The sequence below is a fragment of the Mytilus trossulus genome, chromosome 14 (genome assembly GCF_036588685.1).
Source record: "Mytilus trossulus isolate FHL-02 chromosome 14, PNRI_Mtr1.1.1.hap1, whole genome shotgun sequence".
Lineage (NCBI taxonomy): Eukaryota > Metazoa > Mollusca > Bivalvia > Mytilida > Mytilidae > Mytilus > Mytilus trossulus.
In genome coordinates, this window is record NC_086386.1 from 24,153,141 (window position 1) to 24,215,285 (window position 62,145).

At 32.8% G+C, this 62,145-nt stretch overlaps 4 protein-coding genes across 4 annotated transcripts; 2 read left to right on the forward strand and 2 right to left on the reverse strand.

The window, feature by feature from the left end:
* Positions 1-7,016: 7,016 nt before the first annotated feature.
* LOC134697407 (protein mono-ADP-ribosyltransferase PARP14-like) lies at positions 7,017-19,785 on the reverse strand. Its single transcript, XM_063559669.1, has 10 exons — positions 19,586-19,785; positions 14,344-14,571; positions 13,161-13,382; positions 12,472-12,511; positions 11,834-11,931; positions 10,171-10,416; positions 9,514-9,744; positions 8,943-8,985; positions 8,035-8,613; positions 7,017-7,255 (listed from the first exon to the last, which is right to left on the reverse strand). The coding sequence occupies exons 1-10, from the start codon at positions 19,757-19,759 to the stop codon at positions 7,017-7,019; spliced, it is 2,100 nt and encodes a 699-aa protein (XP_063415739.1). The 5' UTR covers positions 19,760-19,785.
* Positions 19,786-25,051: 5,266 nt separating this feature from the next.
* LOC134698143 (snaclec 6-like) lies at positions 25,052-29,218 on the forward strand. The gene is made up of 6 exons (XM_063560441.1): positions 25,052-25,116; positions 26,356-26,489; positions 27,347-27,434; positions 27,820-27,933; positions 28,592-28,716; positions 29,084-29,218. The coding sequence occupies exons 1-6, from the start codon at positions 25,104-25,106 to the stop codon at positions 29,108-29,110; spliced, it is 501 nt and encodes a 166-aa protein (XP_063416511.1). The 5' UTR covers positions 25,052-25,103; the 3' UTR covers positions 29,111-29,218.
* Positions 29,219-32,035: 2,817 nt separating this feature from the next.
* LOC134697604 (uncharacterized) lies at positions 32,036-33,438 on the forward strand. Its single transcript, XM_063559888.1, has 2 exons — positions 32,036-32,354; positions 32,972-33,438. Exons 1-2 carry the CDS (start codon positions 32,045-32,047, stop codon positions 33,436-33,438), a joined length of 777 nt encoding a protein of 258 aa, XP_063415958.1. The 5' UTR covers positions 32,036-32,044.
* Positions 33,439-34,666: 1,228 nt separating this feature from the next.
* On the reverse strand, positions 34,667-60,506 carry LOC134697605 (protein mono-ADP-ribosyltransferase PARP14-like). Its single transcript, XM_063559889.1, has 12 exons — positions 60,376-60,506; positions 57,631-57,683; positions 56,536-56,711; positions 55,260-55,487; positions 52,638-52,859; positions 52,017-52,056; positions 43,775-43,872; positions 42,689-42,934; positions 42,008-42,238; positions 41,259-41,295; positions 40,086-40,667; positions 34,667-37,458 (listed from the first exon to the last, which is right to left on the reverse strand). The coding sequence occupies exons 2-12, from the start codon at positions 57,662-57,664 to the stop codon at positions 37,223-37,225; spliced, it is 2,130 nt and encodes a 709-aa protein (XP_063415959.1). The 5' UTR covers positions 57,665-57,683; positions 60,376-60,506; the 3' UTR covers positions 34,667-37,222.
* Positions 60,507-62,145: the final 1,639 nt, after the last annotated feature.

Sequence of the window (62,145 nt, forward strand, 5' to 3'; positions counted from 1 at the left end):
CGACATGAGTGTTGATGTCTTACTTCAATAGTTATCAAAGGTACCAGGATTATTATTTCGTACGCCAGACACGAGTTTTGTCTACATAAGACTCATCAGTGACGCTCTTGTATTTGCTTTTTAAAATATTTAAAAAGCCACACAAGTACAAAGTTGAAGAACATTGATGTCTAAATGTCTACATGTAATGTCCAATAACAGTTACAAGTATCTCGATATTTCAAATAAGTTGAATGATGCATATATACCAACATTTTTAGTAAAAAAATGAAAACAATACGCTTAATACGTTTAATAATTTCTTGCGTCCGAAGCGCTTTTCTGGATTTACCTTTATCAGGAAGGCTAAAAAGCCAAACATTTCAAATCCAAAGAGGTATAAGAACCGAAACCATTGAAGAGCTTTATATAACAAAACACCTAAAATAAATAGCCAAATTCCTCTAAAATCAACTTTGCCTGAGGTAGTTGAAACCTTAGTTTCTTAATAATTTCAAAATTTATAAACGGACAATTTTAGAAAAGTTTTAGTAAATTAATTATAAAAAACTTCAAAGTTTTACAATATCACGAAGTTAGGTTGATTTTTAAAAATTTTGAAATTTCATATAAGGACATCATATATTGTAAATCGTATATATAGTTTTCATTTAAATCGGGATCGCACGAAAACATAACAGCACTGAGTCGGTACCCCTGCCGTTTGACTGTCTATCTAAGAAGCTATCATTCAATGTTTAACTATCGAATGCGTGTTGGAAATGGTATCATTGAAATATTAAATTAAAAAAAACTCGGATATTCTTTGTACAAAGATAGTTCTTCTTTTGTATTTAAATTGTACTAACCACACTTTGCATTGTAAAGTTATATATTTGACATCTGAATTTGATTGTAAATTTCGACAACTGTGAAGTGATTACCATTTTAAAATGTTTATTCATAAGATAACATTGCATTGTTATTTTACAATATTTAATTGAACATTTTTAATTGTTAAATAGTTCATCATGTTTAAATTATCCATCCCTGGCTTTCAAATACTCCGCATAGAGGCTTCATGATGAAGGTAAATCTAGAAAAATACTTAGTTGTGTATGCAAGGTAATTATAACGTGTTGTTTTAATTGTTAAATGCATTTTTGCAATTTTCAAGTCATGTTGGTTACTTAATCATTAAGTCAATACGTCGGTGCTGGAATGATTATAAAAACCCTTTCTGAAGATTTTGTTCTCCTGTTTAGACAATACAAGACACGAAGGTGCAAAATTCTTCAGTCAAAGTTTACCTTAGATGGTTTGGCTATTTTCATATCCTTCCTGGTCATTCAGCTTTACTGTTGATATGTCCTATAAATCCCTACCTTTCAAATATTCGGGACTGAGCATTCATGATTAAAGTAAATCATGAAAATAGATGCAGACGTACGAATCTCAATAGTGAGTGCTTTGGTATTAGATTTTCTAGTTTGAATTGTTTTACATTGTGATTTCATTGTGATTTCATGGCATTTTATAGCTGACTATGCGGTATGAGCTCTGCTCATTGTTGCAGGCCGTACGGTGACCTACAAATGTATATGCTATATGCTTTCAGCTAACCTGATAAAGGTAAATCCAGAAAAATGCTTCAGACAAATGACATTTTTTAGCTGACTATGCGGTATGGGCTTTACTCATTGTTGAAGGCCGTACGATAACCTATAGGCTCGGCTTTCAGCTAACCTGTTAAAGGTAAATCCAGAAAAATGCTCCAGACACATGACATATTTTTTTAACGTGTTGGTTTCCTTTTTTGAGCGATATCATACTAAATCACACTTTTTTTCCAAATTGTATATATATTATTTAATAAAGGGCATGCAATAATGAGCTAACTCATCCTGTTTCGTACAAATATATTTTATCATCCTCATAAGGATATCATTCGTAAATATAGCTCAACATGCAGGCTTCTTATACGTTCAGGTATTTCACATCCATTTTTTATGGAAATATTCTTTATAAAGCACAAAAATGTCAGTATTCACATCAGAAGCTAAAATGTAACAAAACCTTTGAATAGACTTTTTGAGAATGTATTTAGTTACAATACTGTTGTCAGGCCATTAAAGATTGCATATTTTGGCGTTGATATTGATTAACTTATAGGGTCTCTGCATCGGAACTAAACACATCTATTTAAAAAAAAACAGTTGTTGGCATGACACGGGTTATGTTCTTTTCGTATATACGTTATGATGGTATGATACTAATCCCCTAACGGGAAGGATTGTGCCTGATATTCATATGATGATGATATAATCTTTCAATCAGTAAATTGAAGTCTGGAGCTGGCGTGTCAGTTAACTACTAGTAGTCTGTTGTTATTTATGTATTATTGTCATTTTGTTTATTTTCTTTGGTTACATCTTCTGACATCAGACTCAGACTTCTCTTGAACTGAATTTTAGTGTGCGTAATGTAATGCGTTTACTTTTTTACATTGGCTAGAGGTAAATGGGGAGGGCTGAGATCTCATAAAGATGTTTAACCCCGCTGCATGTGTGAGCCTGTCCAAAGTCAGGAGCCTCTGGCCTTTCTTATTATTGTATTATTTTAATTTTAGTTTCTTGTGTACAATTTGGAGTTTAGCATGCCGTTCATTATCACTGAACTAGATATATTTTGTTTGGGGGCCAGCTGAAGGTCGCCTCCGGATGCGGGAATTGTCGCTGCATTGAAGACCTATTGGTGACCTTCTGCTGTTGTTTGTTCTATAGTCGGGTTGTTGTCTCTTTGACACATGCTCCATTCCCATTCTCAATTTTAAATCATAGGTTAAGTTGGAATAAATATATGTATTTTGCCACTGGTGACGCCATACTTGAACTGTTTACAAACTTAAAATAAATCCAGTCATGCCGAAGTACAAGACGACTTTGCCTAAAGACTAGTCTATAAAACATAATACATCAATCAGAGTGACATTAATCTGGTCAGACAGGCAATGGCTGGTGTATTATTTGACCTATTTGATGAGATATATTAAAAACAACTTGGAAAGTCAGTTGCTAGAGAGACAATTCAGTCAGTTTGGTCCTCGGTAATGAGAAATTATTACATGTAAACTTGTTGGACAATGTTGGAAAGACAAATAATAAAACATTAAACCAATATAATGCATCAATCAATGAAAACAACTGACCAACAGGTTCTTAACTTTGTATTGATACATACAAAATGGTTAAATGATTTATGGTGTGTCAATGTTTTATAACACGATCCATACTTTAAATCTTTATACAAGTTATCCAGACAGAGATTACCTAAGTCGTATGTGGCACATTTGTTTTAAATTTTGGGTCGTCAATGCTCTTTAACTTTGTACTTGTTTGGCTTTATAACTATTTTTATCTGAGCGTCATTGATGAATCTAATGTAGACGAAACGCGCGTCTTTATTAAATTATAATTCTGGTACCATTGATAACTACTCTTAGTGAATTTTAATCTCCATTTTGTACACATTGTAATTCGTAGATGCAGTTTTTGAAAGGTCAACAAAATCAAAATTCAATGTTTTATACAAATTATAATTTTGGGTCGTCAATGCCCTTTAACTTTGTACTTGTTTGGCTTTATAACTATTCTTATCTGAGCGTCATTGATGAATCTAATGTAGACGAAACGCGCGTCTTTCGTATTAAATTATAATTCTGGTACCATTGATAACTACTCTTAGTGAATTTTAGTCCCATTTTGTACACATTGTAATTCGTAGATGCAGTTTTTGAAAGGTCAACAAAATCAAAATTCAATGTTTTATACAAATTATAATAAGTAAGAAAATAAAGAGTTATGGCAGGATCGTCAATAATACATCTACGTATTCAAATTATGAGGAAATAAGCAGTTATAGACCTCCCGTAAAATCGTTAAATTTGCTAAAAAGTGAACAATTTGAAACAGTTCCAACGAAAAAAAGCGGGCCGTCACACTTTACGGAAACTAAAATTGACATATATGAACCCACTGACACCACTGATCTACAGGTGCCTTACTTTAGACAAATACGTAAAGCTATTATAAAGCATGTGTGAAAATCTACTGAAAAGGACTGAAATGACTTCAAGTGAATACAATTAACAGTACTAAATTTACTGCATTGAATAAGTCAGAAATGGACTGAAAGACTTAACATGACTAAATAATGTAATATTCGGGATTCTCAAATGAAGTTTAGATTAAAATGACTGGAACAATACTAAAATCCACATATATATATATATAAACTAATGAATTTCATAGCAACTGACTAGAACTATCAAAATTAGTTTTTACTTTTCGTAGTTTCAGATGGAGTAGTATTGCTTGGCCATTCAGGACACAATTTTTGGAGTTAATTGAACAATCAAAAAGATGTCAATTTGCAGCTTCTTTCACCAAGGACAACATTGATATTGATGATAGAACAAAATAAATTGAACATAGAATGCTTTATTTTATTTTTTTTATTTGTGGGTAATATTCAATTACATAACTAATTAACTTACCTGCAACAGAAAATACAAGGACCGAACAAAACAGAAACGGTAGTGCCTTCATACCGACGTTCTATGCTCTGGCTTGCTAACTGTCCTATATGGTAATTGTGTTTATCGTTGACACTTTTATCAAATGATTTGATGATATGCATATCAAACTGTTTACTTTTCAATGCTTATTTGCATAAAATATATATAAGATGAACTTGCTATTAATCAAAAATCGATTGAACTTGTTCATAAAGAATTCTACTATAATTAATTGACACACATTCGTAAAACAAAGAACGCAATTATATTAAATTACCTCATACTTTTTAGCATTTGACGGATGTTGGAAATCACACGAATTAAACTAATTGCAGGAAGTAATTGAATAAACGCTAATTACACAATGTTTTACTACAATTATAAGTTACCAAGATGGAACAACAATTAAAAAAAACCATCTGAAGACAGAATGACAAACTTCATAAGGATGCATTATTCACCGTGTAAACGAAACAATTTTTAACTATAACAAATCACTGGCAAGCAAAGTCATACTGAAGAATAGATTTTCAAGAGTGTATATGATCATTCAAATTGTTATAACCCTATATATATTTGACAAATATTCAGAAATTTTAAATTGTTAGGACATACCGAACATTTTGAAAATTCGAACACCAATAGTTCACCTTCAAACGAAAACGTGTTCTTGTTTTGTTATAAATTTGGTCAACTACCAAGGCCCTGTTGGTATTACAAACTCGATAGTCAGTACGTCGGTGCTGGCATGATTATAACAAACCTTCCTTAAAAAAACTCATTATCGAGTTTGACAATATAAAACACGAAGGTGCAAACTCCCTCCGACAATTGTTGTCTACACTTCAGTGTTTCTAGATCTGTTGATTCGTTATTTTTCTTTTATAGCCGATATGTTTCCCTCAGTTTTAATTTGTTACCCAGATTTGTTTTCTCCTGATTGATTTATGAGCAGCGATAAACTATTATTACTTTACCTTTATCTAAAACAGCAAAACGTGATCGGAAAACTCTTATTATAACCTTAATGATAATCATTTTCACTAATAATGAACTATCTGAATACACTGTCGAAATTTACGCGAGGGTATTTACCTAAATTCAATATAGATTTCGGTTTTCTGCAGGAAACTGTACGAAGTTGTACGACAAAACACACGTTTTTTTGTTACACGGTGTTGCCCCTTTGACTTTATCGTGCAGAGTAACCTATCCAAATCGTTAGCTATGCCCATGTCTGTCGAATTACGTTATAGATTTGAATAAATTTCATTTGTGCATAACTGGTAAATGAGTGAATTGGTAGTAATATGATTAATAGCTCATGGGTATTAAAAGTTCCACGTTCATTTATTTATAAATTACAAAACAAAACCACAAAAGCTTCCAACTCGCTCATAGTAAATTTGACCTTATATGAATTCTGCTGTACCACGTAATATGTACTTTTTTTATATAGTTCCTAAGATCTCCTAACGTTGCAGCAAATTAACACGTCCCTGGTGCTCATATGTTTTGATATAAACGTAAATGTTGTATCAAAATTCGAATTTTCAAGCAGATAATTGCTCATAAAACAGCCTTCCGACGTTCACAGAAAAAAATAATAATATGTTAGATATTGGTGCTTGCATTTGAAAATAGATGTTGTCTATATACAAATGAGAAGATGAGGTTTGATTGTCAAATGTATGCATATGATCTTTATGTTAACATAGAAAGTTCAGCGTGTTGGCGATAACATTTCGACATGACCCAATGCTTATACAAAATGATATATGATATAACGCGTCTCATACTTTGAATTTTTTTTAACTTAGGATTTTCTTAGGCATAAATTACTTTAGCCGTATTTAGGATCATCAATGCTCTTCAATTTCGTATTTGTTTGGCTTTCTAACTTTTATTATATGAGCGTTACTGGTGAGTCCTAGTAGACGAAACGCGCGTCTGGCGTACTAAATTATAATCCTGGTACCTTTGAATTCTAGCTATTAATACAAATATTTAAGTAAGGTTAATGTATTTATGAGTGTAAAATTTGCCTACACCTAACTTTGCCAACATGTTTATGTAAAATGGCAATTCTAAGTCAAATATTTCAATAAAATATAACGGTACCAATTTTACATAAAACAAACGCTGAAAAGCTACTATGCCTTAAATATGCCTTATTTTCTACCTTTTTGTTGAGTGTGGGTTTTTTTAAAGGAGGATGGGGGTTATCCCAATACAAACGTTTGGACAATAAGTAACTAAGTTCCTTTGTCTATATTAAAAGTTTAAACATACATTCTTGCATTTCAAAAGTAAACATTTTGATTCAGATCATGAAGAATAATCAGATAGATAAGAAAATATAATATATTCTAAATCATATAATAAAAATTGGGAAACAAATATCATCATTTTTCACAAGTCTTCAAAAATAATTAGACAAAATGTATTAAATGATATTTGATCATTTGTATGTTATGATATATTCAGGATAACATTTGACTCTATCGTAAACTACAAATTCTCTTCTACTACCAAATTCTGCAACCACTGAATCAAATAGTTCTGGATGTTTAATACAAGTTTCATCGTAGCACTTCATACATGGTGGCCGTCTGAACTTCGTCATCTGAGTTGTAATGAAAATATCTCCTAAACAAACTCTCATCAGAAACATCTTACTTTCTCCATTTTTATTTTGATCTGAAATGAATATAAAAAAAAACATGAAAAAATACTGAACTCCGAGGTGAATTCAACATAGATAGTTTGTAATCAAAAGGTAAAATCAAGAGATAAAAAATATCAAACGAATTCAAATGGGTAACAACTTTAGTACAGGCATAATTGAGTTAGCGATAGTGGTTAAATTAGTGGTCGATGGTTTTTATTCTGTAAGAAGAGAATCAATACCCTTTGCTGTACACGACTTTAATCGTTGAATAATGGTCAGGACATGAGGAATCAGAAATTGATTGGTTAGATTAAAAAATGTAAACCTTCGACTCATGATTTAGTTCATTGACGGTTGAAACTTAAACAGATTAAGTGTACAATAACAAATGATCATCATCATGTCCGGTGTGTTGCCAATCTCGACTGCTCAATACAATTGTTTGTGTTTATTACAATTATTCAGCTGAATATGAATAACTAGTTTCCTCTCTGTGTATTAAATACATACATCTATAAAATGTTCTACAAAGAAAACGAGCATTCGTGTTTAAAATTAGTCTACAAAATTAGTAATCGATATTTATCTAAAATTGAACCTACTCCTTTGGACCTTTTACAGTAACCATTAAAGACCCCCTATGAACAGATAAAATATCTAATACACGACATTATAAGTAAGCACAGCTTACTTTAGACTGGGCTTACTTTAGAGAAATATGTATGCCTCAATTGTGATTTCCGAGAAATGACTCAGAATAGTTGGCATGAAAACAAATGAGTAAAATGTATGTCTCAAAACTTTATACCTGTATAGCCTGCAGATTTGGATGCCGTTTCGGCAGTGTACACTCCTGTACCTAACAGTCCCGATGACGCCAGCCGACTGTCTAGACCCTGTTGTATTATAACATCAACTGCATTTACTTTAGTTCCGTGAAACAAATACAACTCATTGATTTCCTCGTGTAAGTGTTTAGTCATTTCTTGATCTAGGTATTTGAGTGTGAGTCCAGGGCCTGATGATTTCTTCACATTTTGGAGGGGAGTACAAAGTTGAGTAACATACGCCTTACGAAATGTTCTTTGACACTCCTGAATATACTTCTCATATAGTAATATATTCTCGATTCTTTCTATTTTCACTATGGTTGATCCTCCTGTGCTCTTGAAAGCCTTTGCAATCGATTGATATGTTTTTGTATCAACACTGGTAACTTTGCAGTGACTTCCTTTTTGTGAAGTATTCCAGTCCTTTATAGTTTGGTTACTTTTGAAGTGTGTCCAATATGGTGGTGGTCTTGGTTCTTCTTGATATCTATGAGCAAGGTAGGCTCTTGTTCCTCGTCCTGGTATTGTTTGTGACGCTGGAGCTGCACATGCAGTGGCTGAAATTACAAAAATACATTAAACTCGGTACGTCAGGCGAGTTGCTACCATACGTACATAAGAAATGAAAAAAAAAACTAATTATAATATCCATTGTGCAATTATCAATAAAGATTATTATGCAGTAGGTTGTTTGCATCTATATACACACTTCCATAAACGACCCTCTTGTAATATCAGATTAAAAAACAATATTATACGAATGCCTCCGTCAATGTCCGTAAATTTTCAAATTACCGTAAATTTATATCATTTTCAATTAATTGTAAAATATTACAAAGGCATCGAAGTTATAAAGATTATGAATAGATAAATAAGAACAGTTTACCTCCTTGGCCTTGTCCTGTTGAATTTAATTCTGATACGTATGCCTGCAAAATAAAAAAACATAACAATTAAAAATCGTATAATTTTAACAAATATTTACACCGGTACAAGATACATGTTTTATCAATTATTGACAGTCGTACGAGATACATGTAGACTGCATCTTGAAATTCATTTCAATTGTCATATGCTTGTTCACAAAATGCTGTATCTATTTTTTTGTACAAGCTATGTGTGCTGCAAATAGTTGCATATCAAATATATGTTGTGAACATTTAAGATTAAAACAAAAGATGAAGAAGGATTGCCAATGAGACAATTCTTCACAAAAATGCCACCAAATGACACAGATATTAACAATTATATAATTCTTCATTTGTACGAGAAAATGAACAAATAAACATCTCTCAAACTATTTTTTAACACAAAAAAGAAAACACAATATCTTCCAAAACAGACAGAGGATGGCCATACATAGCGTCATGGTTCATGATATTAAAGTAGATTAATACACAAAACATGTATGCAACCAAACGATTTACATCACAATAAAGCAATTATAATATGAGTACCTGCTCAATGGAGGTCCAATCATTTGTTCCACCAAAAATAACAATCTTAACCGTCTTAACAGATGACTGTGCATTATTCGTCTGGAAGTCTCTAATAGCCTTTATTACATTCGAAGCAGCAGTTTTGGGTGGAAATTTCAGAAATCCTGTACCCAGCGCTGGAAAGACTATGCTTTTGACAGAATACTTATTAGCTTCGTCAAGGCATTTCGTCACAAAATTTTCTAGAACCTAGTAAAACACAAAAGTGACATATGATATTTCGAAAGTAAAATATAAATTATTGTTCCATAAATACTGTGTTCTTACAAATTATTAACCAATTCAACTGATCTACACTACAAGGTTTGCCTAATCGATTATCCAAATTCACAAATACATGGAATGCTTTCCTTACAGATTAAAAAAAGGAAACAAAAATGTCCCGTTCAATAAAATTAGGTGGAAGTACATGTATGATAAAAAGAATTCATGTATATGCAGAAGACATTTCATAAAAATATTATCAGAGGTCCATTTAACTGCTATTTTTTAATACATCTGTTTTGAATGAAAGTCAATTCGCTAAAGGCAGACATTAATTACATTTAAAAAGATGTTTTACAATAATCGTCTTGTAATTTCACTGATCTTAATTCTAAAGTTAAAAGTACAAACCGTCTCTGGAAGCATCCCACTTTCCCTCTTTGCAAAGAAAGATGTCAAGCACCCATGATAGAGTTTTTTACAATGCAGTGAATGGCCGCCAGTCACAGCAAGGTCCCCGACTTTTATACCATTGGGATAGTTTTTGTCAATTTCCGTCTTTAATCCATTTCCTGCAGCATCATACATAACCTTTGATAATCCTGGTCTTGTATCCAGTCTCATATCAGACGGACAACTATTGACAATCACGTCAGCCTACGAAACAACGTTAGAACCAAATTATATGATGTATTTTGTACTGATATCTTGATTTTTACAACGGATATTTTGAATATACAATAGTTAAAAGATGTGGTACATGTATAACTGCCAATAAGGTACCTCTCTACCACAGACCACATTATATAGAAATTAACACCATACGTACTTCAACAATGGGATAAACGTATACCGCATAGTCAGCTGTAAAACGCCCAGAAATGTAATGTAAAACTCCTCACTGAAGATAAGTGTTGGAAAACATGTTCTGTTAATGAGCTTATTGCAAATTGCTCTTTTAAATCTTAATATTTATCTGGTCATTGTAAAAAAATATGCATATTGAGAAAACATTCTATATTTAAGGTCTGAAACATCATTTTGTGTGCATGTTTCTGAACTAGAATATGTTACACAAAATCATCAGCCTGGTATGTGGTATACACAGGCAAATTTCACTCACATCAATTTCACGTGAATTTAAATTCATGTGAATCTCACGTGAAATTCACATCAATTTCACCTCAAACGAGCTTAATTATACGTGAATCTCACGTGAAAACATTTTTTGTGAGTTTCACGTAATTCTCATGTGAAACTCATGTATATTTCACATGAAAATCACGTAAAAATTTTCATGTGAAATTCACATGAATTTTTAAAATAGAGTATTTCAAATAATATCTAAATTGGCAAATTTAATTAAAATCATGAAAAATATAAAAAAAAAATAGTAAATTTTACGTAAAATTCATGTGAAAAATTTCACATCAGATTCATGTGAATCTCAATTCACGTGAAATTCACATGAAAATATTCACGTGAGTTTCATATATAAGCTCGATTGAGGTGAATCTCACGTGATATTTTTCATGTGAATTTCACGTGAGATTGATGTGAAATTCATGTGAGCAAATTTTGCCTGTGTAAGCTTTAACTATAGATAATATATAAAATTGAGAATGGAAATGGGGAAAAGTAAAAGAGACATAATAACAAGATAACCAAAAGTTGTGCTCAATGTGATATATTGGAAGGATTAAATGCCTAATACTGAAATGTCCCTACATGATAAAAATGATGTAGGGCTCCTTTAGCAGAGTGTTCTTATAGTTCGTTAACAGTATTAACTTTCAGCTGTCAACGGTGACGTTGAGAGTTTGAACCCTGATCTTGACAGGTGCGTTCTACATCTATCTCAGTTGACAAGGATTGGGACTTTTACTGCCGATGATTGGTGGTTCACTCAAGATACATTCGTCACAATTTGGCCGGTAATGTTGAAAATTGTGTTAAACACCAATAAACAATCATTATATCAATCAACTTTGATAGAGTGACTCAGTGTTTTACTTATTAATATATTAATTATAAATACATTGCAAGAAGTCTTTCTAGAAATACATATTCTTACTTTTTCAGTTATGATAGACCCTACTGTAATGTTAACACTTATGCTTCCAATCTTTGCATCCAGAGAATTTTGGTTTACCATATCTATTTCTTTGAGACCTTTGAAATAAAATTTAATAAGAAGATAATAGTTCATACCTTGAGTAGATGGTCAATGAACACTTATTACTACATGTAGATTAAACATACAAATCACATTTGTTTCTTTTCTTTTTCTTTTGTTTTTTCGTTATAAATCAGCCATTTGTAATTACGTTGGATTCCTCTTTTATTTGCATTCATATCATATCTCAATATATTTTATTAATTTACACACAGGAGAATTTCATTTGTAATAAGTACGATTCCACTATTTTTCTCCGTATTTTGTCTTATAAGTGTATCAAGAAAACGAACACGACTATCCCAGTTTCTCGTTTTATTTCCAATTATACATTTTATAGCATTTTCCTCTGGTTTTTATTGATACGGAATGTATATAGTCTTCCTCTTAGTCCTAGTCTCTTTTTTTTTGTATCACCTGAGCAAATTACGAGAATAGACCAAATTTTGTGCAATTTTTACAAATGGTATAAAATAAACAATATGTTGACAAAGATAATTTTTTTTAAAAATCACATTTTGTTTATATTACATTACCTTTACTAGTCGCCTTTGCTATTGCTTCTTCTTGAAATTCCTGTTAAATCAAGTTTTGAAGCATGACTTTTGCATTATATCTACCGGCAAATAAATACGATATGAACAAAAGTAATATGTTTAATACGTCAAAGAGACAACAACTTAATGACAGGAACAATCCTTAAAAGTCCTTTGCAAAATCTGGTACATTTATTTACTTTAAAAAAAATTACATTCGAAAACCAAAAATATAAGAGAGGCATTCAATTACAAAATTTTATAACCAATTAAGATAATTTCTAAGCTTTAAATTACATCCTCAAGTTAAAATACTCATGTTTATCATTCATTGAGAGTTGAAGTCTTAAAATTGAGAATGGAAATGGAGAATATGCCAAATAGACAACAATCCGACTCAAGAGCAGAAAACATGCGAAGGCCGCCATTGGGTCTTCAACGCAGCGAGAAAATTCCGCACCCTAAGACGGGCGTAAGCTGGGCCATAAATTAAAATGTGATTTTGTTCATTTCAACTTATATCTATATACTTAAATATTGTATTGTAAAATGATGTGTACTCTTGTAATAACATGTATACATTCAATTGTTCTATAATATGATAGAAAAGTAATGCACATTCAAGTCTGACAGACAGGCACAATTCATAAGATATAGACGAGAGATTCTGTGTATATTGTTTAGTGTACCTTATATGTACCATCGTCCTCTGTATAAACGATACAGTTCACAACTTTGACTGTGGAATTGGGAGTCTTCTTAGTAAAATCTTCCACAGTTTGGAACATTGAAGCAATAACAGTCCTTGGCGGGTATTTCAGGAATCCTGTTCCCAGTGCAGGAAACGACATCGATGTAAATTTCTGTTTGCTCGCTTCCTCCAAGCAGTTACGTACAATGAAATCTATGTTCTAAAAGTATAAAAGAAGTGAAAATAATAAGGCATTTTAACTTTCGGACAGCTTATTAAATACTTTTTTTTCAAATTTCAGGAAGTAGATTTCTAGATTAGGAAATGAATAACCGGTGACAGACATAACTAATTTTGCATCATTCTTGTAACAAATATGTGTCCGTATGTGTTATTCATGTATTGTTTTAGTATTAATCAGGACGTTGAGTTTTCGCTTGTTGAACTTTGTCACATGTACAGCACGATCTGCTAAATCAATTCTCCTGGGTTCCAGTCCTGAGTTGTGCTTTGTAGAGTTTTCTCTTCGGTTATGGTCATTTAGTTGTGAGTTAATCTGCATCTCGTGAGCTTGAATATCAATTACTTTAGTATCAACATGGTTTCGTGTAGGGGCCTTTCACGACACGCTTTAAAAAAAATATTTATCGTTGAAGGCATGCAGTGAGATACAGTTGTCTTCATCCTTATTCTTTGATGTTTGGTGGACAGAGTCTCATTGGCAATCACAAATATATAAATCTTCTTATTTTAGAATTACAAACTATTAATTTGGAGCAGGATCTGCTTTCCCTTCCGGAGCACCTGAGATCACCCCAGGTTTTTGGTGTGATTCGTGTTGTTTATTCTTTAGTTTTCTATGTTGTGTCATGTGTACTATTGTTTTTTTCTGTTTGTCTTTTTATTTTTAGCCACGGCGTTGTCAGTTTGTTTTAGATTTATGAGTTTGACTGTCCCTTTGGTATCTTTCGTCCCTCTTTTTTAAACAACAGGAAATCCTTTTGTTACACTATAAATTATGTCGAAATAACATGTGAGTCACTTCTTACTTTATAATTAAAGATGCTTGGGGATTTTTTTTTTACACAGAGTACTGAATCCAAAAACCGGTAACTGATTTACAAATAAAAGGAGAACAACTTATACATTAAACCAATGCTGACAAGAAAGTGTTAAACTACCTTTTCGTCTCCCTGAGCTTTCCATCTTGGTAATGTCACATGAAATATTGCCTTACAATGGAGATTGCCTGGTCCAGTTATTGCCACTGTCTTACAGTTGATACCAGACGGATACTGGTTCGTGCATTCTGATTGTATGCTTGTTCCAGCAGCGTCTACCAAAGCTTTGGATGCTCTCCCTTTACTAAGATCTAAATCTGGTACTGCGCTATTGACTAATACGTCAGTCTGAAATTACAAGAAATGTTTAACCAGGTTAAAAAAAATAGTTTTTATTTTTAAAGTCCTAAAAAAATATCGTTTTGGGAAAGCACAAGGTACGATAAGGCCCAATTTTGGCCCACCTATTTTCACATTTTTCAAATTCAGTTTTGGAAAGCTGCTTATTACGTAAAAATATTCTCTTCGGTTTGAAGTTTGTTTGAATGAACTTCAAAACTATTTATTTAAAAAAAATGGGTGTGATGAGGGGGGGGGGGGAATAAAGGGCACTAAAAACGCTAAAAGAAGGTGCTTCTTAAAATTGAATGGGGTGCGCCTACGTGTCTCAGAGAAAATTACGGCGATCAAGACAGCAAACATAGTCCTAATGACATTGGAATAAAAAAAAATCCTGGGTCACGTTGGCGCAGGCTCTTGATAACAACAAAACATGGTGTACGAGACACACAAAAATAAATAAAAGTAACAGTGTTTGAATAATAACAGAAGTTTTACCTCCCTCACCTCACCCAGCTGCTAAAATTAGTGGTTTTGAAGTTCATCCAAATAAACTTCAAGCATCAGGGAATATTTTAATATTATAAGTAGCTTTCAAAAAGAGAATTTGAAAAATACGAAAATAGGGGGGGGGGGGGGGGCAAAACCGGCCTCATCGTACCTTGTTTTTTGTGTGTGTCTAATATTTTGGGGATATTTACGCTAGGAAACCATGTCTTTGTTCATGCATTTTACAAGGCTGTGAAACAAGAAAAATGAATATAGAAACTACCCAATTGTCCAATATCAGGCCAAAACTGCAGCAATAACAAGACGCAAAAATAACCCAAGATATTAGAGTCAAAGTTCTGTGATAATATTTCAATGACCTTGATGATCATATTCAAAACACCATCAACACTTCGAAACTTTTTTCATTAAGATCAAAGTAACATGTAAATGTACAGGAGGCAAAACAATCGTAAACTTGAGTATAGTAGAAAGTAAAATAACAAAAATAGCGGACAATGCGAGACAATTCAAAACGGAAAGTCCCTAAAAAATTTACATAAACATATGTAACGTAAACCAATCACAGTTATCCGATTCAATATGTATGTAGACGTTTTTTTCAAGTAATCAAAAGTTGTATAGAATAAATATTAAATTTTAAAAAAGTAACTGTTATTAGAAGGAAGCATACTGTGATACCTGTATAATAAATGTATACAAACGATGATACGTGTAAGTCATTAAAGGGAAATAAATAATTACACAAAAAAAATACTATCCGTTATTTTTTTCAGTAAAATATATAAAGCGATCCTATTTTTCAGTGTATTATCTTGGGATTTATTAGTTTTATAACAGTGATATGTTAAGATAGATAAATCACTTTATAGCCAACAAATGTGGAGGGCTTATATATAGTTCTTTTCTTCCCGTTTCGATTGGAAATTTTGCTTTTAAAGTGTGTCATTTGAAAATTAGATTCCGGTTGTTATTCAATAGATAAACCCGATTTTTTTCCCACACGAAACTCTACTGAAAACTTGATCTAGCGGCAAAAAAAAATGGATAATCTCATCTTGAAGACGCAGTTTAATGTCAATCTTATAAATGTTCAATACTGACATATTCTTGACTATTTACTAAGTAATACCTGAATCTCCTCACACAACTTACCCATTTTTTCATGATTTAAGTTAAAGTATTAACCTATACAAAATGTGTTACAACTTAAAGGAGATGGACATGCATTTTCTTCCAGAGCCTCTTAGATCACCGCTTGCTTCAGATATATAGTGTTTTGTAGAATCACCGCTTGCTTCAGATATATAGTGTTTTGTAGAATCACCGCTTGCTTCAGATATATAGTGTTTTGTAGAATCACCGCTTGCTTCAGATATATAGTGTTTTGTAGAATCACCGCTTGCTTCAGTTACATTGTGTATATAGTGTTTTGTAGAATCACCGCTTGCTTCAGATATATAGTGTTTTGTAGAATCACCGCTTGCTTCAGATATATAGTGTTTTGTAGAATCACCGCTTGCTTCAGATATATAGTGTTTTGTAGAATCACCGCTTGCTTCAGATATATAGTGTTTTGTAGAATCACCGCTTGCTTCAGATATATAGTGTTTTGTAGAATTGTCGGTTTGTCTTTTTGTCGTCTATCTTTTTTACACCGTCATATCTACTATAATATGCATATCTATTTCAATCTCAGTATATATAAAAACAAGAATGTGTCCCAAGTACACGGATGCCCTATCAGCACCACCATTTTCCATGTGCAGTGGACCGTGAAAATGGGATAAATCTCTAATTTGGCATTAAAGATAGAAAGATCATATAATAGGAAACATGTTTTACTAAGTTTAAAGTTGATCGGACTTCAACTTCATCATAAACTACCTCGACCAAAAACTTTAATCAAAACTTTAACCTGAAACGGGACAGACGGACGGACAGACGGACGAACGAACGGACGAACATACAAGAAAACATAATGCCCATAAAAGGGACATAGAAAGAAGATGGGATTTAAAATGCTACATATCACATAGCTGCTTGTACTTTAACGTACATCTACCCTTATTTACAAAATGTTAGTGAATTAAGACTACTTATTATCTCGTTCAATCTCACTATATATATATATATAAAAAGTAGTTGTAGTATGATTGTAACTATAGGTCTTTGTACGGCCTTCAACTATGAACAAAGCCCATACCGCTTAGTCGGCTACAAAATGTCTCGAAATGACAAATGTAAAACAATTCAAACGACAAAATGACCGGCCTACTTTATGTACAAAAAATGAACGAAAAACAAATATGTAATGTTCACATCCACAAACGACAATCACTGAACTACAGGCCCCCGACTTCAGGGACAAGCACATATATGCAGAGTGCGGCGGAGTGAAACATGTTCCATATCACTTAGCTGTATGTATCTTAATTATCTGAACGTACATCTACCCTTATTTACATAATGTTTATGAATTAAAGCTACTTATTTATAATCTTCGTAGAATACATATTCTTTATCTAACAAAATGAATGCATAAAAATAAGGAGACCTAGAAGTATAGCCAATGAGACAACAAACACCAAAGTACAAATGAATTGAATTGTTTTGAATACACTGATCGATTGGCCATATAAGAACATATGTACCGATTATCAGGTTATCAGGTTATCTTCATGTTGATATCGTAAAATATCAGCTGCGAGACATAATATGAAGCTTTTTGTCGAGTGAGCTTAGCGAACGAGATCAAAAAGCCTTCTTATCGGTCGTCCCTCCGTCTATATCACTCTGTTCAGCTCTTAATATTATTCCGTATCATGTCTTTGTGACGTCAAATACGTTGACCCGGCCTTAATAACTTTGACCCGGACTTATCAGCGACGTCATAATGTTTGAACCGACGTTAATAACTTTGACCCGAACTTATTAAGTCATCTTTTGTGTGCTGGCGAAACAAAGAAAACACTTCCGAAACACGCAAATATAGCCCGATAAATCGATTATCAGATTATCTGCATATTGATATTGTAAAATATCAGCTGCTTGGCATTACATGAAGGCTTTTTGATCTCGTTCGCTACGCTCACTCGACAAAAAGCTTCATATCATGTCTCGCAGCTGATATTTTACGATATCAACATGCAGATAACCTGATAATCGGTACATAAAATGTAAAGCAGCTGATATTTTACAATATCAATATGCAGATAATCCGATTATCAATTTATCGGGCTATATTTGCGTGTTTCAGAAGTGTTTTCTTTGGTTCACCAGCACACAAAAGATGACTTGATAAGTTCGGGCCAAAGTTATTAACGTCGGTTCAAACATTATGACGTCGCTGATATGTCCGGGTCAAAGTTATTAAGGCCGGGTCAACGTATTTGACGTCACAAAGACATGATACGGAATAATATTAAGAGCTGAACAGAGTGATATAGACAGTGGGACGACCGATAAGAAAAAATAATGTCCGCAAACGGACATAAAAGGTGACACGGTTTCTCATAAAACAAAGAATGCATTTCCTTCTAAAAATGACAAACGATGTAAACGGCTAAGCGCGCAAATTTTTTGATCATTTGTTTGTAACATACGTTTGCAAAGTTAACATAAACGTTGAAAAACTATGCACTCGCTAAAAATGCGTCTACAGTTTGTCGTTCATCGTTTGTAAGTACGAACGGTACATTTATAATTTCTAACATCAACCAAGCATTTTAGTAAAATTATCAGAAAACTTTAGACCAATCTTCAAAAGGACAAACAATGCAGTGAAATCTTAGCTCTAGTGCCTGTGATACCATATAAACGTAACAAAATATAAAAGAATATCTTGCTAAATCAAGGCAATCGTTTGGAGCATTTTGAAAAGGGGCCCATGCTTCAACAGCATAAGCAAGAAAATCCTAAACACTGTTAGTAATAATCTTAGTTATAGGCAACAAACTTTCATACATATGAAATAGAAAGAACGGTGTACAGTCGTGAGCTTTATTACTATGTTGGTTGAAGGTACCGCATTTAATTATAACCGCGTAACAAGTCTGTTTGCCAACAATATGTGCATCAGTATTGAAAGTTCAGGGTCAGTAAACACTGATTCAAAGATGTATTTGTTTCTACTTTTGTAGCGTTTAGCAAACGATAACAAACGCCACACAACGTTTACAAAATTTAGGTTAGAAAGAAATGCACTCAAAGAAAAATAACTAAAATACTGAACACCGAAGAAAATTAAAAACGGAAAGTTCATAATTAAATGAGAAAATTAAAAGCTCAAGCATATCAAACGAATGGACACATTGTATCAACTGTCATATTCCTGACTTGGTAAATCTACTGGCATATATGTATGCAGAAAATGGTAGATTAAACAAAGTCAACATTTCTTTCTTGATGTATAAAAGCGAACGAAAAACATTTTTCAAATAATAATCAATAAATTAAATTTTAATGAATCATTCCAATCAAAGGTAAATTCTATGTACTAGTACAATCATACCGTTTGTTGTATTATGTTCCCTTTTATAACACTAAGAGCTATATTTCCTATTTGAACAAATCTCTGTTTCTTCTGTCTTTGTTTATGTCGATTTCCTCTTGTACTACTAGCACCGCTGGCTGTTTGTGATGGTCCTTTAACATTTGCAGTATTGGGTTGCGAACTACCCGACATTTCAAAGATACACCGGTAATTTGTAATGAATGGTTTAAAGATATCTTTGTCACAAAGAGCAACAATGACAAACACTACAATTTATTTGATTTTTATCAAAGTATCAGTTTTGCTATAGAAAAGGAAGAATATCATGTATATAATCATGTATTTCTATAAATATCCCGGAAATATTTTGTTTTTCTATTTCTATTTTTGTAAAAGGACCCAATTAAAGGAATTCAAACGTTTTCATATATTTGTCATCGGGAAGTATTATTGTGGGGTCTTCTTACACATTCGCCATTAAAATACTTGTATAAAAGTAGTATAAAAAAAATTTGGGCTGTTTATCAAATATCTTTATTCATAATCTTATACTCATTCCTTACATAGAACAGTTTCAAACTGTATACTCACAGACACTTGTCTCAGAAAAAATTCCTATAGATAGCAATTCACGCAAAGGCCTGATTAATGTACAAAATATTGAACGAAAAACAATTGATATATAACAACAGCTTGAAATACGGGCTCCTATATATATGGAGACAGGCACGTACAGACTGTGTCGGGATGTCGGGGTTAAACTAAACCCAGGGTGTTATTCGGGTCATTTATTTCATAAATCAGGCCTAAAGTTGGGGTCGGACACCCTATCTCACTCATACGGAAATTTTTACTAAAAAATTTCTACGGCAATGCTTTTTCCGCACTAGGTGCAATATGTAGCTGAGAAGCCTAGGTTTACTTGAAAAAAATATCGGGTGTTGTTCAGTTTAGTTTAATCACGTTCAAGGTTTGGGTCGGACACCTTGCACCACCAATACGGAAAAGATAATAAAATGCGAATGACTGCTAACTTAATAAGGTTGGTTTGAACTCCAATGTTTGACTAGGGTTCAACGAAATTGTCATTTCTGAACATTTCCCATTCAATTTGTTTAACTATACCTAAAGTCGATCGTCATCCCTTTTGCTACTTTTGCAAATAAAATATGTTTAAACTAACACTGGTGTAAAATTCCGCTTATTTCACCAAGATAATACAATTAATTCCAAATCTGCAGAAACTTAACGCATTTTTCTTTGGATTTTCTATTCATTTTAAAATATCACGATCCTTTGATGTATGTCAGTATGTTCTAATTAATCCAGATCGAAATATCTCCGGGGTAATTCAACAAAACTTGTAAAATTATTTCCTTAAAAATAGTACATGACTACAGATTGATATACATATAAGTCGTACTTGCAAATTGGTCAACTTTTCAAGATCATCAGTCAATGACAAATAAATTTGAGCAATATATTTTTGGAAAAGGGAAGTTCTCGAATAAATATACACCGAGCATAAATATACCATTTAAAGTCTTAATAAATTCCTTCATCAGTATGGAGCGTTGATAATTTGATTGGATTAAAATCGGTTATTTTTAAAATATTTTTGAATAATTATAGATAAACATATAAATGTTACTCACTCATTTATTTTACATACAGTTCTTATAGATAAGGAGCCCAGTTTACTCATCAATTTCCGCTAATAAAATGTTAATCCAAATAATTTCAAACTAATATATGTTTTAATTTTTTTCTAATTTTAACTTTCTTGTAACTGCAGGATTCATTGTTTCACAGTGAATCTGACACAGTGTTTGCTTGAAGTACGAAAGAAGTTTCGACAACATGGTCTATCGACGCGTGCACAAAGTTTATAAATGTTAACAAACCAATTACATTCATGTATTGTAGATATGCAAACAATTATTATTGTATGGTGTTCAGATGTTGATTTAGTGGGGGCAGGAGGCCCGACCCCCCCCCCCTTTTTTGGGAAAAAAATTGGTTGCTTATATAGGGAATCACTGAAGCGTGACTGCAGCAGGCTCCCTCAGGTCAGTCAGTGGGCCCCCACTTATGAAAATTCCTGGATCCGCCACTGGTGTTATCTCAATTCAAACTAGACGCACCTTACAAAACAAAGTGACAACGCTTGAATTGCTGTACTTAATCTCAACGTCGCTTTTTTTATCTGGACAATGTGATAACTTACAACATGTAAAGTAAGATCTACTTACTTTCCAGAACAAAATGAGTTGCCCTTAAATCATCTTTTTTAATTTTTATGTGAAAGTCCATTAATTTTCAAAAAATCTTCTCCTCTGTAAACGACTTTGCCAAATACTTTAAAACTTTGTTTGAATGTTCCTTATGGTATTTAGTTTATAGATTGTATTCGGGGATTATTTTGATCAATTTAAAAATATGGCGGAAGTTTCTAAAAATATAACATATGGGTCAAATGAAGTTTTTGGCTTTCATCTCCAAAACTAAAGCAACTAGAGGAAAACGGACTATGGTGAAAGTGTCAAGTAATCTTCAGACCAAAATATCAACTTATTGTTGAGTTACTGTCAATAAAAAGTTAATTTTTTAAATTTTACAGTTTTGTACCATGTATTATCTTTAAAATTATTGAAGAAAATGAGAAAGTGTAAATCACAAAATAGTTCAGCAAAGCAATATCTACAAATAAATCAAATTTCTGGAACTGAAATTACAGCCAGGTGGGCCTCTTGTTTTATGATCCAGACAACAGTTTCCATTCAGTCTTTATTTTGTACTAGATGTTTCTTTCTTAACTCTACACCAATCTAGATTTGAATTCAAATTGAATCATAGAAAATGGGTTTAAACCGACCTGTTAACGATCCAGGAATCTGTAATGAAGAGTACCCAAATTGATCCATGATTAAATTTACATCCTTAAAAATTGTGTAAAAAATGTTTTGTTTACTTCAAATATTTAGAGCCATGCTTACTATTCATTTTTTGAAAAATGGACAATTGTAACATATTCAATTTACTAATTTTTCAAAGGAGACTTTTTGAGAACATCGCATGACGACGTTTCCGTAAATTTACTTTTTCCTGTGAATGCTAAATGTCTGTTGACATAAACTGTGAACGTTTAGTGTATATTTGGATATATTTACTCATGTTGAAACACGTGTATAATGTCAAATAAAAAAATAAAAAATATTGTATCAAGGACGTTTCCACAGCTATTTTTGTTGGTTATGTAAATTTGGGTACTCGGTGCAATTCAATTACTGTAACACGTATGTCAGTTTATAATAATAAATTAAGAAAACGGAAGACATGTGACTATATATAGCTACATGTCCCCGCCGAAGGTATAGGTATAAAATAAGATGACACCCGATGAGTTTTTAGTATCCGTCTGTTGCAGAATGAATCCGTCTTTCCAGGTTGGTTTTCTTATTATATTTTATATGAATGCGCTGTCTGGGTCAGTTTTTTTTAACTTTTCTATTTGTTGTTATAGCTAAATTTTCAGTGCGAAAATAGTTCATACATATTTAAGCAGTGACCATTTATCTTTTCTCGGTAATGTCTCTTGATTTTAAAAAAAATGTTTCAGAATGTTATAAAAACAAAATTTGTATCTAGTAAAAAAAAACTTCAAAGTCAAAAACATGTTAAAAATGTGAAAATGAGAATGAGAATGCGAAAAAAACGACTCCCCTAAAAAGCTAAATGGTTTGTGGCTTGGTGCATGATCTAAACAATGACGTCAAGACTACGAGCACTTGAAGAATAAGAGCATATTCTAAGTAACGTGATATATTTGTCTGTGCAACAGAAAAACTGAAGAATGATATAACACTTCGTATGTTTAATGCGTCCGAGGAACTTTGTTTATTTACCTTCTTTAAGAGACGACTACTTATTGCTGTTCAATGGCGGTGTATCTCAGTTACGTTTTCAATACTAGATAATTTTTATGTACATGTAATCGTGAAAAAGGCTTTTCGGAGAATCTAACTTATATTATATTAAAAACTTTGTAACTCGGTTACATATGTGGATCAGTATATTTTCATCCTTCCGGAGCACCTGAGATCATCGACTGGTTTCTTTGGGGTTCGTATTTTTCAGTCTAGTATCCATGCTAGGTTTTTTATACTGTTATTTGTCTTTAAATTTTGTCGTTTTAATTTTTTACGCCATGGTGTTGTCAGTTTATTTTCGTCTCATGAGTTTGAAAGTTCCATTTGATATCTGTTGTCTCTTTTAACATTGGAACATTTTTATTATTTTCATTACATCATATGTTCTTACTGAAAATTTTAAGATCACCAACATTGGTTCTATAATTTTCTAAAAATGCATCACAATAACTAGAAACTCGGTTAGTCTGTAACCATTGAATATTTTTCAAGGGCTTTTTTTAAACGCAGTGTATTAATGAATTTACTAGAATTACGTGCTTATGACTTACGGCAATTGGCAATATTCCGCAGATTTCGCTACTCTTCATATAGATAGATTGCTAATAGATCGATATGTCTATCGAGGTTTGCCGAATGCGACAAAATATATGTTTTTATTTCTTTTCAAAGCCTCGCTTGGTTTTCCTGTCAGTACTACTAGGTATACTCCTTCTAAAGACTTCTGTTGTAAGCGGTCGTACCCTAGATGGTCAAGCGCCAGCAACCCAACAAATCTTTCTGGTGAACGATAATGAAGAGACTGCGGATGAAGGTAAACCTTTAAAACTAAGACACACGTCATTGGTCATTTTGTGACTACGATAGTATGGCTTTTGGAGTCTCTCTTTCTTTACTTTAGAGGGAAAGAGGGACGAAAGATACCAGAGGGACAGTCAAACTCATAAATCGAAAATAAACCGACAACGCCATGGCTAAAAATGAAAAGGACAAACAGACAAACAATAGTACACATGACACAACATAGAAAACCAAAGAATAATCAACACATACCCCAACAAAAACTAGTGGTGATATCAGGTGCTCCGGAAGGGTAAGTAGATCCTGCTCCACATGTGGCACCCGTCGTGTTGCTTATGAGATAACAAATCCGGTAAATAGTCTAATTCGGTAGGTCACATTTATGAAAAGGAAGGAGAATGTAGTTACGACGTCGGGAACATATCCGATATCATTTGTGAAACGGTTATTCCATAACGGTCAACCAACTCGTGATGGCGTCCGTAAAAAATATTTTTTTTAATGAAATTTTATGAGACTGTCATACAAGTGAGAGGTTTAGCGAACCGAAACACCAGGTTCAATGCACCATTTTCTATATATAAGGAAATGCTGTACTTAGTCAGGAATATGACATTTGTTATCCATTTTTTTAATGTGTTTTAGCTTTTGATTTTGCCATTTCTATAAGGACTTTCCGTTTAGAATTTTCAGAGGAGTTATGTTTTTTTGTTATTTTACTTTATATCTATACATTTATGTTTAATCTAGGTTCATCAGGTATTCTTGGACTTTTGGTTTTACTGGCAATTTTACCATCGTTGTTTATGTCTACTTCACGTAAGTAAATACTAATGATATGATTACACTCCACCCAACTTTTATTCGGATATCTTTTATACCAACAACTGAAATGTCTGCCTCCAAATTAAAGGGTGTGTTTCATTACGATAAAACCTGAGGATTCCGAAAGGCTGTTTAATCAGAAAGTAGAATCGTTTCAGATCTTTGTAAGCGACGCGTTGATACATACTCGATCTCTATTTTAATCCGATTGGAATCAAATAACTGTCAAAAAAGGGGACCAGTGGCGGATCCAGAATTTTTGTAAAGAAAGGGGGAATGACTGAACTAAATGGGAGGGGGTGCAGTCATGCGTCAGTGATTCCCTATATAATCAACAAAAAATTTCCCACAAAAGGAGGGCCCGGGCCTTGTATCCGCCTATAGGAACACTTTAAAACAACACGGTAAGAAATATACAAATGTAAGAGTCAATATTTTACTTTGATTTCCCGTGCCTGAGGGAGATATGAAGATTTGTTCACCCAAGAAGATTCATCTTTCACGAGGGTTTTGTCCGAGGGAAATATGAATTTTTTAGGGTGAACAAATCTTCATATTTCTCGAAGCCAAGGGAAATTAATGTAATATTCCACTGCCCATGCTTTGCGTATTATCTGAATATATGATATTAATTTGCATTCATTGGTTTTTTTATCCGCTTGTCACAAGTAAAATAACTAAACACGGCATAAACATTGATAACCAGTATGGATCAAAATTAGATTATTAGTCTTTATATTTTAACGCTTTAAATAATCTAAACACGGTAATGACTTTACTTACATAATTAAAACCAAACACCTTCAAACGGTATGTACATTAACCGCGAGTAACGTCATACGACGAGGTCCCGATTTACAGAGGGGAATATGATGTTCAGAGGTGAATTTGATGCTCAGAGGGAAATATGAAGTTTTGTTCACTGACACGTGGGATAGCCTCAACCAATCAAATATTGATTAATCTATATGTATAAACGGTGGAATAATATACTACACCGTTGCCAACAAGACTAACACCTGTCCACAAAACACCTCTTAATCAATTGTTCATAAGCAGCATGAATTTCATGGAAAAAAACTTCCTCTTCTTATTGAAATAAAGGGATAGATTATGTCCTCAATAACTATATTTGAATATCTTTAACCTTGTTGTAACTGAATCTAGTATGTGTCTAGTATAGCAACTGCGAAATTTAAAACGGAGTATATTGACATTTGCTTTTTACTTAAGTTACAGGCGCAAGTGCAGGTTGTCCAGCAGTAACGTGTCCAGCTGGTTATATGAAGCTAGATGACCAAGGAATCAGTCCGAACTGTTACTTTTTTGGTGGAAGAAATGATGCAAGGAGTTGGCATTCTGCTGATGTATAAGATATTTCTTTCTGGTTAACTTTGTACGGGTGGGGTTATATTTGAAAGTAGGGAACAATGAACGAATAATCCTCATAGTTCCTTTATGGTGATCAATAGCTTGTCCACGCAAATCTTTTCCATAATAATGGTCACTTGTCCATGTCGAAGATTGATGGTTTGTCTTTAGGTTGCGATGGCTCCCTACACCAAAACTTTGATTGATTGAGGTTGTTAGTAAACGCCTTTTTGAGCACCATTGTGCTATTTAGTGGTGGTCAGTTTTTATTGGTGGAGGAAGCTTGAGTGCTCGGAGACAACAACTCGCACCCCGAGACCACTTCAAAATAGCCTCCATAATGTAATAAAGGTCGTTGAATGTAACGTTCAACACATATTTGAAACTCTAATCATGAAATTTAAACGATATTTTTGCATGTTCTAACTATATCTGTAATCTTAAGGGTAAATATATTAAATGAATAAGGCAGTTTTCGACAATCTACAAATATATATAAAAAAAGAAGAAAATGTGGTATGATTGCCAATGAGACAACTCTTCCACAAGAGACCAAAATAATACAGAAATTAACAACTATAGGTCACCGTACGGCCGTCATCAATGAGCAAAGCCCACACCGCATAGTCAGCTATACATGCACATGACCCCGAAATGACAATGTAAAACAATTCAAACGAGAAAACTAACTGCCTAATTTATGTACTGCATTACACAAATATCAACAAATATTGTAACAATATATGTTCATCAATATGCTCTTGTCCTATCTTCCATTGACCGTACCGCGATGTAAAATAAAAAAATCCGTTACGCTTTGAATAAGTTGAATTGAACTCCTTTTTAATTTCAGGCCGTATGTACCAGTACTAGTGGAGCTCATCTCTTGGTACCTGATAGTCTAGCTGAGATTGAGGCCCTCAGACGGAAATTTGGCATCGGTAAGTGTGTCTACGTTTTCTTTTTAATAAAACTTTCAGTAAACTATTTTTCAAAATCAATTTTATATAATTTAACTTCCATACCTTTCATAAATCCTCTTATAAATTTGATTGTCTTAGGCATTCCAGAACCCATTTTTGATTTCCTGATATTATGCAACTTGGTTGACGTCACGTGCTCTACATGACAACATAACCGCAAGGCATAAAAAAAAGAAAGGTTGGATTTAACTAGTTGTTTCGTGATGGTTGTAGCATACAAACGTTATATACCACACGCAATATAACAAATTTCAGCACGTTCTACTCTTTTCAACCATGTTAAGTTGAAAAATGCATTTATTTTTATTTTTAAATCATATAATTTACATTTATTTATACCCAGGTGACAACGATGGGGATGTTTGGACTGGTGCCAACGATTTAAGGAGTTCCGGGAACTTTATGTTTAAAGTAAACAATAAAAACTTTGATTTCAACGCTCTACCATTTGGAGTAGGTTAGTATGACGACAATTACATACGAACTTGAACAGATATTTAGTAAAAGATACAATGAATGGAATGGCATGACATTATAAACTATCACTTTTCTCTTTTTTTAATACAGATTAGACCGTTGGTTTTCCTTTTTGAAGGGTTTTACACTAGTAATTTTGGAGCCTCCCTTTATAGCTTTTTGTTCGGTGTGAGCCAAGGCTCCGTGTTGAAGGCCGTACATTGACCTATAATGGTTTACCTTTTTTTTAATTGTTATTTGGATGGAAAGTTGTCTCATTGGCACTCACCGTGACCACATCTTCCTATATCTATCATATGCAAATTTTGTTATAAAGTACATTTTCAATTTACAAGGGAAGGCAAACCAGATTTATTATAGATAGAACAATTCTACCAACTTTTACAACTTTTTTCTAGTAAACTGTAGTCATCAGAACATAAAAGTTCATAACATATGTTCCAATATACAGGTAACAAGTCTCAACAAATCAGCTATAAGCCTAATTAACATACTTAAGAACTCAATATCTAATTCATAATCCTATCGAGTTGATAGATTTTTGCAAAAATATCAGTTTTTGGACATGATATGAATAGTTCAACTACAAACATCTTAAAAATTTTAAAATAAATTCTATTTTTATTTCTATTTTTTAGAAAATGAAGTGGGCATGCGTGGTAGCCCTAGCTGTGTAGAAATAGAACTAAACAGTAATGGCGTTTGGGGCTGGGATGGTGATGCTTGTACTGAGACAGAAAACTATATTTGCGAGTTACCAGTAGTAAGTAAATAATATATAGCATTGAACGTTCACATCTATGTTTTTTAATGTACTCTTAATTTAAACGTAGATTTACCAAACTTAAACTCGTCGCTTTAAAGCCATTTTTTCCATTTCAAGTATAAATCGACGAATAAAGCTTGGAATCATACAATAACAACCATTTAATCATAGAGGTTGGGCCATTTTTTAAATTTCTTTCAACAGTAATTGAACAATTTTATTAACTTTTTTTTTTTTATTTTAAACATTCTGATGTCTTCGCAGTAAATTCCTCAAAATCATTTTTTTCTAGTTCAATTGCATTTGTCTGTAGTGTAAAATGTCTTTGATTACAATTTACTAATGCACTGTAATTTGTTTTCAGGTATGCAATACTGGTCTCTTCGGATAGGACATGTTAAGAACTAGATGGATTGTTTTCAGGCAAAGACACAGGTGTGAAATAAATAACACAACGACTGTAACTGTTTTCATATCTTCTTTCGTTGGTCCGTTTGATGCTGCGTATATATCAAATCTCGGCTTAAGAGTTATGCACTCTTCTAAACAAACAAAATACAAATCATTGTTTACTTATTCCTATATTTCAATTCAAATATATACATATGGTACATGAAAATGTTCCTATTAATGCCCTATTATTAGCCTGAGGTAATTTCTGTAGTTTCATCAACAAATGATCAAATATAAAATAATAAAAAATTAACAAATCTTGCAGAAAATCCACCAATGTCACTTCTTCGCATATTTATACAGAAAAATATAGGATACGCAGTGGAAAATAAACAAATTCATGCTAGTGTAAACTTTTGAGTTATTAAAAATCAAAAGTAGATTATTACAAGCCAAAATTTAAAAAAATCACTATCCAAGCAAATTGTCGATAAATCATACTGGCTAAATTCAGACAGAATCTTAGATGAATAGTATTTGTTAATGTAATAAATCAGTTACAAAATATTTTTGACCTTGAGGAACACTCAGTATAATTAGAATTTAGGAGTTCCTGCCGAGCAAGTCAAATACAACCTGCTATGTAAGGAAGAACCCGCATGCTCGACAATACGCCAGCCGGGAATGTGAAGCGATGAGACAAGATGATACTAGGCGTCTCATCAGCAGCCGGAGGTGTAAGGTCTGCTTGGGGCTAGCCCATGTGTTGCGAATAAGTAGTAAGTAGTGGGGTCTGTCATTCGGCCGGGCATGTCTGTCAATTTACCCCTATCGAAATTACTTCTGAGATTCATATTTAAGTCTGCAATGTTTGTTGTATTACTTCCTACCAGTTTCTCACTTTTTGTAGCAAGTCTATTCAATAGGACTGCTATATATAATAGCATTAGCTTGTCCAAATCAGTATGTATTAAAATGATACTAACATTATCCCTACTAAATGTGTCATTACATTTTTCATCAGCTGTGCAAAAATGACTACAGATTCTTATGTCATGTGCCAAAAGATGTATAGCCTCCGATCGATTTGACTCATTGAACCTTAGTCTAATTGGTCTTCTTACTGCCCTTACAATTTTTTACTCGGGTTTTATTGGATAGTATATTTGGATTGTCACTGACAAGTTGTTGCAAGCTCTCACGTAAGCACTTACATTCTTGATTCGAGCATTCCATTTTTGTTACGTATTGACCTCACACAGGTACGTTTTCCTGAATCTTAGCATATACTGATATATCACCATCTTCTATTAGCTGCATATACCTCAAAACATAAACTTTATATGCCTGCTCGAATCCTTCAACTATAATATAACTTTTCATTGCTTAATTAAATGATGACCATAGTGGTTCGGATTATGTGTTAAATGCCCTTCTGCAGATATAACAATATTTATTACGTACTGATATGTATAAATTTTGCCAGTTTGGTGTCACACAATAATTGCTACCCCATCTGATGCATTATATTTGTGTTTGTTGGATCTTTTCAATCCATTCACCATCTTTGACAACACTATTGATTGGAACGTCTTAATATAAATGTCTGCACCACAAATATCTTACATACACATGAACCTATTTATCTTGTTCTTAGAAGTTTGTAGTCGTGAATTAATGTTCATTGTATGTTTAAAATAACATCATTTAACATTTAACAGCAAGAATACAGGCTATTGCATACGATTTCATTTCAGTTAAATGGGTGTCTGGGGATACTTACTTTCAATACAATTTGATGCAATCTTATCAATACTTTCACGTCATATGGAATGTATGGTAATCTTAGAAATGAATGATTGAATTTGCTGAAGATCTATAATGCGATATTTATTCTGTTTTGACGTTTTTCTTTTTCAAATTGACTTCGAACAGTCCTAATTTTCGTTTACAATATCATTTTGAGCATCAACACATAGTTGATTTGTTGTTTCATTAATCTTTTTGTACAATTTCTATCTTGAGATGCCAATTTTGAATCTGCTTCTGGCTGTACAGTTTTATTTGCTATTACTGCTACATGAAAATTAGCCATTTTGTGCTTCTTTAATTTGTTACACAATCTTTTTTATTGATTAAAACACAATTATATTGACTGTTGTTTTGTTGACATTTTTAATTATTATGGCTGTTTGTTTTGTTCATGCATCGTTGTCACTATAATGGAATTTGATGCGACTGTTATACAAATTAAAGGTTTAGCTAGATATTAAACCAGGTTCAATCCACTATTTTTTACATAAGAAAATGCCTGTTCAAAGTCAGGAGTATGACAGTTGTTATCCACTCGTTTGGTATGCTTGCGCTTTTGATTTTGCCATTTGATTAGGGACTTGCCGTTTTGACTTTCTCGGAGTTCATTTTTTTTTGTGATTTTACTTTTCAGTACACTGGTCTCCCTTTTTTACAGTATATTTCCCTTTTCTAACAGATGTTTTAAACGTCGACCCCTCCCCCTAAATATTTGTTATCTGCTTGTACTTCATGTCACTGAATATGATGTTTGAGGTTAAGTGCTGCGTCCTTTTACATGTGCAACATAATGAGACTGCATATTCACTTATAAATTATCCATGATCGTATATTAGCCTTTAGAAGTCTGCTGGGTGTTGAGTTGATGTTTTCTGTTTCATCGTTATGGACACGAAACTTTCCTTCTATCAAATTTAAATCTGGTTTTATGTTTGATTAACGTGATTGTCTATGTTTCAAATATTTTTGGCATACGAAGATTGTGACAATTAGATAACCTCATTGTTTGTACATTTTAATTTCATACATCGTTATCAACGAACATTGCAAGTCAAGGACTAAGTCTTATCTATTTAGAATTAGATTTCATCGGACTATTAATCTTCAAAGTATAAGCAACATGTATGGTGGTATGTCTCAATTAATTATTTTGTCTATGTTTATCGGTTATTCTGCCGCTTCACTGGAAGATCTGGAAATCCGAATCCATCGTTTGGAGTTACTTATAGGCACACAAAATGAACGAATTCAACTTCAGGAGGCAGAAATAATTCAGTTAAAGACCGACCTAGCCAATAACCAGAAATCGGATTTTGACAAGGATAAGGAAATTGCTACTTTAAAAGAATCAATAGCGAAGTTGTTCATTCAATGTGCAAGTGGAAATGAAGATGTTAAAATCGATAATAACAAAAGAGAGAGAAAAAAATGTAAGCGATACTAAAACACATATCATATTTTTTTTCTATCCTATGCCATGCTGAATTTTCGATAACATTTTTCTCATGCATATTCGTTTCCCCTATGTTAATTTACAACAGGTGATGTATACATAGCAGGCGACGCTGGCCCTGTCGACGTACCCGGTCTCGATCCTTTAAGATTCCTTGCAAATTCCTCAGATTGCGTTTTGTTTACCTTAATTTGTATCTGTTTAATTAAGGAATGACTGTAATATTTTTTCTGGCTATGAAGAAATAACATAAAAAATTTAGTGCACACTGAATAACGCGCGTAGCGGTTTAATTAACAGTTTGCACCACATTTCACCACATGTCACGGTCACATGACTTAATTATGTCTATTGGCTGATAAAAAATAACGTCAGCAAAACAGAAAAACCGTTACATCCAAAATTAAATAATTAGAGTATAACATGTGCACTTCGATAAAATATTGTTTGCTCTTTTTTATGCTTATTCAACGTGTCTGTTGCACTAAAAATTATAATTTTGCTTTCTAGTAATTAATATTTAAACTATTTTTCAATACATTTGATTTGATTTTTTATATTTTTCGCTTTAATTCTATAAATTTTTAATTTTAGATAAGCGACTCATTAGTGATAGCATAGTCCCTATCGAAGTCCCAATGCAACGATTTACTGCCTTTTATGCCTACATGAGTAAAATTGATGTAAGTCCAGGAAATGGTCACACATTAAAATTCGATGTCGTAAAAACAAACATCAATGGTGGCTACGATCCATCTTCTGGAGTTTTCACGGTACCAACTGACGGCGTGTATGTGTTCACGTTCAGCATAAGATTACATTCAGGAGATTTTGGAGCCTACGAAATTGTCAAAAACGCCGAAGTTGAAGGTGTAGCAGTTGGTATTATTGATCGTTCTAGTACGAGCACACAGGTACAAACAACGGAAACCATAGTACTCTCTGCTAAGAAGGGCGACATAGTCTTTTTACGAATCCATTTAACACTTGGTCATTCAGGAGATATTTGGACCAACGAACATGGGAGGACTTTGTTCGCTGGATGGCAGATTTCAGATTAAATATTAAAAAGAATATTCATTCTTCATTGCATCTTTTATTTTAAATACTCCCTATTTTATCTAATGAGACCTATCGAAAATATCATAGATGGACAAGCAGAATCGACGGCTTTTTTATATATTTCATTTGTTCACGGCTAAGAGGATCAGAAGCAAGTAAAACATACGCATGAATCCTTCTCCGTTATACAATATAAATTACATTACAACTTGAATGATAGCATCCTTTATATGTAATACAAACAAATATTCATTCTTAAACTATGCTGAAAAAAAGGAAAGGAGATAAACAAAGGACGACAAAGATTAGTATTATGATGATGACGTGCTTTTTACATATCTTGATATAATACCATTAGGTATCTTTTAGGTATAAACACAAATATAGGTAAAACGCACGTCATTATCATTTTCGTCATCTCTGTTGTCATTATTCTCACGGCTCTTTTTTCGGTATAGTTTAGAATGTTTATGTTGTTTACGTCACTTAAAATAACAAGGTCCTCACATGAAAAAAAACCCATAAAAGACACATGTTGACGAGGTCCCAGACTAAAAACAAGCACTTTTTTATGATCTATGAAATATGTACATATGCGTAGTATGTAACTTGTATTAAAAAAAGTATAATACCGAAGTGAGAAATGCACACAGTAAGTAATGCAAGCTAAAGAGTATTCAATATTATATTGAAGTTCTAGGATTCATTTCTGAAATGCATATTTTCGTATTCAGAACCAAGATAGATAATTCGTACTCTTTTCCCGTCTGAATTGACATTAAAGCACGTTATAGTATAATTCTAATTATAGAGTTAAAGGAAAGATTTCAACTTATTCTAATTTGCTGTTACCTTGCAACTCATAATCTGCCCGTCTCAATAGAAGTCGAGGGCATTATCATTTGTTGCTTTACTGCGTACTTCAAAGTATGAGAATTTCCTCTGAATGAGCGTAACATTTTCTGTGTATACCAATTATTTCCAAATTTCGTTCTGATAAATGTAACTATTTTGCAATTTATTTTTCATTTCAGTACGCCATTTGCTTTAAATAATCTTTCATATAGACATCCTGGGAATTTAAAGGATAGTTTTTTGGGGTGATATTTGAAGTAAAACCATGAACATTTCCTGGTAAAGAATTATCTTAAGATATTTATTTACAATGAGAGCATGGGATACGACAAATACAGACTTAATTAAGTTTATTAATAATAATATACTTGCTCATATATGTTTATGGTATATTCATTAGATCATATCATTCTTTCATGAAAACTATGTAATGGGAAATGCGCATCAATGCGGCGTGGTGAAAAATATTTTGTGGTTAACCCTCCCGCTTTACATATGGACCGTGTGGAATAGACAAACACACAGCGATGCGCAAAGCAAATATTGACGTTAGGAATTTTGATTTATATACACACTTCTGGAATAATTTACATAAATTTACGGAAGCCCTGGAATACCATGCAATTAAAGTAAATTACAATTTTCGCACACATGTTAGTAATTTTTAAGCATGGTACTCCAGGGCTTCCGTACAAAAAAAGTAAAATTACAAAAATACCGACCTCCGAGTAAAGACCTTAATGAAATGACAAAATCTAAAGCCCAAACACATAACACGAATGCATAACTACTGTCATATTTCTGACTTGGTAACTGATATGCACTCCTGTTATGCAATATGTTCGTTATAAACTTTGCGGCGTGGTGAACAATATTTTGTGGTTAACCCTCCCGCTTTACATATGGACCGTGTGGAATAGACAAACACACAGCGATGCGCAAAGCAAATATTGACGTTAGGAATTTTGATTTATATACACACTTCTGGAATAATTTACATAAATTTACGGAAGCCCTGGAATACCATGCAATTAAAGTAAATTTCAATTTTCGCACACATGTTAGTAATTTTTAAGCATGGTACTCCAGGGCTTCCGTACAAAAAAAGTAAAATTACAAAAATACCGACCTCCGAGTAAAGACCTTAATGAAATGACAAAATCTAAAGCCCAAACACATAACACGAATGCATAACTACTGTCATATTTCTGACTTGGTAACTGATATGCACTCCTGTTATGCAATATGTTCGTTATAAACTTTGAGACTTTATTTGTTTTATTATTTACATGAAATATGCAGACATAAATCTTTTATCAATTTTAAGAAAAATCTATTGAAGATATATATTTAAACAATTTTTTTCATAAATTAATTATCATTAATATACCATGCCGAATTTTTCTAATACAATAAACATTTTTCAATATATGTATAGATAAAAAAAACATTTTTCCTCAAATTAATTCATTAACATTTCATTTGAATATATTATTCTTTAAAACAAATGTCTTTAAATAACATCTACATAATTGGACTTGAAACCTTTTCAATTTTTGCGAAGGTATATTAGTAACCAACAACAATTGATAAAAGTAAGAACCAAAGACATTTTAAACTAGAGGCTCTCAAGAGCCTGTGTCGCTCACCTGTTACTGTATTTACTGATGTTGGTCATCTTGGTTGGTAGGTGGGGTCATTAGACACTTTTTTTAAATAGAAACCATAGTGATGATTGTGGCCACGTTTAGTTTAATATGGCCCATAGTTTTAGAAAAGAAGATTTTTGTACAAGTTACAAGACGAAAATTTGTTCAAAATTGACTATAAAGGGCAATAACTCCTTAAGGGGTACTCTTACAATTTTTATCATGTTGACTTATTTCTAGATCCTACTTTGCTGAACAAAATTGCTGTTTACAGTTTAACTCTATCTATAATAGTATTCAAGATAATAACCAAAAACTGCAAAATTTCCTTAAAATTACCAATTTTAGGGCAGCAACCCAATAACGAGTTGTCAGATTCATCTGAAAATTTGCGAGGGGATAGATCTTATTCTGATGGACATTTAAATCTTGAAAGATTTGCCCTAAATGTCTTAGTTTTAAAGATATAAATCAAAAACTGCATTGTACCACTATGTTCTAATTTTAGCCATGTCGGCCATTTTGTTTGGTAGGCGGTGTCATCGGACATATTTTTCAAACTATATACCACAATGATAATTATCGCCAAGTTTGGTTTAATTTGGCCATGTAGTTTCAGAGAAGAAGATTTTTGTACAAGTTACAAAAACTGACGAAAATTTGTTAAAAATTGACTATAAAGGGCAATAACTCCTTAAGGGGTTGACTGACAATTTTGGTCATGTTGACTTATTTGTAGGTTTTACTTTGCCGAACATTATTGCTGTTTACAGTTTATCTCTATCTATAATAGTATTCAAGATAATAACCAAAAACTGCAAAATTTTCTTAAAATAACCAATTCAGGGGCAGCAACCTAACAACGGGTTGTCCAATTCATCTGAAAATTCTATGGCAGATAGATCTTGACATGATTAACAATTTTACCCCATGTCAGATTTGCTCTAAATGTTTTGGTCTCAAAGATATAAGCCAAAATATACATTTTACCCCTGTGTTCTATTTTTAGCCATGGCGGCCATCTTGGTTGGATGGCCAGGTCACCGGACACATTTTTTAAACTAGATACCCCAAGGATGATTGTGGCCAAGTTTGGTAACATTTGGCCCAGTAGTTTCAGAGGAGAAGATTTTTGTAAAAGTTTACGGACGACGGACGACGGACGCAGGACGACGGACGCAGGACGACGGACGACGGACGCCAAGTGATGAGAAAAGCTCACTTGACCTTTCAGGTCAGGTGAGCTAAAAATGTAATTAAAATATCCTTATAACTAATATCATTTGTATGTTATAAGATATTCCGGGTAGCATTTACAGCTATCATACACGACGAATTCCCTTCTATTGAATTCTGCAACGACGGAATCATAAAGTTCTGGGTGTGTTGTACACAAATCACTATTGCACGTTTTACAAGGAGGTCTTTTAAACGCTTTTGTCTGTGTTGTAATGAAAATATCACCTAAGCAAACTCTCATTAAAAACATCTTACTCTCTCCCTTTTGATTTTGATCTGAAATGAATTATAAATATTTTCAAATTAACGGAGGGGATTAATTTATCATATTGGACTTTGAATAATCACAATACATTTGTACGTTTCCACTTGTTACACTTTTGTGTTCCTGTTGTTCCTTTGTTTTTCTCTTATTGTTGATGTTTTATTTAGTTATAGTTTGTAACCCGGATATGTTTTCTCTCAATCGATTTATGACTTTTGAACACCCGTATACTAATTTTGCCTTTATTTATAACGCAAAGATGTCCCCAGTAAAAAACCTCTAACGAAACAATCGTCAATTGCATTTAAAATAACAAAATACAATCATTGATATTTTAAGTCTATATTTTTCTGATAATACTTCTCCTGCATCACTAGAAACCGTTTTCAAATAGTTTTCTTTTTAGCAGCTATTATACGATATTTATTAAAAACATTCTGGTACGTTTGTTTTGGTTTTTTATTTGCATATGTTTATATACCAACTTGTCCGTGCTGATTTTCAATGTATGTCCATGTTGGTGTGTTCTGTTATTCAGGTCAAGATTAACTAGAGGCTCCAAAGAGCCTGTGTCGCTCACCTTGGTCTATGTGAATATTAAACAAAGGATGCATTTGAATTCATGACAAAATTGTGTTTTGGTGATGGTGATGTGTTTGTACATCTTACTTTACTGAACATTCTTGCTGCTTACAATTATTTCTATCTATATTGAACTTGGCCTAAAAGTTTTAGTCGAAAATGTTAGTTAAAATTTACAAATTTTATGAAAATTGTTAAAAATGCACTATAAAGGACAATAACTCCTTAAGGGGTCAATTGACCATTTTGGTCATGTTAACTTATTTTTGGGTCTTACTTTGCTGTACATTGTTGCTGTTTAAAGTTTATCTCTATCTATAATAATATTCAAGATAATAACAAAAAACGGCAAAATTTCCTTAAAATGACTAATTCAGGGGCAGCAACCTAACAGCAGGTTGTCCGATCCATCTGCAAATTTCATGGCAGATTGATCTTCACCTGATAAACAATTTTACTCCCTGTCAGATTTGCTCTAAATGCTTTGGTTTTTGAGTTTTAGCCAAAAACTGCATTTTACCCCTATGTTCTATTTTTAGCCATGGCGGCCATGTTGGTTGGTTGGCCAGGTCATGCCACACATTTTTTAAACTAGGTACCCCAATAATGATTGCGGCCAAGTTTGTTTTAATTTATCCTGGTAGTTTTAGAGGAGAAGATTTTTGTAAAAGATTACTAAGATTTACGTAAAATGGTTAAAAATGACTGTAAAGAGCAATAACTCATAAAGGGGTCAACTGACCATTTTGATCTTGTTGACTTATTTGTAGATCTTACTTTGATGAACACTACATCTGTTTACAGTTTATCTCTATCTATAATAATATTCAAGATAATAACGAAAAACAGCAAAATTTCCCTAAAATTACCAATTCAGGGACAGCAACCCAACAACGTGTTGTCCAATTCATCTGAAAATTTCAGGGCAGATAGATCTTGAACTGATAAACAATTTTACTCCCTGTCAGATTTGCTCTTAATGCTTTGGTTTTTGAGTTATAAGCCAAAAACTGCATTTTACCCCTATGTTCTATTTTTAGCCATGGCGGCCATCTTGGTTAATTGGCTGGGTCACGCCACACATTTTTTAAACTATATACCCCAATGATGATTGTGGCCAAGTTTGTTTTAATTTGGCTTGGTAGTTTCAGAGGAGAAGATTTTTGTAAAAGATTACTAAGATTTACAAAAAATGGTAAAAAATTGACTATAAAGGGCAATAACTCCTAAAGGGGTCAATTGACCATTTTGGTTATGTTGACTTATTTGTAGATCTTACTTTGCTGAACATTATTGCTGTTTACAGTTTATCTCTTTCGATAATAATATTCAAGAAAATAACCAAAAACAGCAAAATTTCCCTAAAATTACCAATTCAGGGGCAGCAACCCAACAACGGGTTGTCCGATTCATCTGTAAATTTCAGGGCAGATAGATCTTGACCTGATAAACAATTTTACCCCATGTCAGATTTGCTCTAAATGCTTTGGTTTTTGAGTTATAAGCCAAAAACTGCATTTTACCCCTATGTTCTATTTTTAGCCATGGCGGCCATCTTGGTTGGTTTGGCGGGTCACGCCACACATTTTTTAAACTAGATACCCCAATGATGATTGTGGCCAAGTTTGGTTTAATTTGGCCCAGTAGTTTCAGAGGAGAAGATTTTTGTAAAAGTTAACGACGACGGACGACGACGGACGACGGACGCCAAGTGATGAGAAAAGCTCACTTGGCCCTTCGGGCCAGGTGAGCTAAAAAGGGAAATTTTGAGATATCTAAAAATTCGTTTCACACAGCCACATACTCATGAACCTGTCAGAAATAAGATCCTGGTCAAAGGATGTCGGGATATTTTTATGACGCATCTTTGATGTTTTCCAGTTAACTATTTGTTATAACTGTTCTTTACCAGAACCTTGTATATTGTATCAACAGGTGAAAAAGATAGTTGATGAAACGTTAACGATTGTTAAATGTTTAATTCTTTAAGACGTTTTTTAGTAATGTTTGGACTCCTCAGCAAGAATCAATGTATTAGTTTCCAATTAAGGTTTACCTGTATAACCAGCCGATTTGTCTGCCATATCGGCAGCATATACTCCTGTCCCTAGCAGTCCTGATGAAGCAAGCCTACTATCTAGACCTTGTTGTGTGATAACATCAACTACAGCAACTTTTGTACCATGAAACAAATAAAATTCATTAATTTCGTCGTGTAATTGCTCGGTCATCTCTTTATCAAGGTGTTTCATAGTAAGTGCAATACCAGTTGATTGTGGCACAATTTTGAGAGGTATACATGCTTGAGTAACATAAGCCTTTCGGAAAGTTCGTTGACACTCTTGCGTGTACTGCTCAAAGAGTAAAATATTCTCTATTCTTTCGATTCGAACTATCTTTGACCCTCCAGTACTGCTGAATGCTCTAGAAATAGATTGATAAGTTTTTGGGTCCACGGTTGAAACTTTGTAGGGATTGCCCTTTTGGGTGGTATTCCATTCTTTTATGGTTTTGGTATTCTTGAAGTGTGTCCAATATGATGGCGTTCTTGGTTCTTCTTTGTATTTATGAGCAAGGTAAGCTCTTGTACCACGTTTTGGTATTTGGGATGGTGGTGCTTGAACTACATTGGCAGTCGCTTTAATGAAAATAAAGTATTATTACATTTCTTTGAAATCTATACCAGAGGAATTTTTAGTTGCTTTTTTAAAATGGAAACATTTACCATTTAGCATTGAAATAAATATACATTATATTTAAACATATTTCATTTGAAGGTCGTGCACACAAAATCTTATAACCCTAAACAACAGCTGAAATCAATTGCCCATAATTAGGAAAAAAATCTAATTATAAGGTTTTTTATTTTGGTTACAACTTATAATAATTAATGACAATACCTAGCAGCCAACAACACTGCTTCCAGTCAAGATATTTGTTTGAATTGCGATAATCATAATAATCGATAATTACAACTTTGTTAGTATTTTCACAAAATTGCAGATATATAGAACTGCATCAAAATGAATATAATACTATATTAATTTCGTTCGTCCAAAACTCTTGTCAGTTTTGTCCTTAAAAGTATATAATTAATAATGAAGATGACATTCTTTAAGCGACCGTGGTGTTCTGAATTAAATTTTAATGGTACCACATTTTTCTTAAGATACACTTAATAATTTAATAAAAGCAATCACAAACATAATGTTTTGTAAGTATATTATACCTCCTCTACCTGATGTGGTAACTTCTGATGTGTACGCCTGTAAAATAATACACTAATGCTTACAATTTATTGGTACATTATTATTTTCTTATAACATTTGACACTTGTGCTCATTGGTGTTTGTCGCATAATTAAAAAAAACTTCTTTTTTTGTTTTTAATTATAATTATCCAATGAATTGAGAGGACCAATATTTAGTGTTTCGTCATAATACCAAAATTACCACGAATAATCAAAATCAATTCGAAGCCTATAACGTCACATATGTCAGTTATATTGTATATTATATATTGACTCTTACAACGAAATTGATATCTGATAAAATTTCAAAATCATGATTGAAATCTTACTTTCAATTGTCAAAAAGTAATATACAAACTAATACAGACAACACAAAGAATAGACAATGCAGTATGTTATCTATATGATATAAATGTTTGTTTCAGCTCTAGAAAATATTAAGTTACTAATACGTCTTGCAATTATGTATTCATCAATTTCTTTCATAATCAAATTTGAATACTGTACAGAGGATTATTTTCGAGGGCGTAAAATTTCGCGATTTTCATTGAATTAGGTATAATATGAAATATATTGGCGGTTTTTATTTTTGCGATTTGAAAACTTTTATTAATACCTTTACATGTGCCGTTTTAAATTGGCGCATTTTTCGTGATTTTGTTCTATCCGCGAAAATAATAGAAAATGTGCACCCCGCGACAATAACCCTCTACACGGTATGCGATTACCTGTTCAACGGAGCTCCAATCGTTTGTTCCACCAAAAATAACAATTTTAATCGTTTTGAGGGTTGATGGCGAGTTGTTCGTCTCAAATTCTCTTATCGCCTTTATTACATTAGTAGCAGCAGTTTTTGGAGGAAACTTCAGAAAGCCCGTTCCTAGCGCTGGAAAGACTATGCTTTGAACTGATTTTTTTTTAGCTTCGACTAGACACTTTGTAACAAAATTTTGTAGAACCTAGAAAAACACAAAAATAGCTAAATTGAGGTTTCAGTATTATTCTCCTAAAATCAAAATTTTCATGGCATAGTATAAAGGCATCAGTAGTAAACCGATGTACAAAAAAAATGCCGTGAATGCATTTACATTTTTTTTTAAATGAATCGATACCTCAATCATGAATTATTATATTTTCTTTATGTGCAAAATGGTTTATGAGACACAAAAAAGGTTAACACAAGTATTCAAATGACAAATAATCAAGAGACTTGTGTCATAAATTACACTTTTCAATTGATATGTTTAAAAGTAAAGCAAAATGTTTAATGAACAAAAATCTATTCTCCATTATCATTTTCTTTATGTTAATAGTCTGTGTGTATTTTGCAATATGTTTTATACGTTTAGGCAGTATCGAAAATATACGTAAGAGAGTGTCAAATTTACATTAGAGGTATTGATTCAAACCTTCTCTGGAAGCAATCCACTTGCTTTCTTTGCATAGAAAGATGTCATACACCCGTGATAGAGCTTTTTACAATGTAGTGAATGACCACCAGTCACAGCCAGGTCCCCAATTTTTATACCATTGGGATAGTTTTGGTCAATTTCTGCCTGAAGTCCACTTCCGGCAGCTTCATACATAGCCTTTCCCAATCCTGGTCTTGCATCAAGTTTCATATCAGAGGGACAACTATTCACTATAACGTCGGCCTACAATACAACGGAAAAAACTCACTATAACGTCGGCCTACAATACAACGGAAAAAACGAAGCAATTTCAATATGTATGATATATCATTGAATGCACTGAAACGGAGATTATTAAAAATTTATATTGTAAGTTTTACTTAAGGATAAAAATTTGAAGCCAGGTTCTGTAATATATAGCTTACATCAAAGACCTTTGCTTTGAATCAGGAAGTCTTGCAGGTCCTAGTTTTTTAAAACCATGAATGAAAAATCCTCTTTTTTGAACGTACAGACACCCAAATATGAATATTTTGCCACATGTGGCGTCAGATAAGCTTACTCGCTCAGGGCAACTCAGAGCTTTCCCGTTTGTTTTTATGTTGGTTTTTTTTGGGGGGGGGTTAGGGGTTAAGTAGGTTGAGGGGAGGTGGTTCGTGTTAATTAATAAGTTTTTCTATTTTGTGTTTTACGTTCCGTTTTTTGTTGTTGTTTTTTTTGTCGTTTTTTGTTTATTTGCCATATCTTTGTCAGTTTTTGTCGACTAACGAGTTTGCATATTACTTTGATATCTTTCGGCTCACTTTAAGCCAGAGATTGCTTTGACATTTGACTGCCTTCAAGTTTTCTTTATAGATACCATATACCCCATTAAGTTATTGACAAGGGTCGTCAGAGGTTAAAATTATCTCGCACTAGGTGTGACTATAGCTTATATAAAACAATATATATAAAGTTATACCAGTGGTGATTGATAATTATAACTACTGAACTGTTTGAAAGTTCTTTCCAAATTATGACTAAAAATCATGCATTCTCCTTTTTTTATTTTGTAAACGTCCTCTTTTTTATAACCATCCTTACTCTTTCAGTTATGATAGATCCTACTGCAATGTTTATACTGATGGTACCAATGTTTGCATCCAGAGAATTTCGGGTTACCATGTCTTTTTCTTGTAGACCTTGAAATTAAAGAAGAAAAATATTATTCATGAATTCTACAGATTTGGGTGACTAACTACTGGATATTTCATAAGAATCAAATAAAATATATACATTCATGGCGGGAAGATTTTGAGATTTCAGAGGAAAGGGTCACATTTAATTTTAACTTCTCTATTTTCCTGATTTTTTTACTATTTGAACTTCAGATTTTATATTTACACTTGGATGCTAACTAAATTATCTTTTGATTAGTTAATTCATACTACTGTTCGACAGCGGCATTTGTATAGCTGTTCCGGACCATATGAGTATGGTCATGACCATATGCGTTAACTAGTACTCATATGGTCCGACCGTACGCCATTCCGATATATCAACGATCTCAAATATCGAAGCCTCATAACTGCACTTCACCATACTCACAAGATAACTTAAATAAACTATATTACTTTCCAGTGGCTTCTTGTGTAACAGTTCATTAAGAAATTTTTGGAATTTATTTTTTAAGTCGACATATTGCCATTCACTCGTAATAGCAAATCTGTTATGACCATCGGTAATGACCATCGTAATAAAATGTGTTTATCATATACTTAAGACTAAATAACATATAAATTTTACAGTATGATAATAGCATTAAATTTACGTAAATTTCATATTTTTCGAATTGGTTCTAAGTGGGCTGATATGAAAAGTTTATCACATGCTTCGATTGTTATCACATGCCTTTCCGTAACGTAATCACATGGCATTCCGGTGATACTCGGCCAATTCCTGAAAATACACTTCAATGCTACGTTTTCAGTGAAAAACATTACAAAATAGTCAGTGTACAAAACAATTATAATGGAAAGTTTATCGTGTAAAATAATAAAAAAAATAATAAAAATAATAAAAAACAAGCAAATTATTAAATAAATGCGTTTTTTTATTTTTTCTGAAACATAATTTAGAAAGGTTTTTTTTAAAAATAACTTTTCCAAACAATGTTCATACTTATGCATATTGTTGAAATAATTTTTTTTGTCGATTCGTTTATATTAAACTGTTGGTTTTTTTTTTCTCTGTTGAGGAATATGATAGAAAAGTTTCATATTTGAATGTATCAAATTTGGGTCCGACTTCCGTGAACGTTTTTACTCTTTAAACTTCGGGAACCACGTAAAAGGATCAATACATTAATATGTTAATATTTTTACTGTTGAAGCATATGATAAAAAGATCATAACATGTCATATCGCATGTATTATCAGCCCTCGGTCAATATCAGCCCTCGAGCCATGCGGCTCTTGGGCTGATATTGAATCTAGGGCTGATAATACATGCGATATGACAAATGCCATGTAATAATCTGATATTATTATAGTTTTGAAAAGTAATTAAAATTAACAGTGTTAAACGTCTGAGTTTTATTTAGATAATTGTTTTATTATAATATAATAATAAAATGACCTACATGATATCGTCATTTTATTGGACTGTCATACCCTATGAAGGGGTGTTGCTAAATGGCGGAAACGGAAAACGGAACGGAAACAGAAACGGAAAGAAACTTTTGTGTAGACGGAATTTAAGGGAATTTTGCAGTTTTTGTGGAAATAAAGAACTGTGAAAATCATTATGTCTTGCTAGTAATTTTTGCTGTTAAAAGTTTTATCTATTTGCCATATATTTCAATATATCAAGTGAACAGGCAAGCAAGAAAATTCGTCATATAAGGTCGATAAGGTTACATTTGACCGTTTTTACGTGCATGAATAGACATTAGGTAGAACTCATTATTCTAATAAAATTGAGAATGAAAACGGTGAATATGCCAAAGAGGCAACAACCTGACTAAAGAGCAGATGGCAGACACCATCCGAAGGCCACCAATGGGTCTTCAACGCAGCGAGAAAATTCCGCATCCGGAGGTGGTGTCAGCTGGTCCCTAAATAAAATTGTGTACTAGTACAGTGAAAATGGGTGTCACAACAAACTCTAAAACATATAAATGAAAATATACAAGACTGAAAAGGGCACAGGTTTCTGACTTTGGACAGGCGCAAAAATGTGGCGGGGTTAAACATGTTTTGTGAGATCTCAACTCTCCCCCAATACCTCTAGCCAATGTATAATAAAGAAACACATATATACGCGGCATACACACACAGTAAAACTCATTTTAAAAGAAGTCCGAGTCCGATGTTAGATAAGATATATTTTTCACATCAGGTTTTCGTTTTTCATAGTGTTTCTTAATAGACAGCACTTGCTTTTTATCTCTATAATGATTTAATTTAAGCTATGTCGGCCAATTGGCTGACAGGCAGGGTTATCCAACAGTTTGTTTTAATTAGATACACCAATATTAATTGTTGCAAAATTTTAACCAAAACTATCAGACGACTTCCTTAAAAAACAGAAGTTCACTAACATTTGGCCCAGGAGTTTCAGAGGCTGAGAAATTTTGTAAAAGTCAACAAAGATGAAATCATACGACGAACGTCAAGTGACGGGAAAAGCTCACTTAGCAGGGCCAGGTCAGATAAAAAAAACTCTCTCAAAGTATACCAATAAAGACTAAAGCAGGTCATAGTACCAGAAAACGACCATGACAGAGCAAAAATATTGAATGAACATTTCACTATAATTGTATCAACTAAGAAGACATCAACTGAATATGTACCACTATAAAATAAACCATGCTATCCAAAACGTAAAGACATAGTAACTTTAGTATGGGCGAGAACAAAGTTGGAATATGAATTTAATAAATAAAAATTATGCGGGCCACAAGAAATAGGCCATAGAAGATAAAAAATATAGACCTAAAGCTATTTCAAAGCCTCGAACAAATAATAAAAGAATCATACATCTAAGACGTAAAGCCTTGATGATATTATAATAATCTAGACGGTTACACATTATGTTGGACTATACTATATGCTGCAGCATCTTGCAGAGAATGCATGTTTGAGATACTTAATTTGCGAAAATGCACAAATGTCTCATGTTGTCCATTTATCAGGTATCTAGCTGGCAGTGATGATTGTTGAAAAATTGGTGAATAATAGTATGATAGCTCTGCGAGTACTCTCAGAATTCTACCTATTGTCTTTATATTATAAGAGATACAATGCTTTTCCTACGTAAATACCAAACAGCTTACTTCAGTATTGCAATCTTTTATCAATCTTTTATTAAGGTCAATAGAGATTTTTTTTACGTTGTTGGGTTGCTAACTTGGCATTGACCAAACTTTAAAGAAAAATTTAAAAAAAAAAGTCGAACAGACTATCCTGATTTGCACGAACGACGTACACATTACTTTATCAAATATTTCAATAACATAGTATCATTATCTCCTGGTAATTATTTCAATACTTTATGCTTTACAATCTTTTGTTTTTGATTCATTCCACTGGGTTTTTTCTTGTGTAATAATATATCAAACATGCCTATGTAGATAAAATAACCAAAAAGAAAAGATATTTATTTATTTCTGTTTCCGTTTTCCGTTTCCGTTCCGTTTCCGTTTCCGCCGTTTAGCAACACCCCCTATGAAGAGTTTAGAAGTATTAAAAGTAAGCTGTAACAGAGTGTTAGTTACCCCGACCATACGCGTACGGTCGGACTGGTCGGATCGTACGAGTATATACCCATATTAAGAAAGGATATAGTTACGATACTGTTGTCAGGTCATTTAAGATTGTATATTTTGGCTTTAATATTGATTCACTTATAAGGTCTTTGCATCGGAACTAAACACATTTATTAAAAAAAAACAGTTGTTGGCATGACACGAGTTATGTTCTTATCATATATTTTATAATCGTATGATACTAAACCCCTAACGGGAGGGGTTGTGCCTGATATTTATATGATAAAGACATAATCTTTCAATCAGTTTAATTGAGGTCTGGAGCTGGCATGTCAGTTAACTGCTATTAGTCTGCTGTTATTTATGTATTATTGTCATTTTATTTATTTTCTTTTTTTTCATCTTCTGACATCAGACTCGGACTTCTCTTGAACTGAATTTTAATGTGCGTATTGTTGTGCGTTTACTTTTCTACGTTGGCTAGAGCCATAGGGGGAGGGTTGGGATCTCATAAACATGTTTAACCCTGCCGCAATTTTGCGCCTGTCCCAAATCAGGAGCCTCTAGCTCCGAGCTTAGTATGACGTCCATTATCACTGTACTGGTATACATATTTTGTAAGGGGCCAGCTGAAAGACGCCTCCGGGTACGGGAGTTTCTTGCTACATTGAAGACCCATTGGTGGCCTTTGGCTGTTGTCTGCTCCATGGTCGGGTGGTTGTCGCTTTGACACATTCCTTTTTTTCCTTTTTCAATGTTACCCATACGGTCATGACCATACGCGTATGGTGCAAATACTCATATGGTCCGGAACATAGCTATTAGAAGTGGGACATTTAAAGACGTATCGTATCCGTATCTGATACGTTGGCGTATCTAAACGTATATATGGGTTATTATTCAAATGATTGTTTACGTGCATAAATAGTAATCGAAAAAAGGGGGAAAAGTAGAGGGCAATGTTTAATCTATTTCATTTTTAATGTATAAATTGTTCTTTTATGATATTGAATAATTGTTTAATTTATATATAATTTGTGTTTACATACTCCCGTCTTGTATGTCAAAATCTGCACTTTATTATATTTATTGTCCTAAAATGATGTTTCTACTATATTAACAGTTCTTATAATACAATTATGAAAACATTGCATGGACGACATCAGAAGCTAACATTTACACACCCTTAACAATCACGTGATTTTCGTGTCAATCTATTCACTTGTTACAGTACATAACACTACATGTTTTAAAACTTGATATTTAAATCATTAGAACTACCCTGGCGTGAAGTTGAATTATAAAACAATTAAAGTTAGGCAGCAACCATTTGATTTTCGGGGGGGGGGGGGGGGACGGGGGAGTTATGTTTTTTTTTGGAAAAAAAGTTTGTTTCCAGTTTTTGGAGAAAAAAAAAATTGTATTTGATTCTGAGAAAAAAAAAATTGTTTCACCCTCAGCTGCCACTATATGTAATGCTGCCTTAGCGATATGTATATACGTAATTTGAATTTGCTAATAAAAGGGAATTGAATCATCCATATCATATGAATCGAATTGATTACTGATACCAATAATAATAAATTTATAAATTAGCAGGCAATCCTTTTATTAAAATGTGTACCCCGAGTACACCATCTAGGGTGCGTTCGACTTTGGTGACTTAACACGACTTTCATTTGAATTTACAGGTTGGTATGTCTTTTTGTAAACCATAAACGCTAGCACATCAAACGAGTGAGTAAACTATGTTTATTTTTTTTCATTAAAAAATAACTTAATTTTAAGTCTGTTGTAGATTTTCAGTATATTTGCCACCAAGTCCCGATTTTCTGAACGAAGTGTCTTTTATCGAGTGCCCGGTTTAGATATAAACGAGTATTCATAAATTGAAAATTATCATGTAATAAAAAGACTGTATCAATGGGTATTAATGACAGAAAGATGTCTAACATAGAAAAACATTTATTTAAACACGAAAATAATCTATGAAATGAATAACACATAGATATCTTCAGATACGTCAACGTATCAGAAACGGATACGATACGTCTTTAAATGTCCCACTTCTAATATTAATACATTTGCATTATTCACGTATCAGGATACGTGCACGGATCGACGTATACGTATCGAACAGATTTGTTTACAATAATGATTTAACCCCGATCTCAATTAAAATTTAATGCATTATATGATATTTTCATCGGGACCAACTTGACTTAATTTATCTTTTCCTCATATACGTGTTATACGATACAACGATACAGATACGCCAGCTAATACTTGATTAATGCAAATGCTCTATTAGAGCATTTGCATTATTCACGTATCAGGATACGGACACGGATCGACGTATACGTATCGGGTAGATTTGCTTACAATAATGATTTTACCCCGATCTCAATAAAATTTTAAGGCATTATGAAATATTTTCATCGGGACCAGCTAGCCTTAATTTATCCTTTCCTCATATACGTGTTATACGATACGTCGATACGGATACGCCAGCAAATACTTGATAAATGCAAATGCTCTATTTATGAGTATCCAACTAATTGCGTGGAGGCTCAGTATCGTCTGCATGTAAGTAAGGTATAATGGACATTAATTTACGTTAAAAGTTCAGAATAATTGAGCAACCTTAAGATAGTGTCAAGCGCAGTTCCGTTGATATATTTTAATTCTTATATTGTATAATTTTTTTCATTCTTAAGAATAAACGAATGAATGAAATATTATACGTGAATCACACCATTTCCGATACATATCATGATGAAGAGCACTTAAGGGCGACGTCCATCGATTTGAACTAATCTCGAAAAAGGAAATTAATGAAAGGACTTTCATTTAAATGAAGACAAAATTATTCTAATGCTTACTGTGTAATATTTTTTTAACAAATTCCTTTTTTTTAACATACATGTCCAAGCTATTGATATATTTGTTCATTTAAAACTGTTTATGCACAACGAGGTTATTCAAAGAACTTACCATTTCATAATGATTTGTGGTTGATTTAATTACTTGTCAAAACTAGAGTCTCTCAAGAGCATGTGTCGCTCACCTGTTGCTGTATTTACTTATGTCGGCCATTTTGGTTGTGAGGCGGGGTCATTAGACACTTTTTGTAAATAGATACCCTAGTAATGATTTGGTTAAATTTGGCCCATAGTTTTAGAAAAAAAGATTTGTGTACAAGTTACAAAAATGACGAAAAGTTGTTAAATGTTGACTATTAAGGGCAATAACTCCTTTAGGGGTCCTCTAACAATTTTGATCATTTGACTTTTTGTAGATCTTACTATGCTGACCATTATTGCTGTTTACAGTTTATCTCTATCTATAATAGTATTCAAGATAATAACCAAAAACTGCAAAATTTCCTTAAAATTACCAATTTAAGGGCAGCAACCCAACAACAGGTTGTTGGATTCATCTGAAAATTTGCGAGGGGGTAGATCTTATTCTGATGGACATTTAAATTATGAAAGATTTGCCCTAAATGTCTTAGTTTCAAAGATTTAAAGCAAAAGCTGCATTTTACCACTATGTTCTAATTTTACCCATGTCGGCCATTTTGTTTGGTAGGCGGGGTCATCGGACACATTTTTAAAACTATATACCACAATGATAATTGTGGCCAAGTTTGGTTAAATTTGGCCAAGTAGTTTCAGAGAAGAAGATTTTATTGTACAAGTTACAAAAAATGACGAAAAGTTGTTAAAATTTGACTATAAAGGGCAATAACTCCTTAAGGGGTTGACTAACAATTTTGGTGATTTCACTTATTTGTAGGTCTTACTTTGCTGAACATTATTGCTGTTTACAGTTTATCTCTATCTATAATAGTATTCAAGATAATAACCAAAAACTGCAAAATTTCCTTAAAATAACCAATTCAGGGGCAGCAACCCAACAACAGGTTGTCCGATTCGTCTGAAAATTTCAGGGCAGATAGATCTTGACCTGATCAACAATTTTACCCCTTGTCAGATTTGCTTTGAATGCTTTGGTTTCAAAGATATAAGCCAAAATATACATTTTACCCCTGTGTTCTATTATTAGCCGTGGTGGCCATCTTGGTTGGATGGCCAGGTCATCGGACACATTTTTTAAACAAGATACCCCAAGGATGATTGTGGCCAAGTTTGGTTAATTTTTGCCCAGTAGTTTCAGAGGAGAAGATTTTTGTAAAAGTTTACGGACGACGGACGACGGACGCCAAGTGATGAGAAAAGCTCACTTGACCTTTCAGGTCAGGTTAGCTAAAAACGACTTGGTTCTGTTTAATTTCTTAGGGGTATTAATATAAATGACAATATCCTTGCGGTTTCTCTCCACACCAAATTGTATACTAGTGAATAGTATTAGTTATTTAATCACTTTTGTTTTGTTTTTTTGTTCCCGTATAATCTTGTATAATATGAAAACAGCATATATATTTTTAAACAATCTTCCAATTGGCCTACACTCATTGGCATGGCTTTATTCATTACATGATTACCAGCATGCTATGAACTTTATCTTGGTAAACATATATAGATTAAAATATAAATTTTGTTTAGACTTTTTCACCTTTGCTAGTTGCCTTTGACTTTGCTTCTTCTAGAAACTCCTGTCAATGTAAACAAATCTAGGTTTAGAAACACAATGTTCGCATTAGTTATATTACATTGAATGACCCATGAATAAAAATAAAAGTGTTTATGTCAAATTGAATACAGCCAATTGGCATGGAAAATCGTTGATAGAAATCTGCACAAAATTGTAGATCATGAAGTTACGAAAATAAGAAAATGTGATTATCTTTGATTGCTTATGAGTCCACTATCTGAATGACACAGTTCACCGGGTCGCCTTCAACAACGAGAACATCCCATGCGTGTTCACATTTATCATTTGACTTTATTAGTATAAATATTCAAAAGCCAAATTATATAAATAAAATATGTGATTTCAAAACGTTTCACATTATAATGTTTAAATAATGAATGTCTATCTTGAGTGTTTCTCCTTTTGCTTAAAATGCTGTTAAGTGTGCCTAAATCCATATGAGGTAATGTGTGGAGGTGGACGGGTAATTCGCGTGTTTTCCCCCTTATGTTCTCAATTTTATTTCTATATAATCCTGCTGAAAATGAGATCATAAAACAACAATACAATTATTACAAAATATTGCAAAAAGTTATTATGTACCTTAAAAGTATCGTTGTCTCCAGAGAACACGATACAGTTCACAATCTTGACTGTAGAATTAGGATTCGATTTGGCAAAATCTTCCACAGTTTTGAACATTGAAGCAATAACAGTCCTTGGTGGGTATTTCAGGAATCCAGTTCCCAGTGCAGGAAACGACATCGATGTTAGCCTCTGTTTGTTCGCCTCCTCAAGGCAGTTACGCACAACGACATCTATGTTCTAAAACGTATATGAAATTATAAGAACTTTCAGGATTTACTACACTGTTTCTATTGAGACCATTCTAAGACATTGCACACAAAAATATTTTTTATTTTAATTTTACGAAGTTGATTGCCATGGAAAATTAAAATTGACTTAATCATATTTGTAAACAAATGCAACAGTATTATATCGCTGTTCGAAAGTCATAAATGGATTAAGAGAAACAAAAATCGGGGTTACAAACTAAAACCGATAGAAACACATCAACTAAAAGAGGAAAACAACGAAACAACCGAAACACTGAAGAACAAAAAAAACGACGATGCAACACACACAGATACGAACTATAATATAACAACTGCCATTTTCCTGAATTGGTACAGGACATTTTAAAAAAATGGTATTGTAGCTAGCCAAACCTCGCGCTTTTATGGCAATGTTAGATATAACACTAAAATGACAACATTACAAGCTAGGACTAACTCACAGCATACATTACTGCAAGAACATTCAGGAGAAAATAGAACACTAATAAGCAATACAATAATTCATTTCGATATGATTATATATAGTTATTAAAGGAACCAGGCTTATAATTAATACACCAGACACGCGTATCGTTTAAATAAGACTCATCAGTAACGCTAAGATCAAAATAGTAGGAAAGCAAAACAAGTACAAAATTTAACAGCATTGATGATCCCATACCAAAAAGTTGAGCCACATACGGCTAAGGATATCTTAACAACAAGAACGTAAATGCATTCCTTTGAATTCATACTAAATTATTGTCTTAAAATTGTAATGACCTCTTTACCTTTGTATTTCACACTAATTGATGGACTGCAACAATATGTACAAATAATTACATTAGATGTATGTTTCATTATAATACGTTATTCTGATTGGCTAATAGCACATCACATGTTATTCCGTAAGCAATTGCATGAGACAATAACATTCAATTCATGATGACACGAGGTCCCACAATAAAGTGCACGGGTGAATTTAAAAATTAAACTTCATGAAAATCGTGTTTTTATAATCCTAGCTAAAAAATGTAATTATAAGTATTGAATACTTCTTTTTGTAACTTTATAGGGTTGTAAAAGCGTTGACCGTGCGTACATTTTTAGAAATATGTTTGCTTTCACAACATGTTCTCATCGCAATTAACTAGGTGATTAAAAATTACATCCATGAGATGTACTGACCTACGTCATAGTTCACCTGTGTAACATACACTAGCTTTAGTTTTAATTTGTATTTTAATTGAATAATTTCAATTAAGTGAACAAAAAACTGAATTTATTCCAGGGGTGGTGGTGGATTGTGGTAAGTATATTTAACCCTATAAATTCATATAAAATCTCTTCTTGAGGTTTCAAAAATTACCATTTTATATGAATTTGGTTAAATATACTTACCATGAAATTACATTTATATTATATAGAATATTTACTGATTAACAAGCAGTATTTCATTTGGTGGAGGATAAATTCTCTCACACACATACAATTTCAACATATAAAAAATTATGTGAAATTTTGTAAAAAGTAACTCCATTAAATTTTGTAAATACGGATATTAGTAAAAACCGAAATTACTGAATTTATTATACAATGCAGCTATGCTGCATAACTATATGTATCAATGGCAAAGTGACTATGTTAACCAAATGACTGGGTTGAAGTCACAAAATACTACTTAAAGCTGTTTGGTATAATTATATATTGAATCATATCAGAATGTATAGGATTCAGATGAGGTGAACCAAGACAGAAATATAATGAGCATTTTTGATAGTGAAAACCATTTCTGAAATAACTAAGAACACTTGGGATACTGCAAGTTAGTACAAGTGTTTTCCATATTGTCAAACAAGTGTTTTTCTTAAAATACAACTATAGAACTATATTTGACAAGTTGCATTTAAGTATTTCTGATAGCGAAATAATTTCTGAAATTAATATAAACAATTGTCAAGAGCAACATACAAGAGTTGTTCATTATGTCAATTTTTTTGTTTTCTTTAAATTTGGAACTGTACATGGCAAGATATTCTAGAAAGTTAACCGTTGTGAAATGTTAATTAGAAATATCAAAACATTTTATTTTAGACAGATTTTTCATAGCTGGAGAAAATCATCTGTTAGTATTCTTTTTGGATTTATAAGGACAACAATCATGGCTTTAATTCAGCTCAACATCCAAATGTTCTGTGGAAGCAGTATATCAATGGAAACATGTATACTGAAACTTTTTTTTACAAAATGTACTTCGGTCAACGCTTTTACACCCCAATAAATTTACAAAAAGAAGTTCAATTCTTAAAGAGTACTGACTTCTAATACCGGTACAATTAAAGGTAAAAATATGCTCTAAATTTTTGCCAACGAAAATATGTTACATTACCTTTTCGTCTCCCTGAGCTTGCCATTTTGGCAACGTCACATGAAATATTGCCTTACAATGAAGATTGCCTGGACCAGTTATTGCCACTGTCTTGCTGTTTATACCAGACGGATACTGGTCCGTACATTCTAACTGTATGCTATCTCCAGCAGCTTCTAATAAAGCTTTGGATGCTCTCCCTTTTCTTAGATCTAAATCTGTCACTGCGCTATTGACTAATACGTCAGTCTGTAAGAATGAGAAGTTTTTTTAATAAAAATTTCTATTTTGTTCTAAAATGTGTTTTCTATAATTTATTTAAATGATCATAGTTAATCTTTAGACGGAAGGCTTCCATTCGCGCCCGGTGCGACACATGGCCCTATCGACGGTTGAAAGTTGTAAGTGAGTTAATCTTTTGTGGAGTAAAAAATACGTTTCATATGTAAAGTTTAGTAAATATTTGTCAAAAAATAAAACAAGGAAATAAATAATATACATATCAGTAGATAGTCAGCTATCTTAAATTAATTTAGATATTAGATGTAACTATCATCATGGCTTGAGCATCATGGGAAATTTTGTAACCTTGAGGTGTCTAGATATTTTTAAAGATTAAATAAACCATTTCATCACCAACGAATGTTGATAGTGATGCTCATCTCTTAGAATAATTATGTACTTATCCGCTTCGATCATAGGAAAATCTATATTTTTAAGTGAGTCATTTAAACAGTTTGGTTTCGGTTTCGTTAACTTGATATAAATTATAAGGAAATACGCTTCTTAATCAAAATTATGTTTTTTAACGTATACTACTGAACAGCTTTAGATGATGTTTTGTTGTAGGCACATTTTTATATTAGTTTAAAAATATTCAATAATGACATTTATTCTCTTGACCGCATCAAATTATACTAAACTCTGAAACTTACAATAGACGATGTATACGCATGTACTTGAACGTGCACATAAGATTGTCTTGTAGAATTGTAAATTAAATCAAATGCGTTAATAACTGCTTCAAATCGTAGAAAAAATACAGTTATAGAAAGCTTGTATAAGGTTAAGACCTTGTGATATAACCACGTTAATGGATATATCATGTATTAAAAGAAGATGATTTAAAAGAAAATATAATGTCAACCGACAGATATTTACGGTAACAGACTCGAATAAGACCACTGTCTTTCCTAGTCATATACAAATAAACGAAATATGAGTTGCACTACCTGAAATTAAAAAGTAATTATATTCAATGAATATGTATATTTTGAGGCTGATTTGTCCTACATACCGTTTGGTGTATTATATTCCCTTTGATAACACTAAGAGCTATATTTCCAATCTGTACAAATCTCGGCCTAGTTTGTCTAGTCGACCCATGGTGTCTCGATCTGTGGTGTCGGTGTCCCTGTGTACTCCCTGTAGTGGTGACTGCCGGGGAAGGTACCACCGTCGGTGTGTTAGTAGCTGACATTTTGAAGAAAAGAAATATACTGGTATTTTTTTATTTTAATTTTGTAGGTTAAATTTTACCCAAATATAGATAAATAACAAGTGTAAATATTTAGTTGGTTGTTATCATAGTATCAGATATCCTATTTAACAGGAAACATATAAATAGAAATTAAATATTTCCCGAAAATATTATTCTTATTTGTTTTGTTTTAAACTGTGCTTTTCATGAGGGTTAAAGTTATTTGAACTTTGTCGTATCTAGGACAGCAGGAAGTATGATTTTAATGTCGTTCTTATAATAATTACGCCATTTAGTGACTTCTGTAAGAATTTCTTTACGATATTTATAGTGTGTTTTGTAATTCATTATGGGTAAAAAAAAATATTTAAGAACCTGAAAAAAAATACCCATAATTTTTTTTCTTAAAATAAAATTTCACAATTTTAAAAATTTAAATTGCACCATATTGTATGATAAACGATAAGCGTACGTTATTTTAAGTAGTCAAAAACTGATAAGTGTTTGCTAAACGCTTATTCAGTGGCAAGAAATTTAGGAATTGTAAAAATATCCATCATTATGTTATTTCTAAGTGGATTAACAGGAATAATGAACCGAAAATGGCCCGCAACTAGAAAACGAGACAATTTGTTTGATTGGGTCAGACTATTGCAATGTTAGCTACTGTAATCTAAATATCAGTCATAGAGTTATTACAAGGGTGGGTAGTGTGTTGATAAAGTGGTATACTAACAATATTGGGCATCCCATTTAAACAGAAATAGTTGCGTTTTAATAAATTCCACAAAAACAAATGGCTCCCTTTCTCTTATCACGATTCTAACATTTAGAAACTTCCAAATACTACAGTGACGTCACTATATGTTTGGTAGGTGTCTGTAAATTACTACAGTTTTATATTCCTCTTACTTGTCACAGCTGGCTGATCTTGGGTGTTTCCCATCTTTATCTTCCGTTTACAACTAAAATAAAATATGTCATTGATTGTCTTATAATTGTGTCTATAACATTAATTTTACTATCATTCCATTATTTCAATACCGGGTTATAGTTCTAAATTGTTTGATATGACCAACGAAGTAACAACTGCAAAGAAAGGTGCAGTGTGTGACACAACCATATCATTATTTGTAATATTCCATCCTTCTAATCAGATTGCAAAACTGGGGCGGATCCATTATTTTTTTTAAAAAGGGGTAGGGTCCAAAACAGGAGAAAAAATGTCTATGAAAGGGAATTTCCAACCCTCTGACACCCCTTGATCCGCTACTGAAAAGGTGTAAGGGTTGTTTAATAATACAACACATTTGAAAATATTTTACTAGTTGCATTTTCAAAAAAACGCAATACTCTCTCTGATGAGTTTAAATTAGATATAATGTATCCATAGCAAGTTGCTGTCTTTGTAGATGTGATAAGCGACTTTTATCTAGATCAAGTATATGAATGTCACAACTAGTTGATAACATCTCTTTATTTCTAATCATAACAAAATTGTTAATAAGAACGAAGAGAGACAACTCTAATATTCCTGCTTTATACAACTGATAAATACGTATGATTTATTAGACTTACTGGAATAGAGAGCAGTTTTTTAATATCGGTGGATCGTAGAAAGCCAGAGTGCCCGGACAGAATTCTGACCTTCGGTATGAAGACTTACATATCTAGTAAATTGTGATTGGACTCCGTAATAGGTCTCCTCCACGTACGGGATTCTAACTCGCAAACTCGGTGTTGACATGTACAGTCCGAGCTATTTTAAAAGTTGTTCGACTACTTAGACCAATAGGTCACTGAGACACCTTGCATAAATAATGAGCATCAACAGGTAACTGCTCGTTTCATTTTATGGCATATTAAGGGTTATAACTATTGAGTGACAAGTATGGCAAGAATAACTAGAGGCTCCAAGGAGCCTGTGTCGCTCACTTGAAATTTTTGTTTACAATTGATGCATTTAATAATGCAACCATTATAATTTTACTTAAGTTTCAGAGTTATAAGCCAACAACTTTATTTTACCCCTTTGTTCTATTTTTAGCCATGTCGACCATGTTGGTTGGCGGACGAGTTCATCGGACACACTTTTAAAAATAAATACCAAAATGATAATTGTGGCTTAGTCTGGTTAAACTCTGTCTCAGTATTTTAAGTGGAGACTGAGAGTTTTGTAAAAGGTTATAACTATTTACAAAAAATTTAACAAATTTGGTCCTATAGATCTTACTTTGCTGAACAACATTACTGTTTACAATTAAATTTTATCCATAATAATATGCGGGCGTATGACGTTTGCGCCGATTTTTTAAATTTTCATTTTTTCATTTTCGCCGATTTTATTTTTTTCTTTTGCGCCGATTTTATATTTGCTCCCAATTGCATTTACAGTTTAACATAGGTGAGTACATACTGGCCATACATATCGGAAGGTCAGTTCAAATGAGACAAAGGTATACTTATTTTTCTACACACCTTAACCTTGGATCTGCAACATTTATAGATGGAACTTTTAAGTCCTGTCCGAAATACTTTTATCAGTTACATACTCTACACGGATTTAAAAATGGAAACTATATACCCTCTAACAATCGAAAGATGAACAGTGTTATGAATTGATGGGAAAAATAGTTTGCGATCTTTGCCGTCAAAAAGAATTTACCTTTGTGGCCGAGGTTATGCGTATTGACTTTGAATAAGCAATGCATAACGCAATAATGGATGATTTTCCCCAATGTACAAGTGATAGTTGTCGTTTTCATCTGGCTCAGAACTGGTGGAGGAAAATCCAGTCGGTTGTGTTGAGCACATATCTAGAGTATAAAGACACATTATGTGACATCAAGTATGTCTCAATTGATTGACAATTTCTAACATTTGAACAACTGGCTATCGGAACAGGTCTATGATGATAAATGAAAAATTGCATTTCACCTGTAATTTAGCTTTTAAAAAATCGGTGCAAATGAAAAAGAAAATCGGCGCCAATGAAAGAAAAAATTGGCGCAAATGAATTGAGATGTGCGCAAATGTAAAACGCCGCTATATTCAAGATAACCAAAAACTGCAAAATTTCCTTAAAATTACTAATTCAGGGGCAGCAACACACTAACGGGTTGTCTAATTCATTCTGGGCGGAAAGATGTCAACCAGATGAACATTTTAACCCCGTGTCAGATTTACTCTAAATGCGTTATAGTTTCAGAGATATAAGACACTTTTATCTTTGTAAACGGCTGCATTGAAGACCTATGATTGGTGACCTTCTGCTGTTGTCTGTTCTATGGTCGGACTGTTGTCTCTTTGACACATGGCCCATTTCCATTCTCAATTTTTTTTTGTGTAGTTTATATGTTGTATGCCTATTGTTATGACTTTGATAAATAAAGATTATTTTTATTACAAGAAGGTAAATCTAGAAAAGCGCTTCACATGCACAGAATTTATTAAGACTCCCAAACTACATGACCGGTATACAGGATAAGAGTTCAAAGCGTACTTTTATTTGGTCACGTGTATATCAATTACATTCTCAGTAGACGTGTATTGAAAAAACACAAAGAAAACACATCAAGAATCATAATTACTAAATACGAACCATTTTACAGCAAAGCGTCATAACAATACAATGTAGTTAGAAACCATATGATTTACCTTAGTTTCGTTTTAATATTCCCAGTATATACACATACTTCCGTTTAAAGATGTCATTGTGTTCTTTAAATCTGGGTATTTTCAGAACAAGGAAGTGCATTTAAGAATAATTTAAATGGTTTATATATAATATGATATTGATTGCTGATCTAAACTTGTCTCAGGTATAGATTTAAAGGCGATGTAAGGTATACCATGTATACCATGTATGCGTCAATGAAACAACACCCGACGGAAATAAACAAAAGACATTTAGAGGGCAACCTATAATGCTTTAGTCTAAAACAATAGGTGTCTATATAAAATGTTGAGATCTAATTCATCCAAGTCTTATAACGTTGTGGGTAAATTAAACAAACTTATCAAATGTTCATCACATGTTTATTCCAATTCTATAAATAATTTAAAATTTAAGATATGAAAAACGACAAATATTGTCGATTTTCTTACCTGGGACATACATCAGTAAACTTTGCCTTTTGAAACTGTTTTTTTTTAACAACTCTCCTTTTACAAAATTACATAGCCCACATGCATATTTTACAGGAAAAGTGATTTCACTCTAATATAACGGAATGTTAGGTAACAATAACACAAATACATCAAATTATACCGTTTCAAAGAATGCTCGTACATACTGAAAGCATGCTGAAAGTAAATTAACAGCTGATAGAATAAAATGCCGTTCTAAATAAATATCGGTTGTTGTAGTTCATGTTTAAACAGCATCGGAATCATTAACCGTGTTGGAAACCGAAATCTTGTCCAACGCATTAAAACAAAACATTATACATCAAACAAAAGAAACTCTTTAATTTTCTGAAAATCATAAATAAGCGATAATTATAATATAAAAGAAAAGAAAAAAAACACCTTGAGACGATTTTATGGAAAGGTTCTAGTTTGATAGCTTTATATACAATACATCTAATATCAGCTGAATGTGATAAACACTATTCATTATGGACTATTGAGAACATTGCTAATTTGATTTGCTATCATTTCAAACAAGCACAAGAAGAAAAAAACGTGTAAGATGTTATTGCGCATGCAGTCCTAGATAGATCAGGATAATCTACAAAAAAAAATATCAATATACATGTACTAGTGAAAAAATAAAAGATACGAATACATTGCATTTTCTACATATAACGCAGTTGAACACTTCTGTAACAATGTATGAACGTAGTTAAATAACAAAAATACCGAACTCAAAGTGAAATTCAAAACGGAAAGCACTTTATAGAATAGCAAAATGTAAAGCTAAAACATATCTCACGAATGAAAAACTACCCTCACATTCCTGATTTGGTATAGGCTTTTCCTTTTGTAGAAAATGGTGGTCGGGATTAAAACTTATTTTATAGCTAGCTAAACCTATGAATTCAATTTCAATGACAAAACTGTTAAAGCAAAACAAACAGACATAACATGTAACGTTAAAAATAGGGGCATTATACGTTTACAATTGACCATAGCACCGTAACACCATGAATGGATGTATAAGTACCGAGCCACGTTATAAGTATATATATAATTAAAATGGACTAAACAGTAAAAGTTAAATAAAATATACATGGACAATGGATACGGAATGTTTTTCAACAAGGTTTTGGTATTTTCCAAGAAACTTTTTTTTTTTAGAAATAAGTCATAACGTTCTTTGACATAACCTTGGCTTTTCAACTTTCTGCTCGAACAGTGGTGAAGTTTTATAAAGTCTAATGTATAAGATAAGATAAGATTAGATAAGTAAACTTTATTTTGTTT

Bases quoted from the DNA above. Each gene is read 5' to 3' on its own strand.
- LOC134697407 (XM_063559669.1), bottom strand. From the start codon at position 19,759: ATGTCGGGTAGTTCGCAACCCAATACTGCAAATGTTAAAGGACCATCA. The intron at 9,745-10,170 runs GTTTGTACTTTT...GTGTTTTACTAG, and splicing joins GTGGGATGCTTCCAGAGACG to GTTCTAGAAAATTTTGTGAC. The intron at 8,614-8,942 runs GTAAACTGTTCT...TTGTAATTTCAG, and splicing joins AACAGGACAAGGCCAAGGAG to CCACTGCATGTGCAGCTCCA.
- LOC134697604 (XM_063559888.1), top strand. From the start codon at position 32,045: ATGTATGGTGGTATGTCTCAATTAATTATTTTGTCTATGTTTATCGGT. The intron at 32,355-32,971 runs GTAAGCGATACT...TTTTAATTTTAG, and splicing joins CAAAAGAGAGAGAAAAAAAT to ATAAGCGACTCATTAGTGAT.
- LOC134697605 (XM_063559889.1), bottom strand. From the start codon at position 57,664: ATGGGAAACACCCAAGATCAGCCAGCTGTGACAA. The intron at 52,057-52,637 runs GTACATAATAAC...TTACATTGACAG, and splicing joins GAGACAACGATACTTTTAAG to GAGTTTCTAGAAGAAGCAAA. The intron at 37,459-40,085 runs GTAAACCTTAAT...AATTCATTTCAG, and splicing joins CAAATCGGCTGGTTATACAG to ATCAAAATCAAAAGGGAGAG.
- LOC134698143 (XM_063560441.1), top strand. The intron at 26,490-27,346 runs GTATAAGATATT...TTTTAATTTCAG, and splicing joins GGAGTTGGCATTCTGCTGAT to GCCGTATGTACCAGTACTAG. The intron at 27,435-27,819 runs GTAAGTGTGTCT...ATTTATACCCAG, and splicing joins CAGACGGAAATTTGGCATCG to GTGACAACGATGGGGATGTT.